The sequence below is a fragment of the Mustela putorius genome, unplaced genomic scaffold (genome assembly GCF_011764305.1).
Source record: "Mustela putorius furo isolate JIRA1106 unplaced genomic scaffold, ASM1176430v1.1 tig00003942_pilon_pilon_pilon, whole genome shotgun sequence".
Taxonomy (NCBI): Eukaryota; Metazoa; Chordata; class Mammalia; order Carnivora; family Mustelidae; genus Mustela; species Mustela putorius.
This window is the reverse complement of record NW_025422087.1, coordinates 6089800-6161888: the sequence shown is the minus strand read 5'-3', so window position 1 is coordinate 6161888 and position 72089 is coordinate 6089800. Positions and strand designations below refer to the sequence as shown.

The 72089-nt window shown below is 37.6% G+C and overlaps 2 long non-coding RNA genes across 3 annotated transcripts; both read right to left on the bottom strand.

Annotated features, from left to right (window-relative positions):
- Window positions 1-27071: 27071 nt before the first annotated feature.
- LOC101678353 lies at window positions 27072-36140 on the bottom strand. The gene is made up of 3 exons (XR_200969.3): window positions 32726-36140; window positions 32087-32194; window positions 27072-27335 (listed from the first exon to the last, which is right to left on the bottom strand). It is a non-coding gene; the product is annotated as an uncharacterized LOC101678353 (long non-coding RNA).
- Window positions 36141-36147: 7 nt separating this feature from the next.
- On the bottom strand, window positions 36148-58683 carry LOC101678141. Of its 2 annotated transcripts, none has more exons than XR_001176703.2 (5): window positions 58555-58683; window positions 49290-49401; window positions 49020-49174; window positions 43344-43484; window positions 36148-36629 (listed from the first exon to the last, which is right to left on the bottom strand). It is a non-coding gene; the product is annotated as an uncharacterized LOC101678141 (long non-coding RNA). The 2 variants fall into 2 exon arrangements; XR_001176702.2 differs by having other exon boundaries at window positions 49020-49153.
- Between the last annotated feature and the right edge of the window lie 13406 nt (window positions 58684-72089).

Here is a 72089-nt window from a genome sequence, read left to right as displayed (position 1 = left end):
CCACACTATAAATATTTTCAAAATATCAAAACAATGGCTCCAAATAATTCATATGTATAAGTTCCCAGTTACTTATCATCCATTTCTTGACCAAAAATTTTAAGATTTTGAAACCTTAAGGTTCCCTTTCCCCTTGCTTTGAGATGTTGCCAGTTGAAGCTGAACTATCTGCAAAACTGGTATAGGATTCACTTCATCCCTTAAGATAAACAAGGGAAAGCTTATTAGGAAATTTCTCAAAATGAGGACTCAATACAAAATATGGAGGCTTTACATATTTTTTCAAAGGAATTTTGGGAAATTGAGCTTAGAGCTTGCTAACATCCTGTTGAGTTAAAGATCTGTTGGCTAACATCCTGCTGAGTTAAAGATTTTCAAATTTGGAGAAAATAAAATAATTAAAACTGCTTCTGAGGGTACTATAAAGGACTGAAGAAATCCATGATTATTCAAATTAATGCTCTGGAACACTTTCTGATATAGCTTGGGGTAATGGCAGGCAGTTGTGTTTTCCTTGTATTTTAAAAATATCTTATTTTGAAAATCATCTTTTGGCATTTATGACCCCAATTCTACTGTGTCAACATAGCACATTACTATTCTCTTTTTCATTTTTTACTTTTTAAAAAAGGTGAAAGACTTTATAAAACTCAATCTCAAACTTCTTGAACCAAAGAATTCAGGAAAATGATGTACTACCTGCCATTTATAAACAACCAGGTAGATCATATTGTAGGTAAGCCTGAAAATCAGTTAACTCTATTTTTATGTTTTGTTTTGTTTTCTATCTGTTGTTACAGCTCTTTATACTTTCTTAGCCAAGGATGGAAGAAAGAATATCTGGTGATGGCAATTTATTTAGGATTGACTCAGACTGTAGACTGCTGAAAATTTTTCAGCCATTGGCTTTTAGAAAAAATATATCTATCTGTAAGGCCGGTTGCACTTGTAATTTTGTTTCAGTCACAGTTTGATTTATCACAGATCAGTGGACATTAGGCTATGACTAATTCTTTCAGTACCTTAAAGCCACTGAGCTTTTGTTGCGCAGGAACTCAGGAGACTGTCCAGGTGGTGGTTAGCAAATTGTCAGGCAGTGATATTGAGGGTGTGGGAAAGAAGTAGCCTGGTCTACATAATGGTTCAAATCATTATCTAAAAACACCATTTTGGTGCTTTTTATTGGATCAAGACTAAGTTCTCTACCCTAGGATCCAAAGCATTCAATTTAAAGGCCTCACTAGCTCTCTCAGAGCTTCTCTCTCACTCTTGCCAGCTAGTGCCCTGTGGTTTGCCTATTTCTTTATTATTATGGCCCAGATTTAGTAACTTTGACTTTGTTACTCATATCCAACTCGTATATTTTCTTAAATTCTCTCCTCTAAACTAAATCCTCAAATTTCTTCAAGACCCACAGTTTAACAGGGGCGCCTGGGTGGCTCAGTGGGTTAAAGCCTCTGCCTTCGGCTCTGGTTGTGATCCCAGGGTCCTGGGATTGAGCCCCGCATCTGGCTCTCTGCTCAGCAGGGAGCCTGCTTCCTCCTCTCTCTCTGCTTGCCTCTCTGCCTACTTGTGATCTCTGTCTGTCCAAGAAATAATAAATAAAATTCTTAAAAATCACCTTAACAAACTTACACCATCCCTCAAAGATATTTTGGTACTCACCAAAACAGAAAATATAATATTCTAAACCCTTTATCATGTATTTTTAGTCCTGGCATTCATACATCACAGGGCTTTGTAGCTGGAAAGGACACTAGAGATTGTTTATAGAAGGGAATCTGAAGCCCAGAAAGATTGAGAGATTTTTTCCAGTTAGAGTTCGGTGCATTGAAGACTGATGCTCCTGAAGAGTCTTGAGACCCAGTGGTATCATGAGATGACCTTAAAATCATCAAAGGATGGTTGACTTGTATTTATTTTAGCTTCATAGTTAAATCTGAATCTTGGAAAACAAGCATCTCCCAGTCTTGCAACATAGGTATTCTTCAGAACATCATATTACGTACTCACTCCGAGAGCAGACAGAGTGTGTTAGATTTTGGAAAATTTCCACAGTTGTTTTGTGTGAAGTTTCCTCTTCCACTTTCCCATAGCATCCATTTCCTTTTGCAGAGCAAATATCTACCCTCTTAATAACTGAATTGAATTGTAGTTATCATATTATTATAATAATGATCTTATCATTGGGTTATTAAATCATGAAGGCAGGGACTGAGATTGTTTTGCTTCATTGTATCCCTGTGTCTACAACAATGCCTTGAACATAGAAAGTACTAAAAAACTGTTTATGCCTTTTTTCCAGCTTAAATGTATAGGCTACAAGACAGGGTTTAGTTCTTATTATCTTAAAGCAATTTATTTAAGTTATCTAAAGCTTAATCAAGATTTTTCAATAAAAATCTACTAGAACATGAGTCACACATTTACACGCCTATAGATGCAAGCGGGGAGCACAAGTGAGCAAAGTCAATTAGGTGTGGAAAAAAAACAGCACAACAATGCAAGCACAATCTTAGAAAAGGATACTAATAATGATTAGAAGTGTGGCAAAGAGCATAAGTCTCATCTAAACTGGTTGATTACTGCCTGTCAGAATGGACATCCAGTGATTTTTATAGAGAGGCTAAGATTCAGATTTAAATATAAAATATCACAATATTAAAATATTGATAATTTTTAAAATATTGATAATTCATTTTAAACAAAAAACACTTTGTGAACAAATCTTTCTATGGGTATCCCAATGGCCATCAATTGCTAGACTTCTGTTCTAGAATCAAGGGAACACATCTGGACAGCTCTGTATGGGTAAATGAACCCCGTACTCCCTGTTTCTTGTTGGGACCTCCAGTAGTGTGTGGACAGCATCATGCTCTAAACATCATGCCACCATGAGAATCAGATGAATACAGCCCTTTACTCCAATCCAGGACCTACAAGGGCTAAGAAAATATAGCACAGATGTACGCTGCTGGCAGGCTCTGCAGCTTCACAAGCCAGTAATTGGCTTGACATTTTTAAAATAGGAAAGCAACAAGACTTATGCACTCTAAATTGACCATGAAATGCTCTCAAAGTGAAATTACCACCAAGCCTGTCTGAAACATCTTCCCAGAAAAGCAGGAAAGGGGAGGACCAGAATGGGTGAAGTTACTTTCTTAAGCTTAGAGTCTGCTTTGCCTAAATATTTGAGAAAATTCTTATAAAAGTAGTGTGCAGTTTGATCGAGATCTTTTGTATATTACACAGAAGAGCATGTGCATAAGAAAGGATTCTTTCATAAGAATTATATTGTTTAGAGCATACAATATATTACCTATTACACTGCATTATTCAGCAGGCCATGCCTTCATGAACCAAAACGATTTCAACTAGAGAAAGTTAGTCAAATCTCTTACTTGTATAGGAACCCATTTTTTTTTTAAATGAAGACAAACCAAACCACTCAGGCAGCTAACACACACACACATACACACATACATGCATGCACACACTCATACATGTGTGTGCACGTACACACACACACACACACACACACACATGCACCATGAGCTAGGTCAATAGAATTATTTAGTTAAAAACTGTGTACATGGGTCTAAAAGGATATTCATTCAACTACAAGTTCATTCATCAGCCCGGTGTGAAATGGAGAAAGTTGGCTGTCAGAAATAGCATCCTGTGGAAGGTTTGGAACTTAGAAAGAACCTACTAACTGTACTCGTTTGGCTGGCTAGCGAAGCATGCTGCCGTCACTTGCTCAACATCCTTCTGAGCTCCTGCTGTGTGCCAAGACACTGTGTGGACACCAACAGTCATCTCTCACCCATCCTGCTTCCAATTTGCTCCAGAGACATCCATTTTCAAGATTAAGCACTTAAGGTACACTGCTCCTCAAAGTGGAGAATGTAATCATTTCAAATACATTGACATTTTCTCTGATCCCACTGGTATTATTTGACAAACAAAACATAGGCAGTCTCAGCACAAGCCCAGAGAACAGATATTTTTGATGAAACAGCTGAGCTAGGACTCATTCTCATTGTCTGTCTCCTGACCAGGTGCTTTCTGCTCTTCCTCTGAGCCCCTCTGCCTTAGCCACAGACAGCAGCCATTTGTTTCCCATCTGGCCCATTTCCAGCTTTTGATTTAGCAGAGATACAAGATCATTAAACTGGAAAGAATTCTCAAAACATGAATCAAATATCCTGGTTCTAATATACCTTATACAAATCACTTAACCTTTCCCTTCTGTAAAATAATTGGATAATATCTGCCCATCTAAACACAGAGGACTATAATGATAATAACAGAATTTATACACATGAAGTCAACATATACAATGTAATCAAGCAGAAATAAACCTCCTTACCTCAGAATTCCTTATCAGTGTTTACCTAGTTTTGCTCACTCCAAGATCTTAATGACTACTTGTAAAGTGGGGGACTCAAATCTAACTATATAGAGCAGGTGTTCTTTAAGATGACAAAAAAAAACAAAACATATATTATTGGAACTGACCAACTTTGCTCTGGGATTAAAGTATACCATATTTATATGGTATTTATATATTTTTTATATTTATATACAAATAACTGGTTTTTTATATTATTCTTTAGTTTACTCCAACTAGGGAATGAGTGGTAACCATAACCAGTATGGCTAAAAGATTATTTCTGGTCTGCTCTAGTCTTGGTCTCTGAAGTTAGAAACTTCAGCATCATCTCTCACTCCGCATCACCAGTCCTGTCAATTCTGCCTATCCTCTCTCCTCTCCTGAGTCAGTGAACTGCCTCAGCCCCGTATGGATCTCCTTCACTTATCATCTGGATTATTGCAATAATCACACCAGTCTCCTTGCTCTAGGCTTGCTCTGCTCTAATCCTTTCATCCCACAATCACTCTTGTTCTCTTCCTAAGGGACACATTTGACCAGGTCACAGCCCAAAAACCTTCAGTGACCATCCACGGCCTTCATATGTAACACTAAGCTTGCTCCCTAGCTTTCAAACCCCTCTACCTCCCCCAAAACCGTAAGATACCTAGTAATAAACCTAACCAAAGAGGTTAAAGACCTGTATTCTGAAAACTGTAGAACACTGATGAAAGAAATCGAAGATAAAGAAATGGAAAAACCTTCCATGCTCATGGATTGGAAGAACAAATATTGTTAAATCTCTGTATTACCCAAATCAATCTTCACATTTAATGCAAACCCTTTCAAAATACCACCAGTATTTTTCACAGAACTAGAGCAAACAATCCTAAAATTTGTAGGGAACCACAAAAGGCCAAAGCAATCTTTAAAAAGAAAAACAAAGTCAGAGGCATCACAATTTCAGAATTCAAGCTATATTACAAGACTGTAGTGATCAAGACAGATGGTACTGTCCCCAAAACAGACACATAGATCATCAGAACAGAACAGAGAACCCAGAAATGGACCCACAGCCGTATGGTCAACTAATTTTGACAAAGCAGGAAAGAATATCCAATGGGAAAAAGATGGTCTTTTCAACATGTGGTATTGGAAGAACTGGACAGCAACATACAGAAGAGTGAAACTGGACCACTTTCTTACACCACACCTAAAAAAAATTTAAAATGGATGAAAGATCTAAATATAAGACAGGAGACCATCAAAATTCTTGAGGCAAACACAGGCAGCAATCTCTTTGACATCAACCATAATGACTTCTTACCAGACACATCACCAGAGGCAAGAAAAACAAAATAAAAAATTATCCACTGGGGTTTTATCAAGATAAAAAGCTTTTGCGTGGTGAAGGAAACAATCAGCAAAACTGCAAGGCGACCTACAGAATGGGAGAAGATATTTGCAAATGATATATCTGTTAAAGGGTTAGTATCCAAGAGCTGTAAAGAACTTATCAAACTCAACACACAAATAAAATAATATAGTGAAGAAATGGGCAGAAGACATGAACAGACATTTTCCCAAAGACATACAAATGGCTAACAGACACATGAAAAGATGTTCAGCATCATTCATTATCAGGAAAATACAAATCAAAACCACAATGAGATACCACCTCCCACCTATCACAATGACTAAAATTAACAACACAAGAAACAACAGATGTTGGCAGGGATGTGGAGAAAGGGAATTCCTGTTGCACTGTTGGTGGGAATGCAAGGTGGTACAGCCACTCTGGAAAACAATATGGGGGTTGCTCAAAAAGTTAGAAATAGAATTACTATATGATCCAGCAATTACACTCCTAAGTATTCAAACATTATTTTTCAATTGTGTAGTTTTCTTTTTATTCTTTAGAGGCAATAAAAAATTTTAAGACTTAAATATTTTAAAGGCCCCTGAAAAGTGAGTAAGCATTAGTTATTATGTTTATCATGCCCAATAGATCAAATGTCTCTATGGCTATAGGGCTAAATGTATATGGAAACACACAGAAAAAATAAAAGGTCTGGAATTATAAACAATGAACGTAAGTTCTAGGAAGGGAATTATGATTGGAAGTAGCTTAATTTATAATGGCTAAATTTTGCACAGAGAATATGTTCCTATATTACTTTGAAAATACAACTTGAAAGGGGGCTTAATATTATTTTTTCCTTTTTCTTTTCTCTCTCTTTTTTTTATTTCTTTTCAGCATAACAGTATTCATTGTTTTTGCACCACACCCAATGCTCCATGCAATACGTGTCCTCTATAATACCCACCACCTGGTTCCCCCAACCTCCCATCCCCCACCCCTTCAAACCGCTCAGATTGTTTTTCAGAGTCCATGGTCTCTCATGGTTCACCTCCCCTTCCAATTTCCCTCAACTCCCTCTCCTCTCTAATGCCCCTTGTCCTCCATGCTATTTGTTATGCTCCACAAATAAGTGAAATCATATAATACCTGACTCTCTCTGCTTGACTTATTTCACTCAGCATAATCTCTTCCAGTCCTGTCCATGCTGCTACAAAAGTTGGGTATTCATCCTTTCTGATGGAGGCATAATACTCCATAGTGTATATGGACCACATCTTCCTTATCCATTCGTCCATTGAAGGGCATCTTGGTTCTTTCCACAGTTTGGCGACCATGGCCATTGCTGCTATAAACATTGGGGTACAGACGGCCCTTCTTTTCACTACATCTGTATCTTTGGGGTAAATACCCAGTAATGCAATTGCAGGGTCATAGGGAAGCTCTATTTTTATTTCATATTATTTTTTATTTAAGTATAAAGAGAAGACTAGAGTGATAGATGTCATAGACACTAAGGATTTTCAAGAATTTGGGGTAATTTTTAATGATGGAAATATCTTTAAACCTATTTTTACCAGGATGTGACATATTTGGGCAGATTAAATAGTGCTGATTTTTTTTTCAAAACAAGTAAAAAGTCTCCAAGATAATTGTCCAAGAACTTTACTGTAGTATCTGACTATATCAAGTACTTTTGGAATGGATAATTCAATATATGACTTTTATAATAAATCTTTCCCATTGTTTATATCTGATTTTGTAGCTTCTAGAAACATATAATGAAAAAATTGATATGAAACTTTTGGTATTAAAATGATGATACTCCAGAGGTAAGAATAAGTGGACCATGTTTCATGTTACTTTGCAGTAGTTTGGTTTCACCTCAGCATTTATTCCAAGTCCTGGGTCAGTTTCAAAGGTTTTTCTAAGGACACTAAACCAAAGGCTGTTACCACAGAGGAAGGTATGGAAATTTCATGTAACAGGACCCCATTCTTTCAACATATATTTTAATGATTACTTTTATTGACATTTGCAAGCAAACATTAGGTATTTAAATATATGCATAAAAGTGCATATTTGTGTTTGTTTTTTTTCTTTCAGTACTTTGTTTATTTTTATTTTTTTTTAAGATTTTATTTATTTATTTGAGAGAGAGAGCATAAGCCAGGGGTTGAGGGGTAGGGGGAGAGGGAAAAGCAGCCTCCTCACTGAGCAGGAAGCTCCACAAGGGTCTCCATCCCAGGACTCTGATATCATTACCTGAGCCAAGGGCAGACACTTAACTGACTGAGACACCAAAGCACCCCTAATTATTTTTTACAGAGAAATAGAGACCATGAGCAAGGGGAGAGGCAGAGGGGGAGGTAAAATCCCAAGTCAGCTCAGCGCTGAGTGTGGAGCCTGACGTGGGGTTCAATTCCTCAACCCTGAGATTATGACCTGAGCTGAAATCAAGAGTTGTATATTTAACCAACTGAGCCACCCAAGCACCCCTGTATTTTTTTGGTGTTGTTGTTGAAGTTTAGTTGATTTATATTATATTACTGTCAGGTGTACAACAAAGTGATTTGACAACTCTATACATGATGCAGTGCAACCATGATAAGTGTAGTTATCATTTGTCACCATATAATGTTATTACAATATAATTGACTATATTCCCTAAGCTATACTTTTCATCCCCATGACTCATATATTTTGTAACTGGAATTTTGTGCCTCTTAATCCTCTTCACCTATTTTTGCCAATCCCCCAAACTGCACCTGGGTGCCTGGGTGTCTCTAGCAGCCACCAGTTTGTTCTCTGTATTTATGAGTCTGCTTCTGTTTGCTTTGTTCTGTTGTTTGGATCCCGCATATAAATCATATGGTATTTGTCTTTCTCTGTCTGAGGCTTATTTCACTTAGCATGCTATCCTCTAGGTCTAACCATATTGTTGCAAGTGGCAAGATTTCATTCTTTTTTATGGCATAATAATATTTCATTGTATGCATTTACCACATCTTCTTTATCAATTTATCTATCATTGAACACTTTATGTTGCTTCTATATCTTGACTATTGTAAGTAATCCTGTAATAAATATAGGCGTGAATTAGTGTTTTCATTTTCTTTGGATAAATACCCAGCAATGGAATTACTGAATTGTATGGTATTTTTAGTTTTAGTTTTTTGAGAAAACTCCATACTGTTTTTCACAGTGACTACACCAATTTATGTTCCCTCCACAGTGCATGATGGTACCCTTTTCTCTAAATCTTTGCCAAAACTTGTTATTTCTTGTCTTTTTTACTCTAGCCATTCTGACTGTGGTTCTGATTTGCATTTTCCTAATGATTAGTGATGTGTCTGTTGGCCATTTAAATGCCTCTTTTGGAAAAATGTCTATTCAGGTTCCCTGACCATTTTAATTGAGTTATTTGACTTTTTTGGTGTTGAGGTGTGTGAATTCTTTATGTATTTTGGAAAATAATCCCTTATCAGATATACTATTTGCAAATATCTTCTCTCATTCAGTAGATTGCTTCCTTCACTATGCAAAAGCTTTTTAGTTTGATGTAGTGCCAATAGTTAATTTTGCTTTGGTTTTCTTGCCTGAGGAAACATATTCAGAAATATATTGCTAAGGCCAATGTCAAAGAGATTACGATCTTTGTTTTCTTTTAGGAATTTTATAGTTTCAAGTCTTACATTTAGGTATTTAATCCATTTTGAATTTATTTTTATGTATGCATAAGAAAGTTGTCCAGTTTCATTCTTTTGCATGTAGTTATCCAGTTGTCACAACACTATTTATTGAAAAGACTGCCCCTTCCCCACTGTGTATTCTTGCCTCTTTAATTGTACATGAATGGACCATATACACATGGGTTTTTACTTCTAGGCTTTCTATGTGGTTCTGTTGATCTATGTGTCTTTTTTTATGCCAATATCATGCTGTTTTAATTACATAGCTTTGTAGTATATCTTGAAATCTGGGATGGTGATACCTCCAGCTTTGTTCTCAAGATTGTTTTGGATATTTGGAATCTTTTGTGGTTCTATACAAATTTTAGGATTATTGTTCTAGTTCTATGAAAAATGGTCTTGGCATTTTAACAGGGTTTTCCCTGAATCTTGTAGATTGCTTTGGGTAGTATGGATATTGTTGAGAATAATCTTTCAACTTATGTTTTGTCTTCAGTTTCTCTCATCATAGCTTTCAGAGTATGGTTCTTTCACCTTCTTGGTTAAACTTATTCCTAGGTATTTTATTCCTTTTAATGAATTTGTAAATGGGATTGTTTGCTTAATTTCTCTTTCTGCTAAAAAGTGCATGTCTTAATGCATCCAAGAACATTCTGTTTTCACCCATTCAGACAAGATAGTATCATTTTAAATGTCATAGTTTTTAGGATAGTCTAACCCATTAAAGATTTATTTTTTTAATAATCTGGATACCACATGATTGTTTTCCTATATTACTTAACTTATTTAAAAAAGTAATTTTTGAGATTTTTTTATTAGTCTTCTTTTGTCCACAAATTTCCTTTATGTTTAGACATTATTTTCAAATCCAAAATCTGAATTGACCATGATGAACACAAGGTCAACTTTGTGTTCCATTTTTTAGTGTGAGGAAAATTATTTATTATCTTTTTATTTCCAACATAAAGTCTAGAGAAAATGTTAATTGATTCCTTCTGGCAATAATTGAGAACTGGTAAAAGTATCATCCTAAAAACTTGAGGTAGCAAGCAATGTTAAAGAAAAAAATGTTGGAAAATATTAAAGCCAAATTTTCCTAACAGTATTATGAAAGAAGGACATTGAGCATTCAATACAGGGACAAGATATAAGAACAAAGAAATACATCAAACCAATGAAAACAAGATCATCAAAATGCCACAATATTCAAAAAGTGGCAAGGAGTAAGAAATTAAGGCATTACTGAAAAAAAAGAAAGGAGTGAGAACAGTAGATGTAAAATGGAGCTATGAAGAGGAAAATTGAAAAAATTAAGAAAATTAACAAATTGCAGTTTTTAGTACATTGTGTCATTTAGATAAAGACCAGTAACATAAAAAACAAACTTGTTTTTAATTTCTGATTTTATTCTGTAATGTGAACCAGATGCTAAACAAAACCATTCAGTTCAACTGATCAAGTGGAAAATTACCTTCTTTCCAGCAGAAACCCTTGGTCATCCAATTTAAGAACTTTGTTCTATTTTGGCATTGTGTCAATATTTTAGGTAATGTAGAAAGAAATAGATCAAATTTGAGATAAATTCTAAGCCACTCCAGGTGGGTGTCCTAGGTCTGGTTTTAGCCAGAAGCATCTTGACGTTGCTGTGCTTTGGGTTCTGGTTTGGCAGAGCCAGGTTTTTCGTGACCTCAGATCTGTTTCTCTGAACCTTACTGTTCATGCCATTCCAATTTCCCTCCTTCATTTTAGACTGACTGAAATGGCCATCCTTTATTTTGAGTAGGTCTTAACTCATTTTTAAATCTCCTGGAGAGAGACATAAAACTGAACCCCAAACATTGGAGTCATATATGCAGGGCCACCCAAACCCCTGAGGAGTCTTACAGGCCTGTGCCCAGCTTGGCAACTGATGTATTCCAGGCATTACTCCTTCAAAATCCAAGAAAGCAGTAAACTCCCTCTATATTTTCTAATTGCAATGTGGAGGAGAAGATGAATTTTGGAGAAATAAAAATGTTTTCCAGCTCCTGACATGAATATATTAATGAAGTCCTAACGTCAGCCTCTCGCATTTGGAGGCCAAGGAAATTACTCCATATTGGAAGCCTTGGGACATGGCCCAATACCTGGGGAGTGAGCATGCTCAGTAAACAGTCTCAGAAGGGGTTTCAGCACAACTCAGAGCTTATTATCTTCTGTCTATCCCACACCAAATCTAAGAGAACATTTAACAACAAATCTCAACACTGCCTGATTCTGCTGAAATTAAGGTGGCTATTCAAGTTGTTTTAACTTACAGCAGGTTCAGTATGTCAAAAATATTCTTGCTCTGATACCAAGGTTATGAAAAATTAAGGTGGCTAGTTGACTTTTTTTCTCTAAATCCATCCTGAATCTTAGACTGTGTTCAAAAGTTTACTTTTTTTTTTTTCTGTGTTCACCCAAATAAACTTGACGAGGAGCATCAGCCACATGTGGAAGTTTTGTTTGTATTACCTCCTTTATAACTTTTTCATTTAAATCACCAAAATACGCCCACATTCTGTTTCCCTTTTCATAGGGAAAGATAAAGTATATTTCCCAGTGCTCATGTGTCATCATTCCAATTTTATATTGCTAAATTCACTCAGGTGGACTTCCTGAGCACAGCACGTGTCAGGCCTTTATGATGGGAAGGAATAGCCCTCAAGCTTTTCTCCTGTCCAGTAGTTTATTTGGATATTCTTATGTCCACTCATCTTAGATTTCCCAAAAGAATCTCCACTTTAAATATTGTGTTCTTCTGTTGTCTTAAGGCATTGAATGTGAAAGGCCATCCCAGGACACTTCCTGAACCATAATATCCACATGTGAGTTATGTCAATGTTTGGTACAGGTACTACTTTCTCAGTGTCTTCATAGTTACTTTATCCTATGGCAATCTGCGTTCTGCTATCCCAGGACACTAAGCTTTTACCTTGATAAAAGCTAATGTAGGCTAGCCATTTCTGCAGTAGATCAAAGGATAGACTGTTAGCAGAAAGAATCCCATCATACAGCCAGTCACAAATGTCCTCAGAGTGGAGAGGATGGTCTAAAATAGTTCTTTGCTGTTTCCAAACTAAGCAAATTCTTTCTCATATGCGCCTCCAGAAGTCCCTTCTTTCTTGATATCCTTCCTTCCTTTCCTACCATCTGTCCACCTTCAAGACCTCCTTTGTCACTGACCCTGTGTATAAGCTCTGGGAAACCCATTCCTGGTTTCATCCAAAGAGGGGATAATGAGTTCTCACTTTCTTTGGAGCAGAGCCCTTTAAAAACCAGCCTATGTCATGCATAATATAGATGTGTTATTCTGCTAGAAAAATCCCTCCTGGGCAGAGGTGAGGATGCATGTGAATAGAGGTGGTGAGAAGTCCATTTCACCATAAAGGAATAACAAAAATTTAGGGAGAAGAAAATATACCTAGGAGACTCCCATTGATATAAATTTTAAAATTCTGATGATTGAAGTTGGCACATTGTCTATTAAGATAATGGTAGTTAATATCACTGAGTATTTTCTTTATGATAGACACTGAGTATTTTCTTTATGATAGACACTGAGCTAAGTGCTTTGCTTGGATTATATATTTACCTTAAAATGGCTCTAAGTAGTAGGTGCTATTTTTGTTACAATTTTGTAGATGGGGAAACAGATTAAGAAGATTAAATTGCTTACTTATAATTAGACCATCCTGACTTTGGGTACAAAAGATGATGTGCACTGTGCCCATTATAGTTACTTGAGTATAAGAGTCAATCCTAGATTAAATTAAAAGAACTTGGAAGTCAAAAAGTTTTATACCCACCCACCTCTCCATAGCACATACTTGCATAAAGCTTAGAACAGTGACCTGAAGACATTAAGAACTAACAAATGTTTGTGAAGTGCATGAAGGCACAGCAGGATTTTCATAGGTTAATGAAGGCATACACCACATTTTTGGAGTTATAGTCAAGTGTTCACTCTTTAAGTTTACACATATAGAAATAAGAAGTAAAATATAGCAATGACAGGGAACATATTTAAAAAGAGAAATGAAAGACCTTAGCCAGAAATGAAAACAAGATAAATATCACCCTGGACGAGAAATGGAATAGAGATTGAAAATGATGAGCTTGATGAACCCAAAAGCCCACGAGGCTCTGGCTCTGGACATAGGCAGTGGCTACCAAGAGGCAAGGTTCTTAAGGTAAAAGGGGCTGGAAGTTCTCCATCACACATGGGGCAGGAACCAGGTTTACAGCATGAAGACAAGGGTTCAGGTAGGACTCTCCTTAATCATAAAAAGACAGTAAACAAAAGAAAAATAATATGGTAAGGGTCCTCCTGGAGCTCTGGTCTTTAGAGAGCTGAGGATCTAAGAAAGCAGCATGTCAGTACATCAGAATATGAGACAGTAAGCCAAGTTGTCTTCTGGTTCTGCAAAAGATCTACTCTCTCCAGTATCTTGGTGGAACAGACATTCAACACTGTTCTAACTCTTCTTAATTTAGAGGCTCAGAGGGCCAGGAAGAGGCAATTGGAAATCTGCTAGCCTGAGAGGGAGAGACAAAAATACTAGGAAATCTAATATTAAAAAGCCAACAAAATCAACAATGAAAACATTCTTATAGAATACTTTATAGACTCAATTTTATAGACTATTTTTAGCAAAACCTCCAAATAAGTGTGCTAAATGTGTTTAAAAAAAGAAAAAGAGTGCAATTGCAAGGTCATAGAGAAGCTCTATTTTTAATTTCTTGAGGAATCTCCACACTGTTTTCCAAAGTGGCTGCACCAACTTGCATTCCCACCAACAGTGTAAGAGGGTTCCCCTTTCTCCACATTCCCTCCAACACATGTTGTTTCCTGACTTGTTAATTTTGGCCATTCTAACTGGCGTAAGGTGGTATCTCAATGTGGTTTTAATTTGAATCTCCCTGAAGGCTAGTGATGATGAACATTTTTTCATGTGTCTGATAGCTGATAGCCATTTGTATGTCCTCATTGGAGAAGTGTCTGTTCATATCTTCTGCCCATTTTTTGATATGATTATCTGTTTTGTGTGTGTTGAGTTTCAGGAGTTCTTTATAGATCCTGGATATTAACCTTTTGTCTATACTGTAATTTGCAAATATCTTCTCCCATTCCGTGGGTTGCTTCTTTGCTTTGTTGGCTGTTTCCTTTGCTGTGCAGAAGCTTTTGATTTTGATGAAGTCCCAAAAGTTCATCTTCACTTTTGTTTCCTTTGCCTTTGGAGACATATCTTGAAAGAAGTTACCGTGGCTGATATCAAAGAGGTTACTGCCTACATTCTCCTCTAGGATTCTGATGGATTCCTGTCTCACATTGATGTCTTTTATCCACTTTGAGTTTATCTTTGTGTACGATGTAAGAGAATGGTCGAGTTTCATTCTTCTACATATAGCTGTCCAGTTTTCCCAGCACCATTTATTGAAGACATTGTCTTTTTTCCACTGTATATTTTTTCCTGTTTTGTCAAAGATTATTTGCCCATAGAGTTGAGGATCCATATCTGGGCTCTCTACTCATTCCATTGATCTATGTGTCTGTTTTTATGCCAGTACCATGCTGTCTTGGTGATCACAGCTTTGTAGTAAAGCTTGAAATCAGGCAACGTGATGCCCCAGTTTTATTTTTGTTTTTCAACATTTCCTTAGCAATTCAGGGTCTCTTCTGATTCCATACAAATTTTTGGATTATTTGCTCCAGCTCTTTGAAAAATACTGGTGGAATTTTGATCGGAATGGCATTAAAAGTATAGATTGCTCTAGGCAGTATAGACATTTTAACAATGTTTATTCTTCTGATCCATGAGCATGGAATGGTCTTCCATCTGTCTGTGTCTTCTTCAATTTCTTTCATGAGTATTCTGTAGTTCCTTGAGTACAGATCCTTTACCTCTTTGGTTAGGTTTATTCCCAGGTATCTTATGGTTCTTGGTGCTATAGTAAATGGAATCAATTCTCTAATTTCCCTTTCTGTATTTTCATTGTTAGTGTATAAGAAAGCCACTGATTTCTGTACATTGACTTTGTATCCTGCCACATTGCTGAATTGCTGTATGAGTTCTAGTAGTTTGGCACCCTTCAACGGACGAATGGATAAGGAAGATGTGGTCCATATACACTATGGAGTATTATGCCTCCATCAGAAAGGATGAATACCCAACTTTTGTAGCAACATGGACAGGACTGGAAGAGATTATGCTGAGTGAAATAAGTCAAACAGAGAGAGCCAATTTTCATATGGTTTCACTTATTTGTGGAGCATAACAAATAGCATGGAGGACAAGGGGTGTTAGAGAGGAGAAGGGAGTTGAGGGAAATTGGAAGGGGAGGTGAACCATGAGAGACTATGGACTCTGAAAAATAATCTGAGGGGTTTGAAGGGGCGGGGGGTGGGAGGTTGGGGGAACCAGGTGGTGGGTATTCGAGGGGGCACATATTGCATGGAGCACTGGGTGTGGTGCCAAAACAATGAATACTGTTACGCTGAAAATAAATTTGTTAAAAATCCCAACAATTTGAATATTAAAAAAAAATAGAAAAGAAAAGGAGGCATTACTTCTTTTAACAAGAACAGGAAAAACTGTCAAGTAAAAACAAGGAAAAATGAAACAGGTACAATAGCAAAGAAAAAGAACCAACTATAAACTTGGAAATGAAAAAAATATGATATCAAAATGAAAATAGTATAAATTCCAGAAAGAGAAGAGCTGATGAAAGACTAGCTATTTGGACAAGGGTAGATAGAACACAACCTGCTTTTCAATTCATGTCACAAAGAAAATACTACTAGGTCTTGACCTTTTCTTCCCAAAGTCCGTCTAACATCTGTGAGATGTGACTTTGAGTCTGCTTAAGCCCTTCCAGACTTAGTTTAGCAAACATCTCTGATGAGAGTTTTCCAGAGGGTAAATGCATCCTGTTTCTGTATACTAAGGACATTCGGGCACTATGAAAGTGAATGCAACCCCACTTTGCTAGATTAAGGATCTGGAAGCAATGAGAAGTGATTTGCCCCTTCCACTCTCTTCAAGTCCATCTGGTGACCAAAGACAGGGATGGAGCATCCCTGAGTGATTTGGTGAACACATCTCTGTGCTCTACTAGAGTCTAGAGTGTGAGGGGCCCAATCTGGAGGGCCCTTCAATCCCAAGATGGAGAGAACATCAATCTAGGTTGCTAGGAATTGCAGAGAAAGGAGTTTGGGAATTAGAGGAGGTGTTGATTACCCTGTCTTAAGAGAGAAATGATACTCATGGGTTTTGTGTAATCCAGGACAAAATCAATCTCCACCAGAAGGGGTTGTGTATGACTGTGGGGAGCCCCCACTCTTGGTTGGGCTACTAGGTGTCTGGAGGATAAAATGCATCAAAAAAGGTAACTTATTGGGTACTGTGTTCTAGTGCTATAGCCCCTGCTCAAGGAGACCAGGAGGGCTTGTAGCTGAGAGTGGCATGCCGTACCTGAGATAGTGGCTCCCCTTGAAAGGAACCTTCTGTTAGAACCAGAGAAACTAGAAGTCCACTGGGAAACTGGGAGCCATTGTGGGACCTGAGGCTGCAGAACAGAACACGTATGTGGAATTTGCTTTCAGTTTATTCAGACTTTTAAAAATACTGTGGACATTGCACTTGCCATTTGAAGCATTGATGCTTGCCATTATTGAGGATTTGAGTAAAGTTCATATTCCCTGGGGTTTTTAATGCATGAGCATCTTCTACACAAAGCTTCATAAACAGGAGTGGCATCCAGAAAGTAGATTAAAGAGTTTGACTCATTTTATTTGAAGCATCCTCTTAGTAGTGGTTGCACTGAAGAATCTTGCTTGTAGCTTTTAATCATATATATATATATATATATATATATATATATATATATATATGGCTGAGCACTACCTTCTCCTGGCTCTTCTGCAATGCCATGCTAGATCCAAAGTGTATATGCTGGCCTCTGGAGGCCTCTTTCCTGTCCCTGCTCATATCTGGTTTTCTCACTCATCTTCTGGTCAAGCTTGCTTTCTGCCCTTTAGCAACTCTTACCTCCAGAAAATTCTGCCTCCCCTCATAACTATCTTGTGTAACAAATTCTTTTCTTTTTTTTTCCCATCTCTGTTATTTGTTTTGTTTCCCTAGAAACACAGAGCTGGAAGATACTGTAGGGACTACCTAGTTCAGCACCCACATCTTACAGATGAGAAAACTGAGGCCCAGAGAGTATAAGGAGTGTGTGTGTGTTTAAGCCATGGGATCTGGCTCTTCTCAGAGAGCTGGCTATGTTTCTCGGACTTTACATCAATAGGGTTTCTCAGGGTGGCAGACTCTTCCTGCAGCCCTTCAGAACACCCTAGAAGTCCAGCAATGCAGGTCATTCTGAAAGTATCTGCTCTGTCTTGGGAATAGACTGAGTCTGTCTCTGATCTTTTTGTACTCTTTGCAAAGTCTGACCCAGTGTGCTCCTTCCCAGCTTCCTGACAATCCTGCTGTCATCCAGAATGTTCTCCCCCAGCCTGACCTGATTCTCCATCCTACTGCTTCTGTCTAATATTAATCTCCTTGCCATGGAATTTGGCTACTGGTCCAGCAGGAGGTTGCATCATTCCAGCCTCCTAAGTGTTTTTTGATGCCCCTTGGTGGCCATGAGCAAGGATTGGTCGCTAGGTTACATTGGGATCAACTCAGCCCCCAGCTCCCCAGAGAATGAGAAACGGTCCATCTGCACCTGCATGCTGTGCCTGCCAAGACAATGTGCTGAGGAAGATGTCTGCAAATTTTAGGGCTGATGAGGATGGGGCTCTCAGAGAGTTCTTGCTGGACATCTGTGACCCAGGGCTTCTCTTTAGGGAGAATAAAGTGAGGCTAACTTAAATAGGCTTAGAACCATAGAATGCTAGTTCTGAATGATAAGTAAAATTTAATGTAGACAAGAGCCCAGTGGGTATCTGATTTAAGAAGCGTCCACATCATCTTGGGGGATTATTAAAAATTCAGATTTGCGGGCTCTACCCACAAGTATGGTTTACTTGGTCCACAGTAAAGCACAGGAAGATAACTTTCTAATAACCGCAAATTGGAATCTAATAACCGCAATTTGGAACCGGAACCCCTCAATATGCACACCTCCTGTTGCTGCAAATAAGGAAACTGAGGGCCAGGACCTCTTGGTCCTCCACCCAAGTACAGTAGGTTATGGCTCCCCAGCCCTGTAGAGAAAAGATCTCTGACTTGGATTTCAAGCTTCTATATGGCCATGACTCTTTCCTTGGCTCAGTGAGAGGTGGGCTACTCTCCCAGATGTGTACCTGGAGGAAAGAGGAAAACCAAGGGCATGAAGGGGAATGGCACAAAAAGAGAACTGGAAAAGCAGTGAGGACAGCTGCAAGTGCTTCCTCATTTTGCTGAAGGAAATCACTGAGGGAGAGCACCCAGTCAACTCTGGAAAAAAGAGCCATCAACCACCTGCCAAGCCATTAAATGTGTGGTCATCACTCACCTAATGAAACACAACATGAATGTCTACAGAAGCCTTTCTTTCTTCCAGCCTCATCTTCCTCCTTCTGCATCCTCCTCCTTTTCTTCCTTATTTTATTTCCTGATGTATAATGTGAAATACCAAGAATTTTTAAATGTGACATCATACAAATGCAAGTATGTCAAGATGTCCACCAGTCCCCAAAGTCTACCAGGAGTAATGCAGCAGCCATAGTCCTGCCTTCTTGGCATTCCTCACACTTCCTTTTCTCAAAGGGTTGCCCGTGATTGAGTGTTACATACTCACAGAGAGTGCAGAGGAGGAGGCATTAACAGTTTTCTAGAAGAAATGCTTTTTTAAAAATGATTTTATCTTTCAATCTGAGTTCCTCTTTAAAATTAAAATAGCCATTCAGCTCTTTTGCGCCTAGTGTGCAATTTCAAATTACATCCTCTTGCAGTTTTCCTGGTGCTTGCCAAGACCTCGCAGATGAGAGGATGTTTTATACTTTCAGTATAAGTTTTGTTCCAGTTACACACATTAATCACCAAATGCCAAGAAGTGGCAAATATATGGGACAAAACAGGCAGCATAAATTACATTTTAAGGTATCCAGATAAGAGCAAAGTCAACATCTCCATATACCACCTCAAATCTCTTTTGGAATTAGATGGTGGTATAAATTTGAAGCTATAAATAAGCAAGACACTTCTGCACTGTTATACTAACATCATAAAAATGAACCACTTTTTTTCCCATTCTGAATGTGCCTGAATTTGAACCAGAAGTTAGAATGGTTTTAGAGAAACACAAAAATGTGCTATATAAAAGCAAATTTAAACTGGGAATTTTTTTCAAATCACTAAACGAAAGTCATCATCATCACACATTGTAGCTTCTTTAGAGCTCCAGTCACACTGGGACAAAAATTCCTGGGTGAATGATCCTCTTCACTTTGTTGAATAACGTTCCCCACATGGTTTTACTTAAAATGTGACAGTTACAGTGCTAATCACTCCTGTAATGAGATATCCAGTTAAGAGAAAACAGTGGTGGAAGCCCAATTGATAAAATAAAAGGAGGAACCCTGCGTGGGTTTGGAAAACCTCACACATACATGCATTAAAAGTGTCAGCTCTCAAGATGTGCTAGACGATTCTGGACCCCGCTGCTTTGGAGCTGAGGTGTCTGTCATGGGTGACCTCCCAGGAGATACCAAGTCACTGTTCAACAAATGATGGTAAAGGTAGATGCATCCAACTCTGTGCAAGCCTAGCAGACGTTGAGAGGACATGCCTACCAACTAGATAACTCTGGGTTTTATAGACAACTCTTGGGATAAATGAAGTATCATTTAGCATGCTTAAGTATCAAAAGTGATTTCATTGTACTTTGGTACAAGAAACATTATTTTACTCACAAAAATATCATATATTATTTATTGGAACCCATGCCAAAACCATAATCTGAAGATGCAGCAATATTCCAACTATTCTGGGCAGAAGGTCTACAACTGTATGATTAAAAATAAATATGTTGACATCAATAAATATAAAATGCAATAAATTTACTGACGAATACACTTCTACACCTTTCAGGTCATATTGTAAGTGCAAATAACAATTCTGCCTTTCAAAGAATGCCGGTACCTGAAAAATCAGCCATGATATAAAATGGATGTGAATGGATTTTTTTTAACACCTTGGACAAAGTAAATATATAATGGAGAACTCAAGATAGTGGCAAGACACAATAAACTAATTGAAAATAACCTATAGAAGGGCACCTGGGTGACTCAGTGGGTTGAAGCCTCTGCCTTCGGCTCAGGTTGTGATCCCATGGTCCTGGGATTGAGCCCTGCATCAGGCTCTCTGCTCAGCGGGGAGCCTGCTTCCCTCCCTTCTCTCTGCCTGCCTCTCTGCCTACTTGTTTTCTGTCTGTCAAATAAATAAATAAATAATCTTAAAAAAAAAAAAGAAAGAAAAAGAAAAGAACCCATAGATATAGAGCCAAAGTGCATATATACAAAAAATAATAATATTTATGACTGATAGAAAGCTTTAAACTACATAATAAATTTGAAAGAATTTCAATATGCATTTCCATGCAACAAAACCAAATAATTCCCTGACTGAGTAAACAATAGGAAACAAGGGGAAACAAGAATTCTAGTCGATACTACCTTGAACTTATTATTATAATGATCCTGCTGGTTTTAAGTCATAGTTTACCTTGAGGCAAATATGTATCCCAAATGTTAGTAAAATAATACCAAATCTACTTCTTATCAGTTGTGTGGCTCCAGGTTTGTTATATTTTTGTTTAACAAATAAACACCACCCCCTCCCATGTCAGGTCCCGCCATTGTTGTCCTGATGTCCACCCTCGAACAATGGAGGCCTGGCCTGACAATTGGCATAGGAGCTCACTGATATGGGAAAAGCTCCTTGTATTTGGAGGAGACCGAGGGAATGTGTGTCAAAGCCAACAAATCCAGGGTTTTGGGATAACTATAGTAATGGCTAATTGATGTGTTTTTTTATTTTAATTTTTTCTTCAGCAAAAAAGGCAACAGCAGCCAACATACTGCATTTTTGAGTGAAATACCTGAAGGTTTTACTAATCCAATACAGTCGGTTGATTTGCTAAGCCAAACGGAAAAGGGGACCATGACTGGCTTTGTATTAGTGGAGTCTTGTACCCAAAAGCAGAAAGCCCCGGCAGAAGTGAGTTATAAAGAGGGACGTCCACTAACAATGAGACAGAAGGGGAGGTGCCCGCTGACAAGGAGCCAGTGGTCCGGGATGTAATGGTGGATTAAATAGTACTTACAAGTGAAAGGACCTGATAGCTGTAATTAGAAAGATCGTCTGAATCGGAACATTAATGTTCTGAGGGACAACTGTGCTGAAACTCCTCAGGAATTAATTTAGCTGTGATAGCCCTGGGCCAATGATGCATATTGATATCAGCAACTTTCCAAAGCAATAGTAACAAAAACATATTTCACGACCACAAGCGTATCTGCACTTCATCCCACCGTCTACCACCGTCTGTTTCAGCATCTGAGTCTAGAGCTACAAAATGAAAAGCGGACAAATTGAACATAAATTGAGTAATGAATGATACTTATATGCCTGAAGATTAATTATATTGAAATTGTATATGCACTTAGTTGGCTCTCTCTCATAAAATAAGGGAATGCCCATTTTAGAAAATTTCCCATTAAAAATGAATTGTATGGGGGCTGGCTGGCTCAGTGGTTTGGGCTGCTGCCTTCGGCTCCGGTCATGATCTCAGGGTCCTGGGATCGAGCCCCGCATAGGGCTCTCTGCTCCGCAGGAAGCCTGCTTCTCTCTCTTTCTCTCTCTCTCTCTGCCTACTTGTGATCTCTGTCTGTCAAATAAATAAATAAAATCTTTAAAAAAAAAAAATGAATTGTATGTAAGATTTAAAAGGTTTGAAAGTTTCTGAATGAAGTTGACCATCCAGAAATTTTTCATTCCCCGAGCACTGCAGATTGTGGAACACTTAAAATACTATGCAGATTGGTGTGCCTGGGTTGCTCAGTTGGGTAAGTGTCTGTCTGACTTCTGCTCAGGTGGTGATGTGGTCCTGGGATCCAGCCCCGCATAGGGTTCCCTGTGCAGCAGGGAGTTTGCTTCTCCCTTTGCCTTTCCCCTGGTCATGCTCTCTCTCTCTCGCAAATAAATAAATAAAATCTTTTTTAAAAATCAACTTCTTTCACCTCTTCACCTATCTATATAACACGAGTGTTCATTTTGTGGCACACAGCTTTCCAACTCAACATAAATTTCCCTTCTTTTTTAAAAAAAATCACAAACTCTTTTGTTTTAGTCTCTCCTTCTTTTTCTCTTTTCTTTCCTTGTGGCAGCTATAGTCACAGTACAGACACATGTCTATCTACTGAACATTCTTTATTATAAGTTACAATATATGTGCACATTGTCTCTCTGAGAAGGAAAAGAAGAGAGTCTGTGCAGTCCTACACTCTGTGGCTTTCTGTGGCCTTCTCCACACTAATCCTCGAATTTGAGGAGACCATACACGTAGTCTGGCTTACTATTCTTATTTACTGGCTAAAGACAGTAAGTGTGTCAAGTTGTTTTCTATTAGCTCCAGCCCAGTGCTTGTCCCACTGCATGAGACTCCCCTACCCCCACTTCCTTTTCTTATTGATGGTAATGTGCCCTGATAGTTCCATTTGCTTGTTTGGGGAGAGGGGAGTAAAGTGGGTAGGACAGGAGCTGGATAGGTACTGATTGCCCAGAACATGATGATGATGTAGAAACATGGCTAATATAATTATTCTTTCTCAAGGGGAAAGCCCATAAAATAAACATAAAACCCTAATAAAAGTCAGATATAGTTTGCTTAACCACAATATGGTTAACATCCAGGTGTGAAATATGGAATTTAGAAATACACGCATTCAGAACTAATCTCTTTTTCTTCCTGAACATTCAGATTGGTATGCTATAGCATTTAAACATCTTCAGTCTCCCCGTGGCTATGATTATGAACATTTCCAGCAGTGCTGTAAATATGTAAACAAAATGCTGTGGGAAAATGACTTCTTTTTTCCGAAAGTGCATACAAAGATATCTACTGCAGATTTTTCTTCAAATCCAAAACAATGGATTGATATGCACAGGCTGTTCTTTATTCCTAATCTATGAGCCATGGTGACAGCACACTGATCTGGTCAAGCAGAACTCCAGGGGTCCACCTCTCCTTTCCCAGGTTTCCTTCCGTGTTCCCCAGTGGCCCCAGGGAGCTCCCCACCTCCTGGGGACAATACATTGCTGGGAAGGGCACTCTGTGAAACTTCAGTATAAAGGATCTGAACTTTGCACAGAGCCCCCTCATTGAAACACACCTACTTGGGTAACAACCTCCCTGAAATTTACATATAATGCCATCAGAGCCAGCTGTAGCTAAAATTGTGACCAGGCATGAGTTTTTTTTCCAGAGCATTTTGTACCCTTTGCCCTTTGGTGACTTGGGGACCTTCAGAATTCACATTACTACAAAGGAAGTTTTGAAGAGTCTGTGAAGTTTCTTTATCTTAAAGAGATATGACAAATAAAAAATCAGTGGTCCAGCTCAAAGCATGCTTATGGAGGAAAATGCTGAATAGCAGTTTGGAGACAGAAATAAATTGAAGAATGATTTATATCCAAGCCAAAATCCATACACAGATACCTGTGTGAGTATTAAAAAATATTGGGGGGCTTATGAAAAAAACTGAGCTAAAAAAAAAAACTTCTCTTGAGAAAGACACCTTTAGTTGTTTTTTAAAAGGCAGTATGGTTGAGTAAAAAACCCATTAAGTCAATGAACTATTACTTTCTGAGTCCAAAAAGTGACATTCTTATTTGCATCATGTCCTTGAATTTAGTGTTTTTAAACTGAAGATCTATCATTTATTTTTTTTAACACTTAAAAATTCCACTTCACTTTTCCAAATCTTTCCCTCTCCTCTTCATCTCATGTACTTAATTTTCCCCCTTTTAGGGGAAAGGGGAAGGAGAGGAAAAAAGATTTAACAATTAGAGGCTTAAGTAAAATTTTGGGAAGTTTTCATCCAGGTTCTGCAGTCAAAACTACAACAAACTGAGTGTTTACAGATATTCTAACAGCTTCTGACACTCTGAGAAAGAAGGGTGCCACTAAATCTACCACTCATTGAACTGGATTGGGTACTAAATGGGAACTAGAGGAAGAAGTAATCCAGTTATTAAATGTTTCAGGAGCATTCCTGTGGGAAAGCTCTGGTGTTGGGTGTCGGTGTCCTTCTTCCAAGCTGCCCACTGGCCCTCTGTAAGCAACTCACTGTTTGAATAAGCCCTTCCTCATCTCCCCACAAATATTTATTGAACAACTATTATATGCCTGGTACTATTCTAGGTCCCTGCCTTCATGGAATGTACATTATAATTGGTTGAGAAAGAGAGAAATGATAATACCTCCTTATCCCAAGAGTTAAATGATTAAAAAATACATATAAAAGACAGAGAATGACTTTGTTGGGTATCAAAATGGGCAGTCAGAGAAGGACCCTAAGAGTATTTAACATTACATGTCAGCTGCCTTCTCTCTGAGATGCTACAGCTCAGAAACTAGGTCTTCATTTCTGTCTGGAAAGATGAAAACTTTTTTTAAAAAATAGTCAAATATTGAATAATATGGAAGTATTTACCCTTGGAATATGAACTCTAAGAGAACACAAGGAAGCCGAGAAATAAGAATAACTATTCTAGACAGAACTGTTTGGTGAAGTTTTATAAATGGGGTCCATTCTTAAAATATAATATCCTTGATTCTGTCCCCTTTTGCCCCAAGAACCAAGAAGTTTCCTGCAGACTTACCAGGAGAGGTATGGTATCTTCACAGATCTCTGGGAAATGCTGCCATCAGCTTCTGCCCCTAAGAGATGTGGTGCCCTGTGAAGGGATGAGATGAGGTGTAATTCAAGGGAGATGAATGGCAGAAAGGCCATCGGATTCTTGGTGAGATCTAGTCTTAGTTTTGAACGGTGGCCAAATGGCCTGAGTATTCCCCTTAGTCTTCCCCAAACTTGACAGAAATATAGTTCTCTAAGGGGATAAAGGTGGTTTCCTTTGGTTATTGAACTTTGGTGTTAGAAATGTGGTTCTAATTTGTTTCAACTACGCTGTGATTTCAATCTTACATTATACTTGACATTAATTTTTTCTATCCTTTTTTTTTTTCTTTTTGATCCTAAGCAGCTCAGAAAGGGAAACATGGTAGTAATCATACAAGCTTAATGTGCTGATCCCAGTCTTTACAACATCTTTCTATAAGTCTAAAACGTGGGCAGAGACAAGAGAGGATGGTTTAGGAGATATTCAGTAACCAAACATACAAGCCCACAATGCCCCTCCCCTCAATACAGCGTATTTCACAGACCCTCACAGCACCTTGTCACATATCACGCCCCTAAATCAGGACAGAGTGCTAAAAAGGAGGGATTTCTCATTTTTAGTTCTTTATTTCTCATCTTTAGTTCCATCATTTGTGTTGGTACAACCTTTTAGATTTTAACGGAAAAAAAAAATAGGATAGGCAAGGTTAAGTTTCTATCTGAAGATTTATCTTGAGGGTAATTGTTTTAATCCCTAGTTTTCATTTTTTTTATTGAGAACCTTAAACATTTTTTCCTTAACTAAAGAATCTTAAGAATAAATGTAAAGTACATTATTTAACATGTTGCAGAGGGAAAGTCTACACAAAGTGTTGTAATTGTTTATCAGTTTGTAGGATGACCTACAGTAAAAGTTTCTACTTTTTAACCACTTCTAAAATTGAATCTTATGTAAAGTACCAATATATAGAGTCAATAATATTTGGTTGTTCTCATTAAAATGGGGGTGAAAAGACCTAAATGTCCTCTTCTTTCACAAATGCACTCCATACATGTAAGAGACATATTTAAACCATGCCCTGAGAAGGTCCTAATGTATGACCCCAGAATAGATGGCTCTGAGGGACACACTCTTAGAGTCAGTTTTTGTGGGACTCCACTCCTAGCCTTACAATATCACATTTCATAGGTGACCATATTTGTTTATCTTGAATGTGATTACCTTTTTGGTGTGTCTAGCATTTGATTTTGCTTATTCAATCTCCAAACACCAGCCAGGAAATTTAAAACACACCACATAAAAAAAATGAGTTCATTTTTTTTATTTCTCCTTTTATACCCTTTTATGAAAATAGAAATAGGTAAGTTACAGTAATCAAGTTGCTTTGAAAGGAACCTACAAATTTTACCTGGATCTGATATTTGATTTTTGTTTGTTTGTCTTTTGTTTGCTACTGTGTTAAATAGTCACCAAAATCCTTCTATACACAAGGCAGTTAATTGTCTAAACCAATCCGATTAAGACAGCATTGTTAAATGGAAAGAACATGGGTTTTGGAATTATCCCAGTTGAGTCAGTTAGCGAGCTGTCCCACTGTGCCTCTGTTTCTTCATCTATAAATTGGGGATAATGTCTAACTTGCAGTGTGATTTTTGCAGTGTGAAGCTCAATGGGATAATGCATATGAAAATACATATCCTTGCACTTGGCCCAGAACACCCAATTTACCTTCAAGTGGGAAGTAGAAGAGGGAGGGGTGTGGCTAAGTTTTCTGTAGCTTAACCATGGAGTGCAGGGTAAAAGTCTGACATCTAGTGGTCAGAGTGACATTTGCACCTCATCTTGTAGGGTTGAGTCTCCGAAGTTCCCAACTTGGATCTGCATCAGAATCACCTGGAGAAGGAGGCCCCTTTCATAAAGATCCTGATACTGTAGGTCCATGCCAAGACGGGGGAAGATCTAGCTTTAAGAGTTCCTCCAAACGATTCTCACACCACCTGTTAATCATAGATAGTTTGAGGTCAATAACCTGCAGGTTCAGAGAAGAGAGGCTGGTAGGTGAGAAAGGTCTTTATTTTAAGCTTTTCATAAAAAGAGATCTTGTGTCGCAGGAGTACAAAGGCAAGAAAGTACTTTATGAAAGAGTGGATTCCCAGGTGTTCTAAGTCAAGCAAACCTAAACAAAGCTAAGAATGATCTTACAAAGAGCAGTAACCATAGCTCTTTCCATATATATATATATATTTATTTGAAGAAAACCTACCAAAAAGCACTACACTTAATCTCTCATTACAGTTTATTGAGAAACACAGAAAATCAATTATAACATTTCTATACATTTGACAAACACTTACCTAAAAAATATTAATTGCCATCAGCTATGTTCCAAGAACTGTGTTGACCCTTAAGAGTATAATGAGTAATACTGATTTCTACAGATCTCATGGGCTACTGGGGAGATGAACAAGTAATCAGACTATTAAAAGTCATCTTAAGAGTCTTAAGACATAAAAAGGAAAGAAAGGTATGGAGGTATGCAAAAAGCTATCTGTATTAGTTTTCTAATTAGTTTTCTTCTGCAACAAATTACCACAAACCAATTGGCTTAAAACAATGCAGATTTTTTAATCTTACAGTTCTGAAGGTTAGACGTCCACAATGAGGCTTATGGGGCTAAGTCATGGTGTCTACACAGCTGTGATCCTTTGGAAAGAATCTGCTCCCTTGTCTTCTCCAGTTTCTAGGAGCTCCTTGTGTTTTTTGGCTCATTGCTTCATCATTCTGACCTTGGCTTCCATTGTCACATCATCTCTGATTCTAATTCCCCCCTGATTCCCTTTTATAAGGACTCTTGTGATTACATTGGGTCCATCTGGGTAATTCAAGATCATCTCCCCACCCCAGTCTCCTTAACTTAATCACATCTTGCAAAGTCCCTTTTGCAACACAAGGTCATATATTTACAGGTTTCAGCATTAAGACATGGACATATTTGGGGAACCATTATCTTGTCTACCACATTATTTCACCCAGACTTGGGGAATCAGGGTGAGAAGGCCTTCCTAGAAGAAGAGATATCTGAACTGAAACTTAAATGATAAAATGTTATATTTCCAGGAAGAAAAAAAAAAAAAAAAAAAAAAAACAGTGAGATATGTGAAGAAGGTGATCAGTCATGCAGTAAGATTTCCCAAAGTGGAAACATGTGAGAAGACCCAGAGATAAAAGGAAGTATGCCTGTGGATCTAAAGACAGTGCTTTAGGGCTGTGTGGCAGGTGAGAGAGGGAGGTGATGAGAAGGTTCTAAAAATAATCAGAGGCCAGAGTATGGAGAATAATGTGAAAAGCTACATTATGTGACTTCGGAATTTTTCCTGTGAGTAGCAGGGAGTTAAACTAAAGAACTTTAATTGGAAATACTTCACTCTGGTGTGAAGTGAAGCTTGGAAAAGGGGTACGGTTGGAGACTGGCATGCATTGAAATCCAGAGGAGAGTTGATACAGCTGCCTAACCTGATGGTTCAGTGGCTAATGACACTGGTTCATGCTGCAAGGTTCCTTCACCTACCTTCTTTGTGGTAGGTGCAAAATGCTTAGCCTCTTTATACCTCATTTTCCTTATCTGTAAAAATGAGAATAACACTAGAGCCCAGTTGCATTATTCAGAGGAATGAATGCAGAAATACATTTAAAGCACTTAGGATAGAACCTGGTACGTGACAGAGATCCAGTAAACATTAACCATTGTTATTTACTGGTCATTTCAGTAGGAATAAAGACAACTGAGCAGACTCAAGAGCTATTTTTTTTCATATACTTTTTTTTTAATTTTCTTTTCAGTGTAACAGAATTCATTGTTTATGCACCACACCCAGCTCCATGCAATATGTGCCCTGCATAATCCCCACCACCTGGCTCCCCCAACCTCCCACCCCCTGCCCCTTCAAAACACTCAGATTGTTTTTCAGAGTCCGTAGTCTCTTACGGTGTTTTTCAGAGTCCGTAGTCTCTTACGGTTCTTGGTGCTATAGTAAATGGAATCGATTTTTAATTTCCCTTTCTGTATTTTCATGATTAGTGTATAAGAAAGCCACTGATTTCTGTACATTGTATCCTGCCACGTTGCTGAATTGCTGTATGAATTCTAGTAGTTTAGGGGTGGAGTCTTTTGGGTTTTCCATGTAAACAATCATGTCATCTGCGAAGAGAGAGTTTGACTTCTTCATGGCCAATTTGGATACCTTTTATTTCTCTTTGTTGTCGGATTGCTGTTGCCAGGACTTCTAATACTACTATATTGAACAAGAGTGTTAAGAGTGGGTATCCTTGTCATGTTCCTGATCTCAACGGGAAGGTTGCAAGCCTTTTCCCATTGAGGATGATATTTGCTGTGGGTCTTTCATAGATAGATTTTATGAAGTTCAGGAATGTTCCCTCTCTCCCTATACTTTGAAGCATTTTAATCAGGAACGGATGCTGGATTTTATCAAATGCCATAGTCTCTCATGGTTCATCTCCCCTTCCAATTTCCTTCAACTCCCTTCTCCTCTCCATCTCCCTATGTCCTCCATGTTATTTATTATGCTCCACAAATAAGTGAAACCATATGATAATTGACTCTCTCTGCTTGACTTACTTCACTCAGCATAATTCAAGAGCTATTTAAAAGAAAGAATGAATAGAACTAGTGGCAAGTTGCTAAAGTGGGGTGAGGTAGATCAGGAAGCCAAGACTAATGCTCTGATGTCTAGGTGGGCAATTGATTTAACAGTGCTGCAGATAATAGTGCCCTAGGACATAAGAAAAGAACTAAGGTGTAAGTATTTGTGTATAGGAGATAAGAGAAGTGATTGGTTCAGTTTTTGACATGTTGAGTTTGAAACTGATTGTGAGACTCTTGAGAGATCCAATAGACATGTGGTGGCTATGTTTAGAAAGATTTGAGATGGACATGGGAGTCATTAATTGAATCCAGGAGAGAGAATGAGATCCCCTGGGAGCACATATAAAATAAGGGAAGGAAGACCTAAGCTAGAAGATGTGGATGAAGAGGACTCTGCACTTTCCTTCTCATGGCGTTTGTGACATTGAGTTCTAATTGTTGTTTATTGTCTCCGCCATATGACTCTATTACACTGCAGGCTCCCTGAGGGCAATGATAGAGTCTAACTTGCTCACCATTATACCTCCAAAAGGTAATATCTGGCTGGCATACAACCACACTCAATAAATACCTTCAGTTGACTTATTAAATTATAGGCATCCTTCAAAACCAAAAAAGGATAAGTAAAATATATAGTGGAAAGAAGCTGTGAAAGACTGAGCATGAAGACAATTAATATTGTAAAAATATGCATAAGGTATTGGGTAGCTTTAATAATGAGGTATATGAAAAGTTGGTAAGTAAAAGTAGAACAATCACTCTAAGATGAACTATGTAGAAAGAATTGGCGGAAAGTGGCTGTTGGATGGTGATGAAAGTGGTGGTTGTGATGATAATGATGGTAGGCAAAAATGAGACCTGTGGATGACAATGTCATTAAAAATAGGATAAATTACCATTTATGTCCTTGGGTGATTCAAGTACAATCTTGTCTAGTGACAGATCTTTTTCTGGTCCAATAGTTCTGGGGTAATGGCAGCCTTATAATGGAGATCCTAGGTCAAAACCTAAAATATTCCTTTTCATGTATTTACCTAGAAGAATTTACTTCAAGCCTGAAATTTTCCCCTGATTTCCAGGTTATGTAATCACATATCAAACTGACATCTCCTCTTGAGTATCTAGGAGATATCTCAAACTTAACATGTCCAAAATCCAATTCCTGACTATTCTTTAAAATCAGCTCTTCCCATAGTCTTCCCCTCTTAGCCATGGCAACTTTATCCTTCTAATTGTTCAGGCCAATTTATTTGAACTCATCCTTGACTTTTGTCTTTCTCTAGCACACAACAGACAATCTTTCAGAAAATCTTCTAGCTTTATTGTTACATTATATCCAGGATCTCATTTCTTTCATTACCATCAAACTTCTCCATGCCATGGGCATCTCTCACTTGGACAACTGCAAGAGCTCCTAACTGTTCTCCTGCTTCTACACTTGCCTTCCTATAGCCTTGTCTGAACACTGAAACCAGATGATCCTGTTAAACATGTTGGGTTACTGCTCCACTCAAACCCTGCTTTTTGTTTCAGAGAGAAAGCTGGAATCACGATTACCTATCAGACCTTAGATCCATTCCTTGCTCATTCTTTTGAGTCATACCAGCCTCCTTGATATTTCTCAAACATGCCAGACATTTGTTTGTTCCTTCCGCCTGGAACAGTTTACTCTCAGATAACTGAATGGCTCATTCCTTTACCTCCTTTCAGATCTTTGCCCAGTGCAAAGTTGGGAAGAGAAGCATAATCGGCTCTTGTGAACTGGTACTAGCAGACTACAGTGCACCAATGGGAGGCTAACTTGTGTGAGGTCAGTTTGTCACCCCTGTGAGATTAAAGACCTATCCCTCAAATGCCTGAAAGATTCTGATAGCACTAAAAAAAAAAAAAAAAAAAAAAAAATCCACCTTGAGATTATGTCTCTTTCCTCAAATAGGCCTCTTCCCAAGAAAGCACAGAGAGAGTGACATGATTGGCCATGCAGTCCTTTGGTTTCGGATGTGAAAGTTGGACCAAAGGGAAAGTGGAGAGAAAGGCTACCCAGCGAACTTCACTTGTGCTCAGCTTTTAAAGACCTGCTCATACCGGGCATATGCCTAGAAAACAAGAGAGCCCTTGTCCTCAGAGGTGCATAAGGTGCCTCATCCAAAAGTTCTGCTGGGCAAGCATGAGTCCCCAGTTAAAACAGCAAATCTGTAAAGAAAAATGAGAACAAGTTAAGATGGGCATATTTATCTAACCCTCTATAATTGCAAAACTTACAATTCTAGGGCAACTGTTTTCCCTTCAGAAGAGTTAGAAAGAGAACATTGTTTTTCTTGGAGAAGGATGTAAGATGATTTGAATAGGGATGAAATATATATTGCCAGCCCCAAGTAAACTGCCAATATGAACCCAGAAATATGAATAAAGTTTGAAGGCAATAAAAGTCTTTTTTAAAGTGCTTAAAATGTGCCAGATACTGTGCAGACTGTTTTACATAACTTAGTTCATTTAGCCTTCACAAGAAGTTTCAAATTAGGTATTGTTCTCCCTATTGTGTAAATGGGGAAACTGACCCCCAGAGAGTTCAGATAAATTGGCTCAGGTTGGTGGTAAATGACACAGTTAAGTCTATTCGCCTCCAAAGGTGCTTTCCACTATTCCAGGTACTGAAGACAGGTAAAAGGGATGTGGCCAATATCTCCTACAGAGGACGAGGCTGAGGACAAGGCTGTTCCTTACCCACCCAGACTTGCTCCTTGGTTCTTCTCTGGTCACACCTTCCATAAAGCGACTCTGGATCATGGCCACAAGAGGGCAGACATGCCTGAAAAGTCAGGAGCACTAGGAGGAGTGAGGAACTTTATCCTGTGCATTTCCACTCGGTTTCTCCTTCACACCAGGATTAGAAGAGGCACTCCTGGGTCTGCAGAATAAATGGCAATAATTACCATTTTGTCCTTGACACAGACTCATCAACTAGTGCTTTTTGTCGTTTTCATTTTACAGAAACACTTCAAAAAGAATGAGAGACCTGTGATGTCACTATTAATATTTTTCTTAGACTGTAGGGTCTTGTTGGAACTGTGGAAAGCACTGATCCCTCAAGACAAATTGCTCTGATAGGATAAGCAGCCCAAAGCATAGAGTGTAGGCACTTAGAGGGAATAACACTGTCTTCTTCAGCCCTGAGTTTCTCACAAACACGAAATATTAATTAACTAATTTAAAAAAAGAAATTCAAAAACGTATTGTATTGGGTTTACTACCTTCAAGATTTTGCAAATGAGGCTCCTTGGCATTATTATTTCATTGCATAAGCAAGGTATCGTGAACTCAGAGACACATCAAACCACAAAGTTTTTCAGCAAAAATAAGTATGACTTGCACTAAGTATTTACATTTAGAACTCTTTTTGCCAGACCTCATGATAATCTCTAGATCCAGAATCCACACAAAAATCAAAGTCAAAAGAGACGTACCCTGATAATCAAGTTCTGGCAGGCCAGGCTGTTTGTCACTCATTAGAAGAATCAATGCTTAGTCTACCCCACTCAGTTTGACCCAAAGTAGAGAAAACTGCTAACCTCACCCTGTTTCTAGGGTTTCAGTATCTTATAGATAACAACAAAGCATTGGAAGAATATTTTCGAAGTCTTATATTAAAGGTTAAGGAAAGCAGATGACCCCCCAGAGTAGCTACTAAGAACTTATACCAAGCCATGTTGATGATATCTGAACTAAGATGATGGCAAATGCTGGTTTGAAGTTTTACTAGATGAGGAAGAAAGTGTCACAAGAAGCTTATTCCATGTAATCCTTTAACGAGGTTCTAATCTTTTTATTCCAGTGGCCTTCAGAAGACTCTTTAACTGTACTTTTTAGTCATTTCTCTGCCCAACCAACTGTCTATGCTGATGAACTCATGGTTGCTGTCTCTTTGGTTGATTTTTTTTTTGAATTATCTGTTTCATTCTCATATCTGGCTTCATACTAAAGTAGTCTTATGAATCCCCTTAGCACCAAATTCTGCAACCCTAGTCCATACCACCCCCACTTCTAATCCAGCCCCAGGAATCCCGTGCTGTATCAAACCCTGGTCCTACCTCTCAGTAAAGGAGTACTCCAGAAAGAGTCCATTTTTATAACATCAATCCTGTTTCATTCAACAACTATTTATTAAGCCATCATGTGTGCAAGAGTTATGCTATCTACAGGCAAGGACCCAAAGAATGTTAAAGTAAATGTCCATATATCCTTAAACTTTGATAATATATTGGAAGTGAGCATTGATTAGTGCAAGATAACCCTCATATATGATGAAAAAGGTTCAATTTCATCATAAGAAGAAAATGCTAATGGTGTCCAGAGGAGGAAGAGATTAAAATCAAATTAGAAGGATGAGGAGAATATTTGAAAAGGAGTTAGCATTTAGTGAGCATTAAAAAAAGATCAAAGGGAATGATGCTTCACAAAAGAAAATGACACCTTCAAGAGCATGTGCAGAGAAAGTGCTGAAAGTACACCTAGATTTATGGACTGGCCTAGTATGGCTGAAGAATGGGAAAATGGGGTCCTGGAAAGAGTGGAATGGTCAACCACATGGCTTTCTGAAATTCAGGAAGGGGATACATGAAGTGGACTTCTCAAACAAAGGGTACAATATGTTCTAACACAGCTAGTATTGAGCAATATTAAAACATGTTTCCACTGGGTGAGTTTATGCTGGATGGAGCTCCTTGGTCCTGAGAGATTCACTTCATTAATGTTTGCCTGGAACATGTCTTCATGTCTCCCAACACAGTTTATTAAACTCTTTCCCTTTGCTCCAAAAAGTTATAAAACTTCTACCTCTTCTTCCAAACCTTGACTCATTTCCTAGAAGAAAGGTAATAATTTCACCTTTTAACTAAATATATCATCCCAGGCTGTCTCTCAGAGCTCACCTCAAAGCCTCCAGGCCTCTTATCCCCTACCCCATCAGACATTTTGCTCATTATTTGTGTTAAACTATGATTTTTAAAATTTGGTTATGCCCATTTCCATCTCCACAGTGCTGCTTGTCTCCAGGGGTGAGATCTGTGTATGGTGGTTTTCCATACAGCAGAGATGACTGTCAATGTGTAGCTGGAAACAGAGCTCACTAAGAGCTCTGAGGCTCACCCTGATGCTCTATTGGTAGATGCTTTTTACAGTTAAAATATAATATGCTAATAGAAATCTAAACCTCATTTTATGAACTCTTTTGAGAAGTAGCTCAGGAATGATCTAAGATATGGTGCCATGATGGATTCATTCTTTGGTGGCTTGCTGTTAGTTCCCTGCCCCTTTTCAAGTGATGATATTTTGGGTAGTGTAAGAATGTTTTATTCTTATTTCCTTCTTATTTATTCTGATTTCCTTCCTCCTGAAGCTTATTTCCTTCAGTAAGACATTTAGAAATGACTTTCTCCATTTCTCCACTAATGGATCCAGTGTCCTGAGATGAGAAGGATGAGGATGCTAGAGAAACATGGCCCTTCTACCTGTGTGTCCGTTTCCATAGAATGTGTTGTCCCTAATAGCCAGGAAATCTTAGTGATTAAAGTTCAAATAATATTCAAAAATCTCCATTAACTTAGAATTCAGACATTTTTGGAGGGACACAGAAGTAAGATACACTTTTATGTCACATGTAGGGGAGAAAAGACTTTACGAAGTACACAACTTTGATTGTGTATTTTTTTGTCCCTTTTTCATCTCAGTGATTTTTTTTCCAATTTTACACATATGTTTTTTCTCCCATCTAATTGATCTGATGTTAGCTGAAATTTTCAGAATTAAAGATACACTGACATGGGTGCTAAAATAATAGAAGAATAGAGAGAGATCCGAAATATTCTGGTAGTATGTAGAAGTGGGGTGGGATTCTAAGACTTCTGCTCTGGATGCACAATTTTCACTGTTCTTTAGAAATCAGGATACCAAGGACCATGACCACAACATGGATATGGAAATATAGTGACGACTTAATGATTGTACGGAATTTAGGAGGTATAAATGAGGATTTACGTATATTCTTTTTTCCTATAATTAACCTTACAAATTAAACTGTCTACACTTCAAATGGGCATCTTATTTTATTTTCACTAAACATTCCTTTGCTCCTCAAATTGTATTAAAATTTTAAAAATTTTAATAAATAAATAAATAATAAAATAAAATAAAATTTTCCCTAAACATTCCTTTGCCCCTCAAAGTGTTCAACTTTACTCATGTAGTCTAACATAAGGCCCAGGATTAGCCATTAGCGCCTATGTGTATTAACACATATGCACATAACAATGCCTTATCTCTATAGCCGTGTGCTCATAAAGGCAAATTGGATACACAAGAAGGAAAGATTTCATCATTCCCAGTTTGGATTAACATTCCCAGTTAATATCTATATGGTCTCATGATGAGCTTGAAGGCAGCCACAGTGGGTTTGCCTGTCCCCATCCCACAAGGACTCATAAAGACTAGGTCTGTTGAAACATATGCAATCCTCCCTTGCTTGTGGAAATCATTCAGCCATCAGCACGTGCCCTTTTCTCTTTCTTCTTGTGGATCCCCAAGCTCCAGGCTTTGCACACTGCATTTATTCCTTCTCAGTCTATTCCAAAACCTGTTGGTTAACATACAAAAACAAACAGATCTAGGTTAGGCGTTCCTCTGGATGTGCGTTTCTTCTTGCATCCCAACCCACAAAAGACAGCCGCTGTCAACAACTACCGAACTCTGGCCTTTAAAAGCATAGTGCCTGGTCTCAAAGCAAAAAAAATTTTTTTACTGGATATTTGTGAGTATCCTGGAGCTAAGTGACCACACAGAAACGTTTTAAAGAACTATTCTCTAAGGAGAAACCAACTTATAGAGCAGGAAGTGAAGACTTTTACCATCATGGCTTCTCCCTGCCCTCAGGATACCTCCTGCCTCATCTGGCATTCAAGGCTCCCCTTACTGAGGCCTTGCTGCCTCTCTAGTCCTTTTCCACAAGTGCTCCATCAAGAGCCCTCTACTGCCTGCTCTCTAACTTTGTTGTTGTCTCCATCCATGCCTGGAATGCACTCTCTTTGACTTGTCCAAATGTTATTTCACCCCCAATGCAAACTGCTCTTTATCCCCTCTAAAACCTTCCCATACCACTGGGATCTACTTCCCTTCTTTGAACTCAGACACTTACTTATCCGTATGGTTTATTTCCCAAATGACCTTGTTTTGTTATGACCTTGTTTTGTCTCATCATTGATTTTTCTTATACTTGACTTATAATGACCTTTCATCTCAACTAGACCATACATTTCCTGAGGGCATGGGCCCTGTTTTTTGCCTCTTTGTCTCCCACTAGCACCTAATGGCACACAGTAGGAACTCAATATATATTCATTGATAACATATGGGGACAAACAGCTCAAGAAACTTCAGAAATCTTATTCCCATGAGAGACTGAAAATAAATATATATATATACATTCAGTGATGCCAACTCTCTGGAGAAACAAGAAAAAACCCACCTCTCCTCATGGCCTGAGTGTCATTTGCAGGCTCCAGCCCCTCCTCTCCACTCTGCCTCTGACCACCCCTGAGAGATTTTCTAAGCTGCCCCTGCTCTGCCTTCTGTCCTCTACAACCTGGACTTCTCTGGGTCAGTGATTTAGCACCCATCTTTCATTCTTCTGTGTTTTTCCCCCATAGAGAACCCATAAGTGGTGATCAAGTCTAAATGCCCTGGGCTACAAGTCTGCTTTTCCCCTGTTATTGCATAGCTATATGACACATCCCTCTGGTTATTCATGCTTTCCCACGGTGTCATCCCTTGTAATGCTTTCATTGCTCCCATTCAGTCCCCTTCCAAAACCCTTACATTCTGCCTTCTTGCACTCTCCATTATCTACAGACTCCACAGTCCTCAGACCCCTCTGGAAACCTCCTCCTCCTTTCCATACCTTAACTGTAACCAGCTGTCTCCTGATGGCACCATTTCTCCTACCGTGCCAAGAAACTGCTTGTTTTCTCACACCCTTGTTAAATGAGATAGGATAGATCACAGCTTGGTACTGAGTAGGGGGCTTCAGAAATGGTAGCTATTAGTAGTCCATCATTATAATTATCATTGTTGCTATTCCTCAGATCAAGAAATGAGGTCATCTTCCTCTCCACTCCTCCATCTTTTGGAGAAGACCATGCTCTCTGGAGTGCATGCTGCCTGGGAAGATCACCCTTGATTCCCTATTAGAACTGTCAGTGGGGCCTCTGGTACATAGATGTGCTGTCTTCCCTTTCTCCACCAGCCCCACCTCTTCTCACTTCCTTCCCTTTGCATTGTAGATATATATCTAGATATCTATCAGATATCTAGAGATATATATTTTTTTGCCTTGTAGATTTGATGGCGTAGCATCTCCATCCCACTCTTGCCCAAACTCTGAATTCTCTTGTCCATCTTTCTTCTTCTCTGACCTGCCCAAACCAATCTCACTCCTACTTGATATCAATTCTGCTTTCTCTACGCCAGCACCTGAGCAACTAAGCCCCAATTCAACTTGTTAATGTTTATACAGGAGATTTGTCATACATTTTGTATGATAGGTTATTCTGAAGTTTTCTTTCTGTGATATATTGTTCAAAGCAACATGTAATTTCAGAGAATCTGATCTGCCTCAAACTCTGATAGCAGTGAAAACATTGACCTGGCCACAGGCTTCTTGATGCCTAATGCTTTAGCTATAGGTCTTGAAAATAAATTGGGAAGAATTTTATCTTTTTTATTCTGTTAGAGAGTTTTAACAGCACAGGAATTTACCTGTTCCTTAAAAGTTTGATAATGATTAAAGCTGATTGGTTTTCATGTGGAGTTTTCACCTTTGAGAGTGAGTATCTTTATGAAATAGGAGTTATTTAAACTGACAGATTCAGTAATAGAACTGGGAAGGAATACTTCACTGTAGGCAGTTCTTTCAGTTCTAGATTGTTCTTCAACTGTTTGCTCTTTGTTCAGAACATCTTTTGGGCCTTTCATATTGAATTTCCTGGTTACTGATTATAAATGAAAACAATTACTTAAGAGATGGCTGAATGGCTTACTTGGGCACAAAATTACATTCCTCTTACCTCAAGACTGTCTCAGACAGTTTTGTAACTTACAAATCCTGCCTGAGTTTTCAGCCTGCTGGTCTTCCATACAGATTTAAGACTTGCCAGCACCCCCAGTCACATGAACCAATTTCTTAAAATAAATCATATACATATGATGTGTATAAACAATACAGATACATATTATATAAATACATGAATACAGACACATGTACGCACACACACACACACGCGCGCGCGTGCGCACACACACATATACACTATTGGTTCTGTTCTGGAGAACCCTTACCAACATACATAATCCAAAGTTTTTTGCATTTACAATCGTCCCTTCACTTTCTGTGGACCATGGTCTATTGTTATTTTCTTTCCTTTGAAGTCCAAAGCAACATAATTTATCGTTCAATAGCTAAAGTTTTTTGTTTTTTTTTTTAAAGATTTTATTTATTTATTTGACAGAGAGAGATCACAAGTAGGCAGAGAGGCAGGCAGAAGAGAGAGGAGGAAGCAGGCTCCCTGCTGAGCAGAGAGCCCTATGCAGGACTCGATCCCAGGACCCTGAGATCATGACCTGAGCCGTAGGCAGCGGCTTAACCCACTGAGCCACCCAGGCGCCCAATAGCTAAAGTTTTATAAGCACTGTGGAGTATATAAACCCTTGGGTGCTTTCAAACAATAAACTCATACAGTTTGGGGGAGGCAATATTTTTTTTAAATATTAAGACCTGGGAAAATGTTTACAAAATGATATATTTTAAATCTATACAAATATATTATAAATCTACAATGTAGAGAATCTGCCAATGATTGGTGCATCATGCTTAGTGCACTGGTTCTTTTTTTGGTTCTGATTTTTCTTTTTGTCTTTTAGCTATTTTTTTAGGTTTTTTATTTATTTGACACAGAGATAGAGAGCACAAGTAGGCTGAGCAGCAGGCAGAGGGAGAAGGAGAAGCAGGCTCTCCGCTGAGCAGGGAGTCTAATGTGGGACTCAATCCCAGGACCCTGGGATCATGACCTGAGCCGAAGGCAGCTGCTTAACTGACTGAGCCACCCAGGTGCCCCGATTCTGATTTTTCTTAAACTTCATTCCAATTAGATGTGATCTCAATTTGGATTTTTTTAAAGTAAAAAAACAAAACTGGGGAAAAAAATATGGGCATTGTTACTCTCCTTGAGGTAGAATTACGTATGGAATGTTTAACTCCTTTTTGTAATGAATGTGTGTTGCTCTTATGATAGAAAAAAAAAAAGATTCTGAAAAGCAAATACTTGCTTTTCATAATACAATTAAATTAGAGTTGGAAAATTTGAATAATGTGGATGAAATTAAAGAAATATTGAAAAAATTAAGAAATTGAAAACTTAGGGGTGTAGGAATTTAAGTTTATTTCTCCAGTACCACAGACAAATATGCATGCAGGGCAGACAGAGGGACAGGAGTACAGATAGCAGGATTAACCATCACACAATGGAAGGAAACATATTTAACTTTCTGGAAGAACTAAGCCCCGAAAGTCTGAACATCAATTAATGAAATATGACAATTTTATTAAAAAGGAAGGCTGTTAATTGGGGCCTGAGGTCCTGGGAGTATGTCAGCTCATGAGCCCCAGCTGGAAATACCCCAAATGAAATGGAAGGATGAAGTTAGGAGTGGATGAACAAGAAGGAAGTTTTTGGGAACAAAATGCTCTTCAGAAAAACTGAATGATAAAGGAACTCAATGACTCAGCTCTTAATGCTGATTTTTTTTTCCTTTTAAAAAGGAATAGACATTCATAAGAAGTTAAATCGAAATGTATTGAATCTGACAACACAACCACAGAAGATGAGAAAGATGTTCAGAAATACATGTAAACTTTGAGAAACTTTACCAATCAAATACCACCCAGGAAAATAAACCCTTCTGGGATAAAAATCCTTTTACTTAATCATGTAAAGGCTTTAGGAGTATTTCAGGAGAAAGGTACCCAAGAAATTTCAAGTTATTTTTATTACTTTTATTGGAAAGGCCATTTCTCTGCTTTAAGGCTGAATTTTCTGATGCAAGTTCGGTGGCTTTGGGGTGAATCTGAATGCAGTTTTCAGAGCAGTGAGAAAAATCATGCAGTGTTAAGACGCCAAGCTTTCTCCAATAAATCTTTTGAAAATAATTGATAAAGATGCTTAGGGCTTCTCTGAATTCCTGTGAGGTATAGCATTCAAAGAAGCTGGTAGTTTTGGAATAGTGCTTTCCTTTGATTACAGACTGTTGGATTCTCAAATGCCGCATAGCAATATAAGAGCAAAATATATTCATTTTTAACTCACAGTGGACAAAATACATAGGTACCATCTTCACTTTGAGGCCGAGAAGGTAGATCTGGATGCATCAGCCCAGTTATCTTCTTGGCTATTCTTAATGGTCATTACCAATACCAATTACCAATGTGTCATTCACTAGGGAGGGAAATGATAATATAAGCCATTTCAGGCATTTGGCAAAGGTAATCAAATACCAGGAGGAAGAAATGGGATAGAGCAGAAATAAATACAACAAAAGTCCTCATAAATCAGGAAGTCCAATCTAACCAATGACCAATGACATACATAATAGCACATAGTAATTAATATCATACCATTCTAATGCAGGGGGAAGCTAGTATTGTTTCTGGAGTTTGTACATTTTGAGAATTGTTGAGTGTTTGGGATTTTAATGCTGCTCTGTAACACAATTTTTACTCTTTAAAAGACTTTATTTATTTTGGGAGAAAGAGAACACAAGCACAGGGATGGGGCAGAGGGAAAGGCAGAGGGAGAATCTCGAGCAGAGTCCACACTGAACACAAAGGCCAAAGTGGGGTTTGATCTCATGACCCTGAGATCACGACCTGAACCAAAACCAAGAGTCAGACACTTAACCAACTGAACCACCCAGATACCCCTGAACTTTACTTTTTTTTTTTTTTTGGAACTTTACTTTTTAGAAAATATTTACTTATTTAAGTAATCTCTACCCCCAACATGGGGCTCAAACTCATGATCCCAAGATCAAGAGTGGCGTGCTTCACCAGCTGAGCCAGGCACTCACCCTCTCCCCACTTTTTTTTCTTCACAAATTGAACTTTGAAAATTTCCCCTATATACCAAAAATTGCTCATTTAATAATAATAATAGTCTACACATACCATGTTTCTTTTATACCAGACATCATAGTTAACAAGTATTATCTCACCACAACCCTCTAAGATAGAAGATCGTTTCTATCCCCATTTTGCAAAAGCGAAAACTAAATTATAGAGAGGTTAACTTGCCCAAAGTTATACAACTATTTGGTGACAGACCTAGGATTCAGACCCAGTTAATCAAGCTTAAATATTAAGGCCTTTATACTAATACACCACACTCTGCAGTTTATATTTTAATTGAGCATCTATTAAGGACATACCACTTTGCTTATTTGTGTAGATGATGTGAAGTATGAGACAGGATTTTTAAAAAATGCTTTTAATAAATAAAATTTGGTATTTTTCTCTTTCCAAAACCCCATGCATATATACATAGCATTGCTTAGCGTTTTGCCTCAGTCTTTGGTGCCATCTGTACTGAAAATCCCTAAAATAGTGAAAATAGCTTACTGGCAGAGAAGAGCTGATATTATGACACTTAATACTTATCTTTCCCAACGGTTGGATCTGGATCCACAAGAGCAAACATATGGCTTAGTGATGGCTCTCTAGGCTGCAGGCTTGTGCTGCAAACTTCCTGTTGTGATATCACTAATGAGAGAGTTCCATGCCCAGCCTACCCTCCCATTTCTCCAAGAGACCATTTCCTGGTGGAAAGAGGCATGTTAAAGGCCAAGACTCATCTCTGGATTGCCTTGGATTTCCTCTCACTATTACTAAAGTCTAATAATAATAACAACATTAATTAGACACGTTTCTTAGCACTGCCCTATACAGCACTGATTTGTTATAATATTCTCACCACAGAAATATTTGTATTAAAAATAGAGACTATATAAATCCATTATAGTGAGTCAGAGTATAATTAGAACAGTGAAGCAAGTGAAATTACCAACATTCAACCTTTTGGACCTACAAAAAATGTTTTCTTATATACAATGAGTATAGTACATAGAGTGTCCTAAGTTCTCTGCCAATGAACCAACTTCCCATAGGGCACTTTGTTAAATCTCAGTGAGGTTTAACTCTTTGGTCTCTCTGCCATTATTGGATATTCTTGTGGTTCAAGGAACTTACCAAATTAAAAAGGGTACATTGGTGACATTGCCTCCAATACTGCAAGGCCTCATGGAAGAGCTGAAGGCTGATGTGAAATGCAGGTTTAGTGGCTTGTGGCCTCCCCAAGGGAATGTCATAGAAGCACAAGGTGAAAATCAGCTGCCATGTAGAGGGCCATGCAAGAAATAAGACATTATGAAGAGCATCATAAGCATCATTGTTGCACTGGGAAAATAGAACAGACACATGTCACAACTTTGGGAAGTATGACAAAAATGAGTAACTGTCAAGAGTGCATTTTCATGGGGATTATCCCCTGGCAACCCCTGTTTCCAGAAAGAATCCTCTATATTAAACAGATATGTATGAAATAACAGTGATTAGTCTATACGTTGTGGGGACTATGATGGGCAAGGCACTGTGCTAACTGCTCTGGATGTATGTATTGGGATTCTCCAGAATGACAGAACCAGTGGGATGTACATACATTTCGATCTACTTTGAGGAATTGCCTTCCACACTGTTGAGGCTGACAAGTTCGAAGTCCATATGGCAGACCAGGAGAATAGAGACTGTCAGGTGGGAGTTGATGCTGCCATCTTGAAGCAGAATTTCTTCTTCCTCAAGAAATCTCAGTGTAATGCTACGCCTAGAGCTTTTCAGTGGATGGGATGCTGCCAATTCAGAGTGTAGTGGATAATCTCCTCTACTTAATGTCTTTTGATTATACATGTGGACCACATCTACAAAATACTTTCAGAGCAATCCCTAGATTAGTGTTTAACTGAATAGCTGAGTACTATGGTCTAACCCTGGTGACAGCTTAAATTCATCACCACATGTGTGCTATTTTCTCCTCCTGAAAAAGCTGTGAGGATGTTGTCATTTTATCCTCATTTTACAAATAATGAAGTCCAAGAAGGTCAAGAACTTGTTCAAGGTAATAAAGTTTGTAAGGGATGGAGTCGTGTTTTGAAACTAGGGAATTTAATCTCAGAGTCTGTGAATTTGACAACTGGGCTCTTTTGTCTCACAAACTAGTAAGGATTTTATGCTAAGGATGCAGAAGTTGAAAAGGCAAAACCCAGCAAAACATAAAGCCAAAAAGAGGTCAGTATTAGAGAACCACAGGCTTCCCAGCACCATAGCCAACCCCCCGCCCCAGCCATCTCATCGTTCAGTGAACACAAGCTGAGACATATTAAATGAGCCACTCTATAAATAGAAGATTATAACATAGTGCATACAGGGATACCAGCTTGAGTGGAAAAAAAAAAAAAAAAGATCAATTTAGATTACACATAAGACAGAAATCAAGGGAAGAGTAAAAAAGTTCTCCCCTCTGCCATTCCACACAGTCTCCTTCCAAGGTTTCCTTCCAACAGCAGCATTAGCAGTATCTGGGAAAGCTGCTTCCTCAGAGCTATGACAATGGGCACATAGAAGGATGTGGGACTTGAGAACTCCAGGGAAAAGCAAGTCTACGGCTAGCTGGAGGGTGATTTTACAGTTGCTGGAGGACTCTCCCTCACCTACCAAACAAATGCCTCTCTCCCACTGACACCCTCCCTTTCCCATTGACCATTGGTGGCACTTGCAAAACCTTTCCATGTCCCTAAAACTCTCAGCTCTGCTTGCATATATATTAGCAGAAGACCTTGTTCCCACCTGGGGAGGAAAATAGAGGCCAGCAGAGACTACCTTCTTAAGCTTCTCATACGACCACCAAACACAGATCTGTACCAGTCCTTCCAGGCTTCCTCTGTAAGATGACCCCTTGTCTTGTGCTCTGGATTCTAAATATCACTGCCATCCAGCACCTCTAGAACATACCTTGTCAGTCTCAATTTCCTTTCCCTCTCTTAATTTTTTCAACATTTTTATTTTTTTTCCTCCCCCCTACCTGCAAGTAGAATGAAGGCTTCCACCATCTTAAAAAAAATACCTTGATTCTACATCATTGTAATAAACATAAATAGATAAAAATGCTTTACAAATAGGAAAATTTGATCAGAGAAGGTAGGATAAAACAATTATATTCTGATTACAATAAACACATCTTACATATCAGGTTATAAAGATTATAGAGACACCTGGATGGTTCATTCAGTCAAGTATCTACCTTTGGCTCAGGTCATGATCCCAGGGTGCTGGGATCATCCACGTCATTGGGCTTCCTGCTCAGGGAGGAGCCTGCTTTTCCCTCTCCCTCTGCCCCTCCTCCCTGTTTGTGCTCTTTCTCTCTTTCAAATAAATAACTCTTTTAATAAAATAAAGATATTATAAAAAGATAGAAAAAATAGATTCCTTCCAAATCCTAACCAAAATACAGTGTACATCACATAAAGAAATCATGGAGACAGGAAATATTACAAGAGAGAAGAAAAGGAAGTTTCATAGAGAGAAAAAGTTCAGTTTACCAGGAAGATACAAAAAATTCTAGATCTGTATCTGTTTAAATATACTCTTTTAAATTTGCGTATTCTTCTAAATATAGACAGCAAAAATTAACAAAAGAGGAAGTATATATCAGTAATGTACTGTGGGTTTTAACATACCTCAACCAGTAATTTACAGAGCAAGCAGATATACACAGTAAGATTTCAGATGATTTGATTAACGTGCTCTGACATATCAATAAACTGTGCCATCAGTTGAACGTAGAAATGCACTATCACTCTCCCTACAGATACATTCAGCCAAAACAGGCACACACACATACCCAGAGACATTTACAAGAATATTTATAGCATCACTATTTCTAATTGTCAACAACTAGAAACAGGCAATGATACCAGGGCAGATGAAATAGATGAATTATTGTATCTATCGATCTATCCATACCTTACCTCAATTCTGCTTCTCCTAGAGCTACCAAAACTTTTCTTTCTTTCCTTATCTGACAATCTCGAGTACACATATTATCAAGGGAAAAAAAAAACACTAGCTCTGTTTCCTCACTTTTATCGCACTGCTCAATCCTTAGCAATATTCCCAGCCCCCATCTTGCCACCGAAATTGTTCTGGAAAAGGCAGCAATTACAAAACTCTGTTATCTTGTTTCTTTTTCTTTTCCCCATTATCTTGTTTCTTATTCCTGTTTTAGGTTGGTTTCTCAGCATCACATGAAATCAATGGTTACTCCCTTCAACCTTACAATTCCTTTTTTCTTAATTTATTTTTTTATTTTAAAAAGTTTTAAAATGTGTTTATTTTAAAATTTAAATTTTAAAATTTTATTTTCATCCCAGTATCGTTAACATGCAGTGTTCTAGAAGTTTCAGGTGTACAGTGCCGTGATTCCACAATCCCATACATCACCAGCTGCTCATCCCAAGGGTTCTGCTTAATTTCTTGATTTCTCTCTTCGTTCTCTTTCTGATGCTAAAACCTTCTCTTTTTCCTCCCCCTACCCCGCTCCCCCACAGTGTCTTCCACATCTTCCACAGCCTCTTGTTCTGTCACTGCAGGCACACTAAGACTTGAGGCCTCATCTCTGCTCCTGCTGGGAAACAATATTCAGTCTCACAGTTTTACTGCCATTGCTGTGCTGAGGCAGTAGGTACATTGACATGGTTGAACATGGACTCTGGAGTCAGATAACAAGTTAACTCTGCCCAGAGAAATCTCTAAACCCCAACCCTTCTCCTGAGCTCTAATCAGATGGACCCCCAAAATTAACTTGACTCAGTTCATAACTGTGTAGTGAGCCAATTTGCATCCATTCGCCTTCATAAGCTGTTGAAAGCTCATATCCTATTCTTATAACATCAGACCCAGTTTATGCATTTCTCAGATTTGCTTGGCTATGTTGTCTGCTTGGTGATAAAATGATGTTTTGTTGGTGCAGGGAAATGATGTCCATCTTTAATTGAAGAGAAGCTTGCTGAACTCTGTCCTTGCCCTCATGACGGAGGCTGATCTCTTGTTGTGCTAGGCTGCCTGGCACTTGGCCCTGCTTCCATAAGTGGCTGGTTTTGATTTCCCATGTTGTTAGAAGCAGGACCAAACCATGTCTCATCTCACACCTCTGACCTCATACTACAAGGCTCTCTCTTCTGCCCTTGTGCTGTCACTGCTGAAGTGCAGGTTCCAAAAGTTTCATAAGCTCCTCAACCGGGCCATCCCACTGGCTTTCCAGGATGGGTCTTTCAGAATGCAGTTTGCAAAAGTGTGTGAAATGTTGCTGGCTCATGCAAGTGCCACTGCTCTTGGGGGAAAAAAATAACCGAAAATGTGGGGGAGTTATACCCCAATGGTGGAAAGAAGGAGAGGCTGTTCAGTGAGTGAAAGGAGCTAACAGATTCTTCTCCCTTCTCCTCTCTGAGAGACTATTCTGAGACCCAGTACTTCCATTTTCCTTCTCTGGAGTTGTCCTACACGACTGAGGAACCGATAAGTTTCCTGGTAAAGTCTAAACAGCTTGGAATGCACTCCTTTGTACCTGCACTCTCTCATCCCCTACTTCGCTTACCTGGTTCCTTCTCTTTTGCTTCCCTGTATTACACCCCCTCAGCAAAACTTTGACACCTAAGTATTGACTTGGGCTCAGTACTCCAGGGAAACCATAAAATAAATATTCACCACACAAAGGAAAAGGGAGTATAATCTTCTTGATTCTCTAGTAAGTGCAAGTGGTTTTGCTAAGTGACTTCCCTTTACCTCTTTGAATCCGCACATAAATCTGTGCAATAGATGTTATTTTTCTCCTATTACAGTGAAGAACTGAAGCTCGATGAGGCTTAAGTAACTTGCTCAAGGTGGCACGGAGCTAAGGTGCTAACACCTGTGTGTCTGGCTTCCAAGGCAGTATTCCTCCCCCTGTTCTTTACTGTCTCTACTCTCAGGATGTTGGGGCCTGGGGATTCTATGAAGGCTACCTGTGGTAATTCACTGTTGGAATCTTCAGAAGCTTTGAGAATGATTCAGTGAAGAACATTTTAAGTACCCAAGCATAGCACCGTCAGAGAGTCCTAAGATGACAGGGTGAGCAGTCAACAAAAGCAGATGGCTAAACACCCTTATTATTCGACATTTAGATATCACTTGTAATGTCATTTCTAAACAGAATCCCATTAATGAGCCAACGAAAGGTCACGAAAGTAGCTGCTGCAGGAGACACAGAGATCTAAATGGAGAAACAAGGGAGGGGAGCTCTGCCCCACCCAAGCCCAACTCGGGCTCCATCGACATGTGAAACCACTTGGCCAGGCCCATTTAGATCATCCAGATCCGTTTCTCCTCATAAAGATCTTTGAGAACAACGAGTACAAAGGTTTAGCTAGAAAATTAATCTCGAGATGAAGTAGAGGGATCCTGACTGCCAGAGACGAACAAGGGAGGGATTTCCTCATCCTGCACAAACTGTAATTGGCAGAGTTCTGTGTGTGTCCAGAGGTTCGGGCCAGGATTGCTCTTTGGAAATTGGAGACAGACTGAATTTTGACCCTAGGATGGCTCTCAGCATCTCTCCAGGTTGTGAATTACAAACTGAACCTTTTCAATGTGTCCTTCCTATGGGAAGGAGATGTCTTCTTGTGTGATTAAGAAGTCATACTGTTTACAGATCTAATCGTTTTCTCTTGGTCTGATAAAGTGCTGGGAGATTGACTCCTTGAACATGCGCATACTTGGAAAAGCTGGTGGATTGTGAAGAAAGCATTAATACCACCTGCCTGATATTGAAACTCTCACCTTTAACCTTGAGGAGCATCCCAGAGGTCTCCAGGAACTCTGCTATGCCACAGGAGGTTTGCTCTCCCAGCATCATTGCCTGCAGAGGTCTTTTCCTCTTCTGTATGGTCCCTGCATGCTGTTCTGTCACATCGCTGCAAAGCCAAAACCTTCACCTAAAGAATCAGCACTTGTCTCTGAAGATAGGTAAACCCCTCATCTCTCAAACCACCCTCCCACAAAAACCTGTTCAAAGAGCTTAAAACACATTGTCTCAAATTGTAATATCACCTGGAGGTCTTGACAAAACGGTCAAATTCTGATTCAGTAGATCATAGCAGGGGGTTGGGCGCTGAGATCCTGCGTTCCCAGCATGCTCTCAGGATATGTTAATACTGCTGATCTGTGAACAAAATTTAGAATAGGGAGAGCTTAAAAGACCACCTTGATTCTCTTTTGAGTTTGAAGATTATTTGGTCTGTAGAAAAATTGTCCCTTGAAACTTCCTCCTTCTTACCAACAAGCTGTTCTGGGCACCACTGCGGAAATTTTCAAACAGATGGGGACAAAGTTAGAAACACTGTGAACATCACATAAGAGCTGTTCTTGTTGGCTGCATTGTTCTAGCTCTCGGCACAAGCACAAACTGAATGCTGACCTAAAGGCTTATTCTCCAAATTACATACAAAAATGGATTTTGCTGATGCTACTTGACTAATGTGCTTGTTCCTGAGACCACCAGGTTCATTTTATTCCATTTCAAATTGGTAATTTTTCTTTGGGCAATTTCAATTATTGTAAGGGGGTAAGAAGATTTAAATGTTAAAGCGCATAAACAGAAGCAGCTCAATTGTGTATTTAAATTCTATATTTGTTTAACAGAAGTAATACTTGTTATTCTGCCTCTATTTTAGGGTTTTCATTTTCTGCCTGGAGAATTCAGTCATTTTAATGTCTTTAGAAAAAAAACAAACTATTGTGGAAATACAGCTAGTCCAAAACATGTTTCACTGTCTAGAACAGATGAGGGAAAAGGGTTTTGAACTAGGCAGTTCTTTCCAGATGCTTTAGAAATGCTTACTTAATATGTATTGTCTTTTACCCAAAGAGCATAGACTTGTATTATCTTATATAGAAAAATACCTTACTTGGAGAAAAATAAAGATAAACATGTGGTTACACATAAACTATACCAGTTCTTAGATTTAGCCCTTATATTCATTTTTGAAAACTGCCTGCCTGGATCAAATCCTTACCACCACATTTCAGTAACAGCCTCCTGGTTACTATCCCTGTCTCTAGAAGCTATTTATTCTAAGTAGATATCTATTCCAAAACACATTTGCCAAAATCTCCTTAATTTGAGATTAAGACCTTAAAAACCATTTAGCATATCATTCTCCTATTTCAAGACATTTGTTTAAAGCCTACCCACTGTTCAACACCCTTCATCTTATAAATGAACAGCCAAAATCTCAGATCTGAGGGACTAGTATTTTGCTCAGCAGGGACAAAATAAGGAGCCCTACCTCAGTAAGTCAGTCTTAATTATTTCTCTCTGTCCATATTGACCTATGCATTTAACACTGAATTCCATTTCTTTAATAAATACAGAATTCAAGCTATCTATGTATTCTTCAATGAGTTTTGGCAGTTTGCATATTCAGAGGAATTTCTATTTCATCCATGCTGTTACATTTATGTGCATAAAGTTCTTTATAATATTCCCTTAGTACACATTTAATGTTTGTTGTATCTATAATAATACCATCACTTTTCCTCCTAATATTGTAATTTGTGTCTACTCTCCTGTTTTTTGGTTTTTGTTTTTCAGTCAATCTGTACAAAGTTTTACCCGATCTTACTGCTCTTTTAAAAAAGCCAGTTTCTGGTTGTACTTATTATTTTTCTGTTTTCAATTTTATGGATTTCTGCTTTCTATTATTTTCTTCCTTCTGATAACCTTGGTTTACTCTGTTCTTCTTTTCTAGTTCCCTAAATAGAATTATATTATTAACTTGAGGCCCCCTTTTTTCCTCATATATGCATTTAATGACATTTTTTCCCTCTTAAGTACTATTGTAGTTTAACCTCACCAACTCTGATATGTTGTATTTTCATTTTCACTCAGTTCACAATGTTTTATGATTTTCTCTGAGACTTGCTTTCTGGCAAGTGGATTATTTATTATCTAATTTTTATCTAAACTGTTATCTAATTTCTAAGAATTGAGGGATTTTCCAGTTATTTTTCTGTTATTGATTTCTAGATTAATTCCATTATGGTTAGAGGATATATAGAGGATTGCATGATTTCAATAATTTTAAATGTGTTAAGGTTGTTTTATGACCCAGTATATATTCTATCTTGATAAGTGGTCCCTGTGCAGTTGAAAAAAATTTGTATTCTGTTGTTCTTTGGTGGAATGGTGTTGCTCATGTCTTCTACAGTCTTATTTTTTGTCTACTTGTTCTATTACTGAAAGAGGACACTGAAAGCTTCCAGCTATAATTGTGGGCTTATTTCTCCTTGAAGTTCTTCCAGTTGTATTTTAATACCACTTTTGGTTTTCGTTTTGATTTTTCTGTGTATGCATACATATTAAAGATTGTATGTCTTCTTAGTATATTGACCTTATTACATAATGACACCCCTTGGTAATTTTCCTTGTTCTAAAGTCTACTTTGCTTAATATTAATAGAGACAATCCAGCTTTCTTTTGATAAGTGTATGTTACATATTTTTCTTTTTACTTTTAACCTATCCATACCAGGATGTTTCAAGTGGGTTGTTTCTCAGTAACATATATTTGAGTCTTGGTTTTTTTGTCCAACCTAATGATCACTGTCTTTTGGTAGGCTTAGACCATTCAAATTTAATGTAATTATTGATAAGTTATTGTTTTATCATTATTTTTCTTTTTATCCCCTCTATTTTATTTGCGCCTTTTCCCCTTTTGTGGATTTTTTTAAAATCATCCTTCCTCCTAATTTATTTCCCTTTGTGGATTTTTAAAAAATATTTAGCTATATACTTATATTCCATCTTATCTACTATCTTTTTGTCTCTATTGTCTTTTCTTAGGGGCTGTTATAGGCATTACTACATACATATGTCACTTTTTAACAGTTTACTAAAATTAATATTTTACCTTTTCTGAAATGTAGAAACTGTATTCTCCCCCATTTTATGTTAGATGTATAGTTGTCATATTACATCTATAGGTATTAAAACCTTACCAGACAGTATTATAATTTTTGTTACCATACATATTCTAAAGAATTTGAGGAAAAAATAATGTCATATTTACCTAGTTATTTACCACTTATGTTGTGCTTCCTTCATGCCTAATTTTTATTTTTCCTGTAGTGCCTCCTTTAACATTTTTTTTAGAGAAGGCCTGCTTTTGACTAGTTCTCTTAGTTTTCTTTCATCTCAGACTGATGTCATTATTGCTTCATTCTTAAAGATATTCTTACTGGATAGAGAACTGGGTTGACAGTTCACTTTTTACACTACTTTTAAAAGGTGTCACTTTACTCTAGCGTTCATTGTTTCTCATGAAAAATCCAGTCATTCAAATATAATGTGTAATTTTTTTCTCTGACAGCTTTTAAGATTTTGAATATTGATTTTCAGCAGTTTAGTTAAGATGTATCTGGGCATGGTTTCCTTTGAGGTGATCCAGTGAAGGGTTCTTTAAGTTTCCTGAATCTGTAAATTTATGTCTTTTTCCAAATTTTGGAAATTTTCAGCCATCATTTCTTCAATACTTATTCTGCATTATATTCTACTTATATCTATTCTACTTATATCTTCTCCCCTCCTAGGTTTCAACTGTCATGAATGTTATGTCTTCTTATACTATTCCACAGGACTCTCATACTCTGTTCAAACGTTTTTCCCTAAAATATTTTTCTCTGCCTTTCAAATTGGATAATTTCTATACTCTATTCAAGTTTACAGATTCTTTTCTGTGTCATTACTTTTTTTAGTTCTAAAATGTCCATTTTATTCTTTTTTTACAGCTTCTCTTCCCCTGCTGAGAACTACTGTCTTTCCATTTGTTCCAAGGGTGTTCAACCTTACTTCATGAAACACAGTTACTGTAGCTGGTTTAAAGTTTTGTTGGACTTAGATCATCAGGATTCACATCACCACCAGGTATGCAGTTGTTGAAAGTTTTTTCCTTATGAGTTATTGAGATTTTCTCTCTTCTTTGTATATCAAGTAGGTTTAAATTGTATTCTTGACATTTTACATATAATGGTTTAAGACTCTGGGTCTGTTGGAAATCCTCTGGGATGTAGGGCTTCTATTTCCAGCCCAGTTGAAATAACAGAAACCAGTTTTATCATCTCTTAAAAATAACCCTCCCCCTTCAAAACAAAGGACAAAATATAGGCAACTGTGGTTTTTAAGACACGGATACCAGGCCATTAAGGACAGCAATCTATAAGAGAGAGATAGGAAACAAGGGAAGCCCTAAAATTGCCCTTTTTTAATTCTGTAAGACAGTTATCAGGCCATGATGCTGGAAGTGGAGGCCAAAGCAGAACCCAGTTTATTCCCTGAGGTGAGTAGATTAAGCTCAGCATCCATTGAGACCAACTTGGCTAGAGTTTACAGTACAAATAACCAGAGATGAGAGAACTACCCAAAAAGGGAACTCTGGAGATCTGCAGGGGTAGTGAGTGTATATGTGTGAGAAACTAAATGCATGCTAGCAAATAACCACCCAAAAAGTATCAGAGAAAACATTCTTTGGTGTTCACAGAGGACCAGGAATATGATCTGTTTCCATCAGCCAGAAGGGAAAACCTTATAACCCATGAAACATCTAGTAAAGTACTCAGAAGTATCTTATTTCAGTAGCGAGAAATAATTAGCCTTAGTTTAAATGCTGCTCTGATTCTGCTTAAACATGTCTTACAAACAAGACATAAAAAGATTAAACTGTTTCTTAATTTCATCCCAGGAAAAAAATTAAGAACATTTATAGGAAAACAAAAATGTCCAGCACCTAACAAGCTAAAATTTACAATGCCTGGAATCCAATTTAAAAATCCTAAATCATGTGAAGAAACAAAAAAAATGCCAATAATGAGTAAAAATCAATCAACCCAGAATTGATATAGGTGTTAGAATTAACAGAGAAGGGCATTAAAAGTTATTGTAACCATATTATATATTTTCAAAAATTTAAGTAGAGGGGCGCCTGGGTGGCTCAGTGGGCCTGCCTCTCTGCCTACTTGTAATCTCTGTCTGTCAAATAAATAAATAAAATCTTTAAAAAAAATTTAAGTAGAGGCATAAGAAGTTATTTTTGAAATCCAAATAAAATTTCTAGAAGTGAAAATTACAATGTCTAAGATGAAGACTACATTCAATGAGATTAACAGCAGATTAGACATTATTAGAAATAAAGATTATTGAATTTAAGAGAGCACTAATAACTATTTAAACCAAAATATGGAGAAAAAAGAATCCAAAAAAAAAAAAAAAAAAAAAAGCACTGGTTAACTGTGGCCTAAATTCCAGAAGCATAATATTAGTGTAAATGGAATCTCTAAACTAGACGAAGCAGGAAGAAAATGAAAATATTTTAAATATTAGGGGGTAAATTCTCCCAGATTTGTTAAATGCTACAAACCCCCACAACCAACAAGTTCAATGAACACAAACTTGCTCAAAACAATGATAAAGAGAAAAGTCTTAAAATCAATCAGAAAAAACGATTAGATATAGAGAAACTAAAGTAACAGTGACATCAGATTTCTTATTGGAAGGCTAACAAAAACACAAGTAGACAGCATTCTAAAAGTCCTAAAATAAAAATTACTATACAGGAATATATCCCCTAATGAAAATATCTTTCAAAATTATAGAAAAATAAAGCATTTTATATATATAAAATATAGATATGTAAAAGCTGAAATAATTCATTGTTAGCCTGAAATAAATATAAAGTCCTCCAGGCACAAGGTATCTAATTATCAGATTAAAAAATATCTTTTTAAAAAAGGAATAAAAAATATCATATAAAAAATTTATTTCACTTAAATGTCTTTAAAATTAATTTTTAAAGACATGGATAAGAAAGCAGGATTCAACTCTATCCTGCCTTTCAAGGCTATATAAGTATATCTTCATAATATGTGTGTGTATGTGTGTGTACATACATATAGAATCTTGACTTTTATTTATACCAATCAACTATCTTAGTATTAGTTATAAAAAATTTGTTATAATTATATTAACATCATAAAAAGTATAATGCAGAGCAAAGAATATTATCAGAGGTAAAGAAGTTTAATAATGATAAAAGAAACAACTCATAAAGAAGACATAAAATCCTAGTCATTTATGTACCTAATAATAGAGCTTCCAAAGATTTAAAGAAAAAATTAATACACTTGTAAGGAGTAAGGAGAAATAGACAAATCCAAACTTCGATTCAGAGATATCTATACTCCTTTATCAAGAATTTATAGAACATGTAGGTAAAAATTAAAAAATAAATAAAAACGGCTATTTGACACATGAAAAAGTGTTCATCATCATTAGCTGTCAGGGAAATTCAAATCAAAACCACATTGAGATACCACCTTATGCCAGTTAGAATGCCAAAATTTGACAAGGCAAGAAACAAGTGTTGGATAAGTTGTAGGGAAAGGGGAACCCTCTTACACTGTTGGTGGGAAAGCAAATTGGTGGAGGCACTTTGGAAAACAGTGTGGAGGTTCCTCAAAAAATTAAAAATAGAGCTACCCTATGACCCAACAATTGCACTACTGGGTATTTACCCCCAAAGATACAGATGTAGTGAAAAGAAGGGCCATATACACCCCAATGTTCATAACAGCAATGTCCACTATAACCAAACTATGGAAAGAGTCAAGATGCCCTTCAACAGATGAATGGATAAAGAAGATATGGTCCATATACACAATGGAATATTACTCAGCCATCAGAAAGAAATATTATCCACTATTTACATCAACATGGATGGAACTGGGGGCATTATGCTAAATGAAATAAGTCAGACAGAGAAAGACAATTATCATATGGTTTCACTCATATGTGGAATATAAGGAATAGCGCAGAGAACCATAGGGCAAAGGAGAGGAAACTGAGTGGGAAGAAATCAGAGAGGGATAAAAACCATAAGAGTCTTTTAATTCTGGGGAAACAAACTGAGGGGTACGGAGGGGAGTGGGAGGGAGAATGGGGTGCCTGGGTGCTGGGTACACATGTTGTGATGAGCACTGGGTGTTATATGCAACGAATGAATCACTGAACACTACATCAGAAACTAATGATGTACTATATGTTGGCTGACTGAACATAATAAAAGAAAGAAGGGAGGGAGGGAAGGAAGAAGGAAGGAAAGAAGGAGATCTGACTCATCATAACAAGCTAAAAAAATGGATATTCTCATATTAATAGATGGAGGAGAAGCATTTAACAAAATCCAACATTCATTCCAATAAAAAAACTCAGCATCCAGGAATAGAAGAAAGCCTTCTCAATCCGGTAAACATCACACAGAATGGTGAAAGATGAAATACTTCTCCCTAAAACCAGGAATAAGACAGAAATGTCTGCTCTCACCATTTCTGTTCAGTGTTGTACTGAATGTTCTTTGATTAGTCAAAGAAAGGGAATAAAAAACATTCTGAACTGAAAGGAGGTTAAATCATTTGTAGATGTTATGACTATGTAGAAAATCTGATAAAAATTTTACCAAAATAAATAAATAAAGGCTCTTAGAACTAGTGAATTTAACAAGGTTGAAGAATACAAGTTTAATATACCAAAATTAATTGCATTTCTAAGTATTAAATCATCAGAAATTGAAATTAACAATATAGAATATCCCCAAATATGACATACTTTGGAATAAATCTGACAAATATGCAAAACTTGTACACTAAAAACGAAAAGACATTAATAAGAGAATTTAAAGAGGACCTAAATAGGTAGGCTATATTCATGGCTCTGAAGACTCAATATTTTTAAGATGTCAGTTCTGGGCCTACCTAGGTGGCTGTGCCAGTTAAGCATCTGCCTTCAGCACAGGTCATGATCTCGGGGTCCTGGGATTCAGCTCTGCATCAGGCTCTCTGCTCAATGGGGAGTCTGCTTTTCCCTCTCCCCCTCCTCCCTGCTTGTTCTCTCTCTCTCTCTCTCTCTCTTTCTCTCTCTCTCATAAATAAAATCTTTTAAAAAATAAGATGTCAATTCTTTCCAAATTGACGTCTGTATTCAATGCAATCCAAATAAAAATCTCACTTAGATTTTTTTGGTAGAAATTAACAAACTAATTCTAAAATTTATATTGAAATTTTAAAAATCTAAATTAGCTAAAACAAGTTTTAAAAGAAAAACAAAGAGAATTAAATTTTTCCTGATTTTAAGGCTATTATAAAACAGAAGTAATCAAGATAGTGTCTTGATTTATAAAGATAAATAGATCAATAGAAGAAAGATTCCAGAAATATAGAAACATATCACAAATATTGACAACTGATTTTTGACCAAGGTACCAAGGCCCTAAAGACAGTTCAGTGAAAAAATTGAATATTCAATAAAAAAAAGAGATACAACTTCAATCTATACCTCATACCATATATAAAAATTAACTTAAATCATAGATTTAAATATAAAATCTAAAACTATTCAACTTCTGAAAGAAAAAGAGAAAATGAAAAGACAAGCTACAGACTAGGAAAAAATACTTTGCCCATTTTTAATATTGAGTTGATTATTTCCTTATTGAGTTTCATGAATATTATAGATAAAAGTCTTGTACAGATTTATGTTTTGGAAATATTTTCATTATTTTGTTGTCTTTTTATTCTTTAAACATAGTCTTTTTTTTCTTCCAACTTCTTATTGAAATTCCACTTAATTAAACATACGTTTAATATTACACATAATATTACACCACTAAAATTTAGTGGTTCATCATTTACATACATTACCTGGTGGATCATCACAAGTGCCCTCCTTAATACCCATCACCTGTTTAACCCATCTCCACCACCTCCAACCACCTCCCCTCCAGTAACCATCAGTTTAAACAGTCTTTTAAAGAACAGACATTTTTAATTTTGATAAGGTCTATTTTACCAACTTGTTTATTTATGGGTCATGCTTTTGGTGTCATATTGAAGAAATCTTGACTAACCCAAGGTTACAAATGTTCCCTCCTTGCTTTCTTCTAGAAGTTTTATAATTTTAGGTTTTATATTCAAGACTATAATCCACTTTGAGTTATTATAGGGTACAAAGTATAAAATAAAGTCAAAACAATTTTTTAAAGTTTATAAATATTTATAAATCAGTAAAGGATTTATATCCAGAACACATAAAAAATATTTAAAACTCAGTAATAAGAAAATGCACAAGTCGTGAAATAAACAAAAACAATGAATAGATGCTTCACCAAAGAAGATAATATAGACCATAAATGAGCATATGACAAGATGATCAATATTACTAGTTATTAATAAAATGCAAATTAAAACCACAATGAAATACCACCACTCACCTATTGGCATGTCTAAAATCAAGAAGACTGGTCAAACCAAATATTGGCAAGGATGCGGTGGTCTGCATGGTCTGCCTCTCATAGGTCAAATTTTTAAATCATACAGTTGTTTTGGAGTTTCTTGCAAAAGATAAGCACATACTTACTATATGATCCATCCTTCCTCTCTTAATTACCCAAAAGAATCGAAAACATATGTCTACACAAAGCTACCATTAATGATCATAGCAGCTTTTATTAATAGTTCAAAACTATCTACCCATAGAGCTAAATGGACAAAAACATTGTCTATTCACATGTATTAGTTTAATAGGGCTGCTATCACAAAATGGGTGGCTTAAACTACAGATCTTTATCATTTCATAATTCTGAAGGCTAGAAATCCAAAATGTTCATTGCCCAGAGAGCTGTTCTGGGCCTCTCTCCTAGCCTCTTGGCAGCCTCAGGAATTTCTTGGCTTGTAATTGATGTTCACCCTGTGTCTTTATATTATCTTACCTCTGTGCATTTCTCTGTGTCCAAATTTCCCCATTTTATAAGGACACTAGTCATATTGGATTAGGGTCCACCCTAATAACCTCATTTTAACTAGCTTACCTCTGTGCAGACCCTATTTCCAAATAAGTTCACATTCTAAAGTACTAGAGGTCAGGACTTCAAAGTATCTTTATTGGGTGGGTGAGGGGAGGCGGGGTGGGACACAATTCAAACTATGACACTATGCAGTGGGTTACTATTCTGCAATAAAAAGCAAAAGCATAAATGATTTTGAAACATTTATAAGTGAAAGAAACCAGACCAGAAAAAAAAGCATATACCGTATGATTCCATTATCTAAAATTTTAGAAAATGTAAACTAATCTATAAACTGCTTTCTTTGTAGAAGGCAGATGAGTGATTGCCTAAAGCAATGGATATATGGAAATTTTGTTGGTGATGAATGTTTGCTATTTTTATTGTGATAATTATGGTCATGCAGACAAAATGATTCAGAGACAAGATAAATTCTGTCGGCGGAATGAAACCACACGGAAAAATAATCCAGTTATTGGCAGTGTTGGGTATCATTATCCAGGCAGGACAAAGGAACCAGTAGTTCTCCCCTCTGGTTTCACCTTCATGTCGTTATGTACAGGCATACCTCAGAAATACTGCGAATTTGATTCCAGATCACTGCAATAAAATGACTATGGCAAGTCAAAAGATTTTTCTGTTTCCCAGTGCATATAAAAATTAGGTTTATACTGTACTATAGTCTTATTAAGTGTACAAAAGCATTATATCTGAAAAATGTACATACCTTAATAAAAAATAATTTATTGCTGAAAATGCTAATCATTATCTGAGCTTTCAATGAATTGTAATCTTTTTGCTTGTGGGGAGCCTTGTCTCGATGTTGATGGTGACTGCATATGTCTCTGAGGCAGTGTAAATGGACATGATATCAGTTTTGCTAATTATTGGATCCTTAGCCAAGATGTTTTATTTTTCTGTGTTTTAGGTTTCTCAACTAAAAGACGGAGGAGATTGTATCTATTGCAATTCAACTAGAATTGATAATATCTACAGTTATTCAATGTTAGTACACTTTAAGATTTGCTTATTTAATAAACTGTGGCATAATACTACTTGCCAGCCATTTTTCTAAGCAGTGCTCAAATATTAATTCGTTTAATTCTAATAATAATCATATGATACAGGTTTTATTTTCCTCATTTTTAAAGCTTGAATAACTTACCCAGTGTCACAAAGCCGTAATACGACAGAGTTGGGATTTGAGCCAAAGAACACAGACTGGCTATGGTCTGTGTTCTTAGCCACTCATTGCTGCCTTACTTTGGGATTAAATGTAAATTTTAACAGGAAAAAAAACATCCATGTCACTCACTAAAAATGACAGCCATCATGTTGAAGCAACAGTTTTTCTTATCCAATGTTATATGATACTTCTGTTTAGTTATTTGTTACTGTCTGCCAAAGTTTCTAGCACTCAGTAGGCACACAAAAATATCTATTAGCTGACTTGTCATGTTGTCAATTCTCAATTAGCCAAAGTGACAAAACATAGAAATCAAATGAGTAGTAGCAAACCATATATATTTGGCCTGTGCATATCTAATATGCTAGAGCAAGATGAATTAGTTTCTTGTCTGTAATTCCCCTTCCTAAATGTACTTCCCTAGCACATTTACTTAATTATCTCTCAGACATTCTGCAAGATGTCACTAAATTTTCTCTCATTAAAAATATCATTTTCTATTTTCTGAAATTGTTTTACTCTCCTAGCCTCTACAAGTCTGTAACTCATCCCTTAGTTAGCTTAGGGATAGCAAGTGGGTTTCATCTGGAGTGTCAACTCTGGATAGTTGTGACTTCCTCGGGACAATGGATGGAAGAGTTTTGAGGCTGAGTCTTGGTGTAATCACATATGAATCACTTATCTACAAGGGACTAAGGAAGGCGTGCACACAGGGTCACACTTACGTCCATCCCTGTGGCCCATCTCCTTATTCAGTACCACATGTCCAGCCATCAGAGTACAATAATGTATATTAACTAACTGGAATTTAAATAAAAACTTAAAAAAAATAATAATGGTGAGGGATTCAAACAACACTTTTAGAGAATGCTCAAAGAATAAGAAAGATATCATCACTTTATTAAATTGAAATCCAGTAAAGATAGAACCAGCAATGCTGATTTCTGCTTGTCACTCTTAAAAGTCAGCTGGGATTCTACTCCTATTTCCTCAGCTTCAAATGACTGGCCTCTCAAATAAGTGACTCAGGAACCAGTATCCTTAGAGATCCCAAACCTCAGAGTTGAGAAGATGGTGATGATACAAGTCAAATCAAGGGTGGTAACAGAACCAGAACCTAGTGCTTTGGCAACTGAAAGTAAGGATCCTCGTCTTCCATGAGCATTGCTTTATCTATCTATGAAATGTCACCTATTTCTCAAGGATGAGTCATTGGAAATAATATATTTATAGGATAACGATAGAGAATATCTGAAAATCACTAGAAGTCACTTTTCTAATATAAACTTAGACAAAATCAATTGTAATGAAGTACCTGACAACATGAAAAAATTAATTTTGAAATACTCTCTGAAGGAGAAAGTTAACTCAATTTTCTTTTATCATCAAGAGGCCCACTTTCTAAGAATCTAAGAAGATGATCTCTGTAGGAAGAAAAGGAAATATCCAAGAGCTTGACGGAAGACTGAAGAAAGAGAAATTGGGCCAGCCCTTTGCTGTATACAGAAGAGGCTCTCAGCCAAAGGGGCAGTGATTACCTCAGAATATGGCACGGTCCTCAGACCATGTTAATTCTTCCTCTTACTACTTTCCTACCATACAGAGGCACAGGAGAGCATGTTCATTTTTTCTACCTCAGAGACCGCTGGAAGCCTGGAATGCTCTAGTGGTGCTTGGATTTCTTCTCCCATCATTGTGGCAAGTCTCTTCAGAACAAAGATTTCAGGCACATCTATCTGGTGGGTCAGCCTGAGACACACAGGAAAACCTATGGCAGAAAATATTTCACCACGTTGTGGAAAAACATTTCTGCCATTTTAATTTTAGAACATTAGAAATAGACTTTTAAAATGGAAACTAATCCCGTGGCTTTAAAATTCTAGCTATTAGTCTTTCTAAAAACTGTATAAATGAAACTAAATCCTTTATCCCTCCCCCCCCAAAAAAAGAGTGGGTAGAACTGTGTCACTTCACAAGGTGACTTTTTTTTTTCAAACTCTTTTTGACTCTCAACTTTAAAAAGGATGACATTCAATAAGAGCTAAAAGCCTCACATTATTCATTCTTCTTTGAACTTCTCTTGAATGTGTTCTATGATCATGTTGTTTTTGGATATACTCCCTTTATAGCAGCTGCCCAATGATCCATTAAAATGACAAGTGAAGGGCCACATGGTGGGCTGAGTGCACTTAGTGCAACTCTGACAGGAGAGATGACAAAACGCTCTCTTCTGGTCAGTTGCAGAGATGCCTCTACACCTGAGAGCAGAGGGAGAACATTTAAGTTAAAGCATAGAATGATCTTTGAAACTCCAGAGAATGGAAATAGAATTGAGGAACTGTGGTGCCAAATGAATCAAAGTGATTTTAAATTGGTATTAGAAACCAAAGAATGCAAAGCTCTAGAGGATTTTCTACAATCATGTTCTAATTACCTCTTATCAGTGGGTTAAACGACCATCTTTATGAAGTTTGATGGGCATCATTGAGTAGATGACACCATCCATGGTTATCTCTTTAATTACAATTAAACCTAGATTATTTATACTAATGCAGGATCCGGATGGACGACAGAGAACTATAGATGACAGATAACCTCCCTGGGATTCTTTTTAGCCAACAACCATTAATACCCATGAGCTTACTGCTGCAGAGATCAAATTCTACAGTGCAAGCTTTGAGAAACACAAATGTGAAAACTTTGCTTTTTTGACAAAGGACTTTTAAGGGACTCCATTTCTGGTTAATGTGAGCAACAATGAGCTGGATTAAGAAATAAGTGCTACATTTCTGTTTGATTTCTGTTTGATTAAAAAAAATTTAATGAAAGTCATAAACAGGAGGCCCATGTATTTTCTTTTTAACTTTCTATTTTGGAATAATTTTAGATTTACAAAAAGTTCCAAAAGGGAATGGATAGAACCCCATGAACCCTTTACCCATCTTTCCCCAACGATGACACCTTTTATAACTATAGTACAATATCAAAATCAGTAAACTGACACTGGCATGTTACTATTAACTAGATTATAGAAGTTATTCAATTTTCAACAATTTTACACAAACTCATTGTTCTGCCAAATTTTGAAGAAACAAATTATTCCATATATATATGAAGTGTACCTATGAAATGTCAATATTTTGTTAGTTGAAAATTGACTAGGAGTTGTAAACTTGATGAAAATATGATTCCATTTATGTTACTGATAATTTGCAAAAATATTTTCTCTTTAATTTTGTTTTCCTACTGAGTTTATTTTTATTGTTTTTATACTTCCATGGAAGTAAACAATATGATGTCTTTGAAAGAAATGTAAGTAATTTTTTATATGAATTTAAATTAACATTTTATAGCTAAGACAGATAAAACTGTTTTCTGTATTCTGTGGGTTTTCTGTGTAGACAATCTGATGTGAAAAATGGCCATTATATTTCCTCTTTTCTAATTCTTATATTATCCTTTTCCTTAATGTACTATTTTATCCAGAACTACTAGAATAATGTAGAAAGGACATGATATTAATGGGTTCTTGGTTTTCAAATGGGATGATTCTAATGCTTCACCCTTATGATGTTTGGTGTAGGCTTTGAATATACAACATTAGTCACATTAAAGGAATTCGCTTCTATTTCTTACCATGTCTTTACCAAGAGCTTTTTAAAAAAAATAATGAGTACAGAATTTTCCCAAATTATCTTTGTGCCCCTACTGAGGTGTTTGTACTCTTTTGATATTAATATGATTAACTACATTTTGATATTTTCTAATGGTAATCACTTCTTCATGTCTAGGATAAGTCAGACTTGGCCAGAGTATCGTTTCTGTTCTTTACATTACTGAATTTAATATGCATTTATCATGCCTAGGATTTTTTATGCAGATAAATGAGTGATATTGTGTTATAACTTTCTTTTATTATATGGTCCTTGTCTGATTTGGGTGTCACAATTGTACTGACCTCAAAAATGAATTGGGAAATATCCTCTTTTTCTATTCTCTAGGAAAATTTATGCTATATGAAATTTCTGTACTTATTGATAATAAAATTCCAGAGTTTAGAGGAAAATAAGTTTTAATCAACACATACGTATCACTAACATTAATAATTTTTTATACTGGCATATTAAATATGATATGCAATTTTATAAACTTGGTCATCTTGTATGACATAAATTGTTCCAGTCTTCCAATTTACTAGTTCTTGATTAGGGAAAGATTTGTTTTTTAAAACTCCAATTGATGAATGTAGTGGTGGTCCATGGAGAAAATTTCATTGAGTATGGCAAATACAATATGATGATATCAGTAGTTGTTTTGCCTGAGCTTAGGAAACCACAACACAGTCACCAGATTTATAAGCTTCTGTTGCTAGTATTTGGTGGACCATGTAGTTTAATCTTGACACACTGACATCAGAAAACTTAAAATCTTGAATTCTATACTGAAAAAAGTGTAAAATTTGTTTAAAAATAGTGTGAAATCTGTAAAATGCCTGATTTTCTGGGAGTAAGTATAAAGTAAGCAGTGAAAGCTGGCTGTCCAGCTTGCCGTCAAATTCTGGTCTCTCCTAATCAGATATATTAATTATAGTTTATATGTCTTGGGAAGCAGTCCTTACTCTTCTGGAGGAATATCAGAGAAATAAGTACTTTTCAAAACTCATATTTTAAAAAATATGCTTGACTCCCTCTACACTGAAAAAATTAATAATAAATAAAATGCACACACACCCAAAGACAGTAGCTGTAAAGGGCACCATTATAACCACTCCCTTGCATACACTCTCAACCTTCCAACTTCTGCCTGACCTCACCATGGCAAAATCACAATCCTAGTTAAAACCATCTGTCTGCATATTTCATACCTGTATCTGTACAGCTATTATGGCTGGAAGAAAACACACAATCACACTGATTGATCCTACTTCAGATTTAAAATTTTAAGTCAAGTGGGCCCTTATTTTATGATGCCCAACAATCATGCTGTAGTCCCCTATTTCATTCACTCTTCTATTCTTCTAGAGAAGTATAATCACTTCTTGTTGTTTGCTGCAGTTACATCCTTTGAAGCAGCCAGCAACAGTGAGCTAATGCAGCCTGAACCAGTGCTCCTAGGAGACTACAGAGTAAGGCTGCTAGAACTTCCAGCCACATTTTCATCGGCTGATCCTGTATAACCTTGTTTTTTGTGTGTTTTCATTTTAAAACATCTTATTTAATAGATGTTATTGATTTACACTGAACTTACAAGACAATAGCATTGTAACTCGTGTCTAAATAAAGCTTATCTAATACACATATTTGCTCCATAGGACAACACACGGCCTCCTTGCTCTCAGGAACACTAGACAGCACTTCAGCACTATACCTGGAAGGGGCACTATAAACAGCAAAATCACCAATTAAAAAGCACAAAATGCTAAAATAGACCATGAAGAAGACACTTTCTTATACTCTGAGAGCTGAAACAAGAAAGCAGAGTGTCACCCCGTTCACTCTCAGCTGGGAACATACACATTGGGTGACGACAATATTTCACAGATCAGAGTGTGCGTGTATCTGCAAATGAAAACACGGAGAGTACAGATCTGGGGGTGACAAGTTAATTTTAACAAATGGGTTAAGTTTGGGTTAAGATTGCAAGTATGAAGTCCACAAATAATGAGAATCAACTATAATATTTCACTGTCTTCTCCTCTCAAACCTTCATCTTCTCCTCCGCCCTCCCTCTAACTCATGACCTTGTTTTTTCCTTCTCCAAGATATATGAAACAACCAGATCTTCTGCTCCCACCACCACACAGTCAAATTTCTAGCATCTTCTCCCTCATACTATAACTTCCTGTTTTCTTCTTGTTCCTATTTAAAATCACCCCCCACCCCAGCTAGGCACTAAGATCTCATACCCTCTCACCTCCTCAAGGACATTGTTCCGGCTATTCTGCCCTTACTACCAAGCAGTAGTTTTTCTCTCTCTTAGGTCATTTCTGTCAGTGCAAAAATTTTGTTCTCTCTTCTTTCTTGATAATTGTTCTGGAAGCTATTTTGCAGAATTACAAAAGCTTTTTAAAATAGTCATACAGTTTGCCAAAGATTCCTGTCTCTCCTTAATATTTATGAAATGATCAGAAATGAGTCTTTTCTATGAGGCTATTAATTGCAGCAATATTCATAAAAGCAAATAATTAAATTTGGGACAACATGGGTGGATCTGGGGGGTATTATGCCAAGTGAAAAGAGTCAGACAGACAAAAACAAATACCATATGATTTCACTTATATGTAAAAATCTAAAAAAATAAAAAATAAAAAAGCAGAGAGACACATAAATACAGAGAAGAAACTGGTAGTTGCATGAGGGGGGGATAGAAAAAATGAGTGAAGGGGAGTGGGAGACACAGGCTTGCAGTTATGGAACAAATAAGTTATAGGAACAAAAGGTACTGTGTGAGGATTTTAGTCAATGGTCTTATAATAGTGTTGTATGGTGACAAATGATAGCTACACTTGTGGTGAGCATAGCATAACATACAAACTTGTGGAACCACTATGTCGTACCTGAAATATAACATTGTGTGTCAACTATACTTAGAAAGAAGAAAACAGAGAATTGAAAGCAATCTAAATACATAGTAGAGGGCTGGTTAAGTACGTAGAGTAAAATACTACATAGACATTATAAGCTACAGATTGATAATAAGTAACATAGGGTATTCTTTCCTACAAATTAAGTTAAAAGCACAAATTAAACAAATTATAAAATATTATCCTGCTTTTGTAAAAAGAAAAAATGAATTCATTTTGTCTATGTTGGTTTGTACTCTGAAAAATAATTGGAAGGATATACACCAATATTTTATTCCTGGTTTGCCTACATCCAAACCGAGGGTCTTAGCTACTCTACTAAGCTCTCAGGTGTGCCTGTTCTCAACTAGACTGCAATGGAAGCCCATGAAAGTTTCTGTAATCTTGGCCCAGAAAGCCACACTAAAACTATACATATTTTGCTAACTTATTCCTGGAATGTAAAAAAAAAAAAAAAAGTCGGAGTTGCAGTGTCTTGTCTTATATAGGTACACACAATTATAAAACTGGGACTGTGACTAAGGGGCTTCTTAACAAAATGTCTGCCAAAGGGGTAAGCTGGGATCACTCTCCCTTAGTCAAAGGCAAAGACCAAGAAATCCAATACCCCTGGTAGAATAAGAACAAACCGCTCTTACAATAGCAAAACCAACCATTAAGTTCTCAAAACTGTGTTTAAAGAAAGAAAAAACAAAACAAAACTCGATGTCCAAGGGCAAGCAGAATCTTTTCTAGGGGAAGTAGGAGGTATGTGTGTAGTAGGCTGGCTAGTTCAAAGCCAGACTTCCATCTTGACAGGATTCTCACAGATTGTCACCACGGCTACTCCTCTGCTAATTCTCACCAGATGTTTTGAGAGATTGAGAGCATTTCCCAAAACCTAGCCCAGTTCCCCAAAACAATTAAGACCTATAATCAGATTCTAAAATTCGCCTTCATACACTATTAAACAACAGTGCATCATTTAAGGAGAAAATTAGAATAAGCAATAGAATTTAAATTTACACTATTTCGGTCGTCAAAGGGCTTAATTTTTTGTGGTTGTTTTCACAACCATTCCATGGAACAGGAAGAGATGGTACAGTTACTCTGTTTAACAGGTGAAGAAAGCAGGGCTCAGTGGTACTAAGCGTTTTCTCAGTCACATGTCAGGTAAGATGTGGGGTCAAGAGCCCAGATCTGGGGCTCCTGGTTCACTGCTCTTGGCTTCATAAGTTGCTGGTCAATATCTTCTCAGGCTTTGTGTATTTGTACCCCAAAGCAATCACACATCTTCATCTCTACCTCCTTTCTGTGCACCTCAAATCCTCACCTCTATGCTTTTACAATGTTCTACCAACCTTTTTCCACTATTTACCCTACAAGCTCCCACATTAGTCAAGTTCAAGGACTAGATTCTGCCTTTATAAAAAAAAAAAAAACATGTATTTAGGTTACATCCGTGTTTGCTTAATAATTATTCCTTAAATAATTTTATGTATCCTTCTGCTTTATATTTCAAAAAAAGTAAAAATAACCAGTTCTATGATGAAGAAAATGGCTAACTTTTAGGATTTTTAATAATTATTCTTGCCCATATCTGTTAGCAGGTCATGACAGAACTTTGACCATTTCATAACTGCAATTTCTGCCTAGTTTCCTGATGCTTGAAGGAACGTCAATCAACTTCCGTCTTTGTTCCCACCCAGTCCTGTGTCAGTACTCCACACCTTGCAAAATCAGCCTAATTAGTACAAGTGTGCTGCCCAGTGGGCTCCTAAACTCTGGGGGCCTAGCCTTTAGGTCTACCCAGTCCATGTATGGGCACTGAGAAATACCCAGAACCCTTTAAGTTAGGATTTTATATGAAAATAGCAAAACAATGTACTGAATATGACTGGAACACATACTTCAAAATGAAAACTATATAGTTTTTTATATGTGTGTAAAATGGTGTTTTTATCCAGATCAAACCTGAGGAACCTTAGAACTCTTGACCTCTGACCCAGAGGTCAACTGTGATGCTCCAGGCAAACCGCTTCTTAACTGTCATAGAACATTGGGAAAGTTCTTAACTACCATGGACAGCAATGTCTAGACATATCTCTTGATGCGCTTGATGGAGCAGGAGCCCTGTAGGGACATTTGAAACTAATGTATATTTAGGTGTTTCTGCTGGACTGAGTGTCCCCAGAGGAAACCAGTCAGAAGGGAAGAAGTAGAGTCGTGAGAGAAGAATCCCTGTGAATAAAGAAGATTAGCCACTTGGATCTGACAGGGCGTGGTGAAGCAGATGTACCATACAGGGCAGACATTGTACTACGTGTGCCTAAGCCAGCTTTTCTGCCCACCTACCCACAACTGCTCCCCTTCCCCAGGGGAGGAGTATGCTCCAGAAAGGAGTGCTCCAAAGGCAGAAAACCTAACACTGAGGGAGTAGAGATCCAGAGGAGATGGGCAGCCATGTGGGGAGTGGTCTGTGTGGGAGGAGACCAGAGCATGGAGATGAGACCAGAGCAATTGGAAAGCATGTGGGCTTTGTTTTTAGGATGTGAGTTGCTGTGCCTCCTTCAAGGTGCTTCAAGAAGAAAAGTGAATTTAACCTTCCTCGGAGTAGGGATATTCAGATTAACAATGAAGACACACTTAGAAATCCCGAGATATGTTTTGGAAGAGATATCTTGAAAGGGGGAGAAATGGGATTTTGGCTGGGAAGAGACACGGGAATCCAGGCAGGGAGAATGGCAGGAGCACGACAGATGAGGACTGTGTGTACTCCGTGGTAGATGAAACTGGCCATAATCTCAATGAGTATACAGCGGGGGATAAGAATCTGGAATTCTTTTTCACTAAAGGGATCAATGATAAGCCTTAGCACCGGGATGGATTAGGGAACCACCCTGGCCCAGTCTGGGTCCTCCTCTTCACGTCCCAGGTGTCCCATGTTCCACAGAACATCTCTTCATGGAGTATCCCCTTCTGGCTTTGGTGCCCTTATTCCTGAAGCCAGGACTTTTTGTTTAGGAAGTTGCTCACACAATAGCCTTCAATTACACTGTCCTTGCCATTTATTTCATGGCAGGCTCTGCTTCCCTGAACTCTGAGTTTTGCTATGGCATTCGCTAGCCCGTCTGCTGTGCCTGTTTCTGTGTTCTCTTTGGCAATTGCATTCTCTCTTTGGGGCTCAGCTTCTTCCTACATGCTGTGGTAATCAGACAGGCATTTGGAATCCAGCTCAGCAGCTGAATATTAGCTCAAAAGTATCCCCATTAGACCAAAAAAAAAAAAAAAAAAGTGAGACTAAGTTACAATTTTAACATAAAAGGTCAGTTCCTGCTTGAAATTAGAGATGAAAAGAGTTCCCCACTAGTCCTAAACATGGACAAAAATCGATTGCTTATGCAGTAGGCAGTAAGCTTCTCCCTCTAGCCTCCTATCCCATCCTCTTCAGTATCTGATGGCAAGTATATTTTGCCAATTTTGTGCCAGTTATTAATGAAAACCTCCATAAAGCAGGTTCTCAGACTTTGCTGCCCACCTCTGGTCATTTTGCTTCTTTGTTTCTTATCTTGCCACCCAGTATCCTGATACCTAACGTATAGGTAACCAGGTTACCTTCCTGATCTATACTCTGCTGCCCTCCCTGTTGTCTCCTTCAGAGAGGGCCAGTAGGACCCAGGTAGCTAGAGTCTGGCTTCACAGGAAGAAGGCTCTGGAAAGGGTAGTCAAGATGTTGAACGATAGTAGAAGTCAGTTGAACTTAAGGGAAAAGCAGACACCATACATCTATTACTATAGCGATATCAGGAGTTTGGAAATCCAGGTTTCTGGAGCTCTTGAGCCCTGCCGAGGTAGAAGTTGACACCTTTGGCAAAGGTCCCATGATAAAAACACACAGCTTCTATTTACTCCGCTGGGCTGGTTGGGTGAATTTGGGGAATTCGCTGACTTTGTAACGTTGGTTCTTTATCCAGATTTCAGGGAGGATGGGGAAAAGCTAGGGAGGGCAACTTCCAGGAACCCTGTGGGTCTGCAGATCCAGAAGTGAAGGCAGGAGAGACTGAGACCAGCAGGAGATGCTGAGATGGCTCAGGCTGAGGGTATTAGCTCTGCTCTGTTTTTTAATACCTGCCCCAGCTATGTGGTCTGGGAACCCCCTTGATGCAGATGTTTTTCTGTGTCTCCTGACTTCTGTAGCTCATTACGCTGCCTGCTTCGAAGACTCTCAGGACCCGTAAAAGAATCCTGAGATTCCTCTACTTTCTCCATGTTTCCTTGATCCTCATATCCCCTGGCCTGTTGAACAGCATTGAGTAGAGACTTCCCAGCTGTAAAAAGACATTAAGGTCGGATGCGAGATTTTGTTATCTTTTTCTCTGTTTTGATTTTTATTTTTAATTTTACAAGCATTTTAAATTTTAAAAATGTATATTTTATGAGGTGAATAACACTCTCCCACTTAAACCTTTAAGATTTTGCCCCATTGTCAAGCCAAATCCAACTCCTTGGAATGAAATTCATAATTCTTCAGAGTCTGGCCCAAACTTTCCTTTCCAATGTAATCTCCTGTCACTTTCTCCCACCCTAATTGCTCTGGCTCCTTCAGAGAGCCTAGAACATGCTAAATAAATAGTTGCATGCCTCTCTAATTCTGCTTGTTGCTGGTCCTTGCATCCCCTCTACCTCCTGAGAATGCCTCTACCATGTTCTCTTCAACATGACCTTACTACTACCTCTTTCCTCCTTGAAAGACACCTGTCCTCCCTGCTCCCTCCTCCCGAAGGCTACTTCATTTATTCTCTTATTATTTAACTTGTATTTGTGCCTCATCTTCCCAACTGTTCGAAGTTTTAGGGCAATATAGATGGCTCTTGCATTTCTTGTATACTCCCCACGTTGCCCGACATATAGTATACACATACAGCTCTTCAATAAATATTGAACTAAAATATAGGAAATAAAGCATACCGACCAAAACCCTTTGAAGATGGCCCAACCTTAAGCTTTCCTTCTAAACCTACCACTTGAGTCTCTTGGCTGAGCACTTTTCTATGCTTGCATGTACTCACTGCCTTTAGTGTTTAAGTCCGTTGATCAATATTGGTGACACTAGTGCATGTCCAACTCATAGGCAGAAGCCAGGTTTCCAGGCATAAGCCAAGGAGAGAAGAAATCTTCCCAACACTGCTTTTAGGATGTCTGGATCTGTCACAT